A 72,089-nucleotide genomic window follows, 5' to 3' on the forward strand; every position below is an offset into this window, starting at 1 on the left:
AACTTATTCCATAGTATGAACTCTACTCTGGTCTCTTAAAAACACTCATTCTCTTTTCATTTGATTTAAAGGGACAAACATACAAGTAAGCAAAGTAAGGGTGTAGTGACATAAAGACCAGCAAGCATAGACCTCTTCAACACAAAACTTAAGAGACAGAATTGAAAAAGGTTCCAACTACGAGTAACTATTAATCAAAAGTGCATTCGGACTTCCAATTTTCAACAATTATGAGTATAATGGAATTACGTAACAATGCAACCTTCGGGTGATGATTTCTAGTTGCCCTCTTTCTTTGTCATCATCCTAGTCCTTGCTACTTCACTTCCTTGGGTGAAGGTGCACCATTTCCTCATAAGATTCCTGCAAAGTAATTGAAAGTTGCTTGTTCCCAAAGCACTTGAGACATAGTTAGCTTGCATGTATGCTTGTGGCTTTTGAACTTAATTTGGTGTGTGAACACCAAACTTAGTTCCTTGTCCAGTACAAAACATTGCATATATGCAGAGAACCTCATATCTTGTTGTTAACAAAACAATTATTACTAAAGTCTAACTACATCTAAGTGGTTTCCCTTGATTGGTCGGAGCTAGCAATGTGTTTTGGGAGTGGGGTGTAGTTCTAACTAATGTCTTTAGTGGAACACCAAACTTAGAATCACACTTTCACTCTTGAATTGTTTTGGTGTGGAACACCAAACTTAGCTCCTCGCAATACAGGGGAAAAACTTGTGATCCTTATTGAAATAAAGATGAAAAGGAAACTACCTGAGGTTGGGTTGCCTCCCAACAGAGCGCTCTTTTATCGTCGCTAGCTCGACGGTTCCTCCTTTACTTGAGATGGTAATTTACTCTGGGGTTTTCCCCCATGTTGCCCAGATAATGCTTGAGTCTTTGTCCGTTCACTGTAAAAGTCCTCTCTGAACCTTCATCCATGATTTCGATGTGTCCATATGGCGAAACTTTTGTGACAAGAAAAAGTCCGGACCACCTTGATTTGAGTTTTCCTGGGAATAGTCTCAATTCGGAATTGTAAAGGAGTACTCGCTGCCCCTTTTCGAAACTCCTGGGTGCAAGATACAAGTCATGTCTTCTCTTTGCTTTCTCTTTATACATCTTGGTATTTTCATAGGCTTGTGACCTGAATTCCTCCATCTCTTGCAGCTGCAAGATCCTCTTTGCACCAGCAGCAATGCTGTCAAAATTTAGTATCTTGATAGCCCAGAGAGCTTTGTGTTCCAGCTCCAGTGGTAAATGACAAGCTTTCCCATACACTAGTTGATATGGAGACATTCCAAGTGGTGTTTTGAATGTTGTTCTGTATGCCCAAAGAGCATCATCCAGCTTCTTCGACCAATCCTTTCTTGATGCACCCACAGTCTTTTCCAGAATCCTCTTTAGCTCTCTGTTGGATATCTCAGTTTGTCCACTTGTTTGGGGATGGTAAGGTGTGGCTACCTTGTGTTTTACCCCATATCGTAGGAGAAGAGCTTCTAGTGGTCTGTTACAAAAATGGCTCCCTCCATCACTGATGAGTGCTCGTGGGACTCCAAACCGGCTAAAGATATTCTTCTTGAGGAAGTTCATGACTACCCTGTTATCATTCGTTGGGGTTGCAATAGCCTCTACCCACTTGGAAACATAATCCACTGCTACCAAGATGTACTTGTTTGCATATGAGGTTAGGAATGGTCCCATGAAATCGATTCCCCACACATCAAACAATTCCAGTTCCAAGATGAAATTTTGTGGCATCTCATTTCTTTTGGGCAAGTTTCCAGATCTTTGGCATTCATTGCAGCTCTTTACTAGTTCTTTGGATTCCTTGAACAGGGTGGGCCAAAAGAATCCGCTTTGTAACACCTTAGCTGCAGTTCTATCCCCTCCAAAGTGGCCTCCATAGCATAAGCCGTGGCAATTCCATAGGACCTCTCGTCCTTCTTCTTCCGAAATATATCTTCTAAGGATTCCATCTGAACACTTCTTGAATAGATATGGCTCATCCCAGACAAAGTACTTTGTATCATTCATGAGTTTCCTTTTTTGATGTTTATTGATCTCTGCAGACAATGCCCCAATTGCCTTGAAGTTGGCAATGTCTGCGAACCATGGTGCTTTGTGAACTATCATCAACTGCTCATCAAGGAAGAACTCGTTCACACTTGTATCAGGTGTTCCACCTTTATCATGAGGAATCCTGGATAGGTGATCAGCTACCTTGTTCTCCACTCCTTTCTTGTCTCTGATTTCAATATTGAATTCCTGCAATAATAAGATCCATCTTATTAGTCTTGGTTTGATTCTTGCTTGGCAAACAAATATTTAAGTGTTGTATGATCTGTAAAAACAATCACTTTAGCACCAATGAGGTACGATCTAAACTTGTCAAATGCAAAAACTATTGCTAGCAACTCCTTTTCAGTAGTGGTATAATTTCTTTGAGTATCATTAAGGACTTTGCTCGCATAGTATATCACATGGACTAAGTTATCTTTCCTCTGTCCTAACACTGCCCCAACTGCAAAATCAGATGCGTCACACATTAATTCAAATGGTAAATTCTAATCAGGTAGGGAAATGATAGGAGCAGAGGATAACCTCATTTTCAAATTTTCAAAGGCTAACATGCATGTTTCATCAAAGATAAATGGTGTATCAGATACAAGGAGATTGCTCAAGGGCTTGGCTATCTTTGAAAAATCTTTAATAAACCTTATGTAAAAACTAGCATGCCCTAAAAAGCTCCTAATTGCCCTGACATCACTGGGTGGAGGCAGTTTTTCAATAAGTTCTACTTTGGCTCTGTCAACCTCAATGCCTTGGTTAGAAACTTTGTGACCAAGGACTATTCCTCTTGTCACCATAAAGTGACATTTCTCCCAATTCAAGACCAGATTGGTCTCTTGGCATCTTTTCAATACCAAGGCGAGGTGATGTAGGCAACTAGGAAAGGAATCTCCGAATACCGAGAAATCATCCATAAAAACTTCAATGAATTTTTCTATCATATCTGAAAAGATAGAAAGCATGCAGCGTTGGAAAGTCGCAGGTGCATTACATAGCCCAAATGGCATGCGCCTGTAGGCAAACACTCCATATGGGCAAGTGAATGAGGTTTTTTCTTGATCTCTGGGATCAACCACTATTTGGTTATATCCTGAATAACCGTCGAGAAAATAATAATAAGCGTGCCCTGCGAGTCTTTTGATGAGCGGATATTTTATACGCTTTTTGGGGTTAATTTCATGTAGATTTTAGTATGTTTTAGTTGGTTTTTAGTTTATTTTCATTAGTTTCTAGGCAAAATCTACATTTCTGGACTTTACTATGAGTTTGTGTATTTTTCTGTAATTTCAGGTATTTTCTGGCTGAAATTGAGGGAGCTGAGCAAAAATCTGATTCAGGCTGAAAAAGGACTGTTGATGCTGTTGGATTCTGACCTCCCTGCACTCAAAATGGATTTTCTGGAGCTACAGAACTTCAAATGGCATGCTTCCAATTGCGTTAGAAAGTAGACATCCAGGGCTTTCCCGAAATATATAATAGTCCATACTTTGCTCAAGGATAGACAACGTAAACTGGCGTTAAACGCCAGCTCTCTGACCAATTCTGGCGTCCAGCGCCAGAAACAAGTTACAAGTTGGAGTTCAACGCCAGAAAAGAATCCAAAGCTGGCGTTGAATGCCCAAAACAGCCCCAGGCACGTGAGAATCTTTAGTCTCAGCCCCAGCACACACCAAGCGGGCCCCAGAAGTGGATTTCTGCACTATCTGTTATAGTTTACTCATTTTCTATAAACCTAGGTTACTAGTTTAGTATTTAAACAACTTTTAGAGATTCATTTTGTATCTCATGACATTTTAGATCTGAATTTTGTACTCTTTGACGGCATGAGTCTCTAAACTCCATTGTTGTGGGTGAGGAGCTCTACTGTGTCTCGATGAATTAATGCAAGTATTTCTGTTTTCCATTCAAACATGCGTGTTCCTATCTAAGATATCCATTCGCGCCTAATTATGGAGAAGGTGATGATCAGTGACACTCATCACCTTCCTCAATCCATGAACGTGTGTCTGACAATCACCTTCATTCTACATCAGATTGAATGAATATCTCTTAGATTCCTTAATCAGAATCTCCGTGGTATAAGCTAGATCGATGGCGGCATTCTTGAGAATCCGAAAAGTCTAAACCTTGTCTGTGGTATTCCGAGTAGGATTCTGGGATTGGATGACTGTGACGAACTTCAAACTCGCGAGTGCTGGGCGTAGTGACAGACGCAAAAGGATAGTAAATCCTATTCTGGTACGACTGAGAACCTGCAGATGATTAGCCGTGCGGTGACAGTGCACCTGGACCCTTTTCACTGGAAGGATGGATGGTAGCCATTGACAATGGTGATCCACCAACACACAGCTTGCCATAGAAGGACGTGCGTGCGTGAATCAGAAGACAGAGGAAAGCAGAGATTCAGAAGACAAAGCATCTCCAAAACTCCAACATATTCTCCATTACTGCATAACAAGTAACCTTTAACCCATGCTCTCTTATTTATTCGCAATTCAACTGATAAATATAATTGACTTCCTGACTAAGAATTGCAAGATAACCATAGATTGCTTCAAACCAACAATCTCCGTGAGATTCGACCCTTACTCACGTAAGGTATTACTTGGACGACCCAGTGCACTTGCTGGTTAGTGGTACGAGCTGTGAAAAGTGTGATTCACAATTCGTGCACCAAGTTTTTGGCGCCGTTGCTGGGGATTGTTCGTGTTTGAACAACTGACGGTTTATTTTGTTTCTTAGATTAGGAAAATTTTTCTTTTTTGGTTTAGAGTCTCTTATTATTGTTCTTGGTTAAAAATATCCTTCTGCAAAACAAGTGTTACATTTACTATCCAATTGGCTAGAGCGTTGGTCTAAGTCCGTGGCAGTTTGGTATACCTTTTTAAAAAAAATATTTTTCAAAAATAATAATTTCTCTATTAAATTCTGTGCCAAACTTTAAGTTTGGTGTTTTCTTGTTGATTTTTCTTTGTTTTTCGAAAATTTTAGTTTGGTTTTCTAAAAATTTTAAGTTTGGTGTTCTTTCTTCATGTTCTTGTGTTCTTGTGAGTCTTCAAAGTATTCTTGAGTTTTCCTTGTGTCTTGATCTTAAAGTTTTAAGTTTGGTGTTCCTTGGTGTTTTCCCTCCAAAATTTTCGAAAACAAGGAGCATTAGATCTAAAAATTTTAAATCTTGTGCTATTTTATTATTTTTCTCTTTCCTCACTAAATTCAAAAAAATATCTTTTCTCTCTAATTTTAAAACAAATTTTCGAAAATTATTTTTAAAAATTCAGATTTTTTTTCAAAATTTAAAATCTTTTCCAAATCATATCTTTTTCAAAACTTCCTTACCACTTTCTCTCCCCTCATTTTTTCGAAAATCTTCACCTATTTTTATTTATTTTATTTTAATTTATTTTATTTTCGAAATAAATAAATAAATAAATAAATAAAAATAAAAATTTTTTATTTTACATCATCTCCCTTTCTCCATCATGGATCTAAGTGGAAATGAACAGTCCAGGAGGACTCTGGGGTCATATGCTAACCCCTCTACTGCTTCATATGGGAGTAGTATCTGCATACCTGACAAACCCCAATTTGAGGGTTTATCTTGTGCTGATTTCAGGGGTTTTATCAATGATTCCACACACTTTCTATATGAAAATACAAGAATTTGCATTCCTTTCCTAGTTTTGCCTCATGAATGAAAACATGCTTATTTTGCACTAAAATAGATACATTTCTAATCTTCTCTTGATGCCATTCGATGTCGTGACTTGTGTGTTAAGTGGTTTCAGGATATAGAGTAGGAATGGACCGAAAGAGAGAAGGAAGACGGGTACAAAGGAAGGAAGCATGAGGATTAGGCTTTGGAAATTTCCGCATGGGCGCGTGCGCGCACCTGGCGCGCCCGCGCGGATAGGGCAACGTGAAGCCAAAGCCAAGAGCCAAGTCACGAGCCGGCTTGAGAAGCGGCTAAGCCAGGATCTTCATGGGTGCGCACGCGTACATCACGCCTCCGCGCACATTACAAGACGTCTCGACGGTGCGTGCGCGTACCTTGCGCGTGCGCGCCGATTTGCGAATATGATTTTTAAGAAGTCACGTGACTTAGGCGTGGAGGTAGTTAAGAATCCCACTTTTGGGGAAAGGCCTTGGGGGAAAAGCTTAAGAAGACCAAAGGAGCAAGGGTTAAGAACAATTTTTTTTAGTTCATTTTCTAGATCTAGATATTTTTTGAGAGGAGAGTTAGTTACACTTTTGGGAGAAGAAGAGGGAGATTCCAAGCCTTTCACTAGGGTTCATCCTCATCTAATTTCTGAATTTTCAATGACTTTTTGGTGAGATCCATTACAATTCTCACTCCACTTTGTTCATGTCATAGATTTTCTTCTCCAATTTCAAGTAGTAGATGTAATTGATCAATTCTCATAGATCTAGAATTCAACTTTGTAATTTTGGATTTCGTCCCTATTTTGAGAATTTGATTTTCATTGTTACTCTTTGAGACTTGTTGTTAGATCTTTGTGTTGCAATACATTCAATTCGACTTTTCTTCTCATTTTACTATGACTTTCCTTCTTGCTCATCACATGTTTGATAAAATGACAACACTAGCTATGGAGTAGAATTTTCACACTTGGCATAGGGTTTGGTCCTTGGAAGAAGTTGAATAGTTGTATCAATAGTTGATTTGGAATTAGGGATTGCTAGTTGGCTTGGAGTGCACTAAAGCTAGATTCCCATAAGGTGAAGCTAGGACTTGTGACTCAAGTTGATTGCTTTCATTTGACCTCCCTCTATACCTAGGGGATAACTAAATGAAGCAAGGCCTAATTGTTGTCAACATTGAATGGACTATAAGGATAGAATTCCTAATGCCAACCCTAAGCCAAGTCTTTTGATAATTGATTGTTTGTTTCTCATTACTTTGCTAAAACCTTCAAAGAATTCCAACAAGGCTTACTAAATCAATAAGATGCACACTTTGGCAATTCCAAGGGAGAACGACTCGGGAGACTAGTACTCTCGGATATAGATTGTAGATTTGTTTGATGAAGGATTTTGCGTCGGTTTAGACTATACTACGATTGATCATTTGATAATTTCTATACCGGCAAAAAATTCATTTGTCAATACCCTCCATTGAAGTCAGTAGCTTCGAGTTGAATCCTCAGCTCATTATCATGGTGCAGCAAAGTTGCCAGTATTCCGGTCTTCCACAAGAAGAACCTACAGAGTTTCTGGCACAATTTTTACAAATTGCTGACACAGTACATGATAAGGAAATAGATCAGGATGTCTACAGACTATTACTGTTTTCATTTGCTGTAAAAGATCATGCTAAGAGGTGGTTAAATAACCAACCTAAGGCCAGCATAAGGACATGGAAACAGCTGACAGAAAAATTCCTAAATCAATACTTTCCCCCAAAACGGATGACACAGCTAAGGCTGGACATCCAAGGCTTTAAACAAGGAGATAAGGAATCTCTTTACGATGCCTGGGAGAGATACAGAGAGATGCTATGAAAATGCCCCTCTGAAATATTTTCAGAGTGGGTTCAGTTAGACATCTTCTATTATGGGCTTGCAGAAGGAGCTCAGATGTCTCTAGATTACTCAGCTGGTGGATCTATCCACATGAGAAAGACAATTGAAGAGGCTCAAGAGCTCATTGATACAGTTGCCAGGAATCAGCATCTGTACCTAAGCAGTGACCCTTCCATAAAAGAAGAGGTTAAAACATTAACTGCTTAACTCAGCCCTGTAAAACAAGCTGCTGAACTCAATCAGCAATTGGACTTTCTAACAAAGCAGTTAGCCGAATTCAAGGATAAACTACAATAGACAAGGATGGCTAATATAAATATGGAAGAACAATTGAAGCAAACAAAGCAGCAGCTGTCAAGACAAATAACAGAAGAATGCCAAGCAGTTCAATTAAGAAGTGGAAAAATATTAAATACCCCACCTCAAGGCAGCAAAGAGTTAAGGAATGACCAAACCACCCAAAATTCACCTGAGGACAGTAAGAGCCCAGGGAAAAGTAATTCTGGCATTAAAACGCCAGCAATCTGGTGGAAGGATGGCGCTGAACGCCCAGACCATTCCCAAGACTGGCGTTCAACGCCAGTAACAAGCAAAGACTGGCGTTCAACGCCAGAAACAAGCAAGGATCTGGCGTTGAACGCCCAAAATGGGCAAGATCTGGCGCTAAACGCCTAAAATGGGCACAGTTCTGGCGTTCAGACGCCAGGAACAGACAAGGAGTTGGCGTCTCACATCACTCCAGCTTCTAACTCTGGCACTCAATTGTCAGTGAGGGATCAGACACACACAAGTGCTGATGACAACCCCTCTAAAAAGGCTTCTTCAGCCACTTCTGTAGGCAATAAACCTACAGCAACTAAGGTTGAGGAATATAAAGCCAAGATACCTTATCCTCAAAAACTCCGGAAAGAGGAACAGGATAAGCAATTTGCTCGCTTTGCAGATTATCTCAGGACTCTTGAAATAAAGATTCCATTTGCAGAGGCACTTGAGCAAATACCTTCTTATGCCAAGTTCATGAAAGAGATCTTGAGTCATAAAAAGGATTGGAGAGAAACAGAAAGAGTTCTCCTCACTGAAGAATGCAGTGCAGTCATTCTAAAAAGCTTTCCTGAAAAGCTTAAAGACCTTGGGAGTTTTCTGATACCATGCATATTAGAAGGTAACTGCACCAAGACAGCTTTGTGCGATCTTGGGGCAAGCATCAACCTAATACCTGCATCCACTGTCAGAAAGCTTGGCTTAACTGAAGAAGTTAAACCAACCCGGATATGTCTCCAACTTGCTGATGGCTCCATTAAATACCCATCAGGCGTGATTGAAGACATGATTGTCAGAGTTGGGCCATTCGCCATTCCCACTGACTTTGTAGTGCTGGAAATGGAGGAGCACAAGAGTGCTACTCTCATTCTAGGAAGACCCTTCCTAGCAACTGGACGAACCCTCATTGATGTCCAACAAGGGAAAATAACCCTGAGAGTCAATGATGATGAGTTTAAGTTGAATGCTGTCAAAGCCATGCAGCATCCAGACACATCAAAGGACTGCATGATAGTTGATCTTATTGACTCTTTGGTAGAAGAGATCAACATGGCTGAGAGTCTCGAATCAGAGTTGGAGGACATCTTTAAAGATGTTCAGCCTAATTTGGAGGATTCAGAAGAGATTAAAGAGCCTCTGAAATTTCCTCTGGAAGAGGAAAAACCTCCTAAACCTGAGCTCAAACCATTACCACCATCCCTGAAATATGTATTTCTGGGAGAAGGTGACACTTTTTCAGTGATCATATGCTCTGCTTTAAATCCACAGGAGGAAGCACTTATTCAAGTGCTAAAGACACACAAGACAGCTCTTGGGTGGTCCATAGGTGACCTTAAGGGCATAAGCCCAGCTAGATGCATGCACAAAATCTTATTGGAGGATAATGCTAAACCAGTGGTTCAACCACAGAGGCGGCTAAATCCAGCCATGAAGGAAGTGGTGCAGAAAGAGGTCACCAAATTACTAGAGGCTGTAATTATTTATCCTATTTCTGATAGCCCCTGGGTGAGCCCTATCCAAGTCGTCCCAAAAAAGGGAGGCATGACAGTGATTCATAATGAAAAAAATAAACTGGTTCCTACAAGAACAGTTACAGGGTGGCGCATGTGTATTGACTACAGAAAGCTCAATACAGCCACCAGAAAGGATCATTTTCCTTTACCATTCATAGACCAGATGCTAGAAAGACTGGCAGGTCATGATTATTACTGCTTTCTGGATGGCTACTCAGACTATAACCAGATTGCAGTAGATCCCCAGGATCAAGAGAAAACAGCATTCACATGTCCATCTGGAGTGTTTGCTTATAGAAGGATGCCATTTTGGCTGTGTAACGCGCCTGCAACCTTCCAGAGATGCATGCTTTCTATTTTCTCTGATATGGTGGAAAAATTTCTGGAAGTCTTCATGGATGACTTCTCAGTATATGGAGACTCATTCAGCTCCTGTCTTGATCACCTGAAACTTGTTCTGAAGAGATGCCAAGAGACCAACATAGTTTTAAACTGGGAAAAATGTCACTTCATGGTGACTGAAGGGATTGTCCTTGGGCATAAAATCTCAAACAAGGGAATAGAGGTGGATCAAGCAAAAATAGAGGTAATTGAAAAATTACCACCACCTGCCAATGTTAAGGCAATCAGAAGCTTTCTGGGGCATGTAGGATTCTATAGGAGGTTTATAAAGGATTTTTCAAAAATCGCAAAACCTCTGAGTAATCTGCTAGCTGCTGACACGCCATTTGTGTTTGACACAGAGTGTCTATAGGCGTTTGAAACGCTGAAAGCTAAGTTGGTCACAGCACCAGTTATTTCTGCACCAGACTGGACATTACCATTTGAGCTAATGTGTGATGCCAGTGATCACGCCATAGGTGCAGTATTGGGACAGAAGCATGACAAGCTTCTGCACGTCATTTATTATGCTAGTCGCATTTTTAATGATGCCCAGAAAAATTACACAACCACAGAAAAAGAATTACTTGCAGTGGTTTATGCCATTGACAAGTTCAGATCATACTTAGTAGGATCAAAAGTGATTGTGTATACTGACCATGCTGCTCTTAAATATCTACTCACAAAGCAAGATTCAAAACCCAGGCTCATCAGATGAGTGTTGCTTCTGCAAGAGTTTGATATAGAAATAAGAGACAGAAAAGGGACAGAGAACCAAGTGGCTGATCATCTGTCCCGGATAGAGCCAGTAGAAGGGACGTCCCTCCCCTCTCTTGAGATCTCTGAGACTTTTCCGGATGAGCATTTATTTGCCATTCAGGAAACACCATGGTTTGCCGATATTGCAAACTATAAAGCTGCAAGGTTCATACCCAAAGAGTACAACAGGCAACAAAAGAAAAAATTAATCACTGATGCAAAGTACTACTTGTGGGATGAACCCTATCTCTTTAAGAGATGTGCAGACGGAATAATCCGTAGGTGTGTTCCTAGAGAAGAAGCACAGAGGATCCTATGGCATTGCCATGGATCTCAATATGGAGGCCATTTCGGAGGTGAGCGAACAGCCACCAAGGTCCTCCAATGTGGCTTCTATTGGCCCACACTCTATAAAGATTCCCGAGAGTTTGTACGTAACTGTGACAGTTGCCAAAGAGCTGGAAATCTGCCTCATGGTTACGCCATGCCTCAACAAAGAATCTTGGAGATTGAGTTGTTTGACGTAAGGGGAATTGACTTCATGGGACCTTTTCCACCATCATTCTCAAACACTTATATTCTGGTGGCAGTTGACTATGTATCAAAATGGGTTGAGGCCATTGCCACACCCACCAATGATACTAAAACAGTGCTGAAGTTCCTCCAGAAATATATCTTCAGCAGGTTTGGGGTCCCTAGAGTACTAATCAGTGATGGGGGCACTCACTTCTGCAATAAACAGCTTTACTCTGCCATGGTCCGGTATGGGATTCGCCACAAGGTGGCGACTCCATATCATCCACAGACTAATGGACAAGCTAAAGTCTCTAACAGAGAGCTAAAAAGAATCCTAGAACGGACTGTAAATACCCGTAGAAAGGATTGGGCAAGAAGCTTGGATGATGCTCTGTGGGCATACAGAACAGCATTCAAGACTCCTATAGGGACCTCTCCATACCAACTGGTCTATGGTAAGGCATGTCACCTGCCCGTGGAACTGGAACATAAAGCCTACTGGGCAACCAGATTCCTGAACTTTGATGCCAGATTAGCTGGAGAAAAAAGATTGCTCCAGCTAAATGAGCTAGAGGAATTCAGATTCACTGCTTTCGAAAATGCCAAGCTTTATAAAGAAAAATAAAAAAAGTGGCATGACAGAAAGTTGTCATCTAGAATCTTTGAACCAGGACAAAAGGTTCTGTTGTTCAACTCTAGGCTCAGGCTATTCCCCGGGAAACTGAAGTCCCGGTGGAGGGGACCATATGTGATTACAAGTGTATCACCATATGGTTATGTGGAGCTTCAAGATATTGATTCTGAAAAAATGTTCATTGTCAATGGACAGAGAATCAAGCACTATCTTAAAGGCAATGTTGAGCAAGAGTGCTCAAGGCTGAAGCTAGACTAAAAGCTCAGCAATGTCCAGCTAAAGACAATAAAGAAGCGCTTGCTGGGAGGCAGTCCAGCCATGGGGTATCAATCCTCTAAGCATTTTGCCCTATTTTTATTTTTATTTGTTTGTTTATATAAAGTTCACTGATCGTAAGGTAAAGAGTCAATTGTATAAGTTCACAGGGTTACAGAAGGATTCTGCACACAAAACAGAGAAAAAGAGCTCACTGGTAAGAAAACGCCAGTAAAAGTCTGTTTTGGGCGTTCAACGCCCAACAGAAGCATCCACTGGGCGTTGAACGCCAGTGAGGATAGCTATCTGGCCGTTAAACACCAGAAAGAAGCTCTTTCTGGGCGTTTAACGCCAGATTTACAGCATTCTGGGTGTTCAGAAAAACGCCCAGTAACAAAGGAATTCCTGGCGTTCAACGCCAGAAAGAAGCAGCAGCTGGGCGTTGAACGCCCAGGAGAGGCAGCATTTGGGCGCTAAACGCCCAAAACATGCAGCGTTTGGGCGTTCAAACGCCAGGATGATGGGGAGGAGGTAAATTCATTTTTTCTTCATATTTTTTCATTCTAATCTTAATTTTCATGCTTCAATTCATGATTTTTTGCATAAACATGTTAAGAACCCTGATTTCTAAAAACCCTAATTTCTAAAAACCCTACCTTAAAAATATCAAATATATCTTAATCCATAAGCACAAACCCTCTTTTTCAATTCAATTCAACTCTTTTTCAAATTTTCAAAACAAATCTATCTTTTCAACTAATATCTTTTTCAAATCTCCACATTATCTTTTTCAAAATCTAGATTTATCTTTTTCAAAAAATTTTCATATCTTTTCAATTTTAAACTATATCCTCTCTTATCATATCTTCTATCTTATCTTTTTCAAATCAATCTTTTTTATCATATCTTTTCTAAATTTTCGAACCCACCCCCCCCCCTTTAAATATGGGTTCGGCCTCCCCCCCCCTCCATCAACAATTGCACCTAGCTCTCCTTCTATCCCGCTCCTTTCTTTTCTTTTGCTTGAGGACAAGCAAACCTCTAAGTTTGGTGTGTTTATCTGTGATCACTGAGATCATGGCTCCTAAGGGAAAATAACCCACTTCAAGAGGCAAGAAAGAGAGCGTTCCAAAACCACTTTGGAATCAAGGGAAGTTCTTATCTAAAGAACATTCAGACCATTATTACAAAATAATGGGTCTAAGATCAATGATCCCAGAAGTTAGATTCGATCTGAAAGAAGACGAATATTCGGAGATCCAGGAGCAAATTCGAATCAGGAACTGGGAGGTCCTAGCTAATCTTGAGACGAAAGTGGGAAGGAATATGGTCCAAGAGTTCTATGCTAATATGTGGCAGACTGACAAGCAAAAACTATCTGGAACTGCTTTCTATGAATATCGGACCGTGGTCAGAGGAAAGATTGTTCATACCGTCCCTGACAAGATTAGAGAGATCTTAAAGCTACCTCAGCTGAAAGATGATCCAGACTCTTTCAACAGGAGAATAATGAGAACAGACAAGAGCCTGGATAAGATTCTAGAGGATATATGTATCCCTGGAGCAAGGTGGACCACTAGCACGAAGGGTGTCCCAAATCAACTCAAAAAGGAAGATCTCAAACCAGTCGCCAGAGGATGGCTGGACTTCATTGGGCATTCTCTGCTGCCCACTAGCAACAGTTCTGAAGTCACTGTTAAAAGAGCAGTGATGATCCATTGCATCATGATGGGAAAAGAAGTGGAAGTTCATCAACTAATTTCAACTGAATTCTACAAAATTGCTAATAAAAATTCTAAAGAGGCCAGGTTGGCTTACCCAAGCTTGATTTCTCTGCTCTGCAAGGACGCTGGAGTAAGGATGGGAATAACTGAGTATATCTCAATTGAGAAACCAATCACCAAAGCATCAATGGAAAAACAACAAGCACAGGATGACCCCATCAAGAAGAAAACACAGGAATTTCTCCCAGAAATCCCTCAATCTGAATATTGGGAGTATCTTGAAACATCAATTACCAAGATGCAAGAAGCTATGGAACAAATAATAAAGGAACAGAAGGAACAAAGTCAAATTCTTTGCTATTTAATTAAAGAACAGGAAGAGCAAGGGCGTGACTTGAGGGACTTGAAGCGCCAGAAGTTATCTCTTGAAGGACCAAGCACCCCACAGATCCGAGGAACATCCACTTCCCAGAACAAAGGTTGTTAAATTCCAATTTCTGCTTTAACTCTGTGATAGTTGTCGTCATAGGAGTTTACCTTAGGAGTCATATAGTAGTAATTAGTGTCTATTTTGATTTTACCTCCAATTAAGTTATAGTCTATTTTTCTCATCATCAGCAAACATGAATAAAATAGTAGATCTTTTGAATAAGAGGCAATAAAATTTGAGTTTTTAATAAGAAAAATTCTAATTAGTAACATGTGGTGGCAATGCTTTCTGTCTTCTGAATGAATGCTTGAACAGTGCATATGTCTTTTGAATTTGTTGTTTAAGACTGTTAAATATGTTGGCTCTTGAAAGAATGATGAACATGAGACATGTTATTGATAATCTGAAAAATCAAAAAAATGATTCTTGAAGCAAGAAAAAGCAGCAAAGAACAAAGCTTGCAGAAAAAAAAGAGAGAGAGAGAGAAAGAAAAAGCAAGAAGAAAAAGCCAAAGCTCTTAAAACCAAAAGGCAAGGGTAATAGAAAGGATCCCAAGGCTTTGAGCATCAGTGTATAGGAGGGCCTAAGGGAATAAAATCCTGGCCTAAGCGGCTAAACCAAGCTGTCCCTAGCCATGTGCTTGTGGCGTGAAGGTGTCAAGTGAAAACTTGAGACTGAGCGGTTAAAGTCAAGGTCCAAAGCAAAAAGAAGAGTGTGCTTAAGAACCCTGGACACCTCTAATTGGGGACTTTAGCAAAGCTGAGTCACAATCTAAAAGGGTTCACCCAATTATGTGTCTGTGGCATTTATGTATCCGGTGGTAATACTGGAAAACAAAGTGCTTAGGGCCACGGCCAAGACACATAAAGTAGCTGTGTTCAAGAATCATCATACTGGAATAGGAGAATCAATAACACTATCTGAATTCTAAGTTCCTATAGATGCCAATCACTCTGAGCTTCAATGGATAAAGCGAGATGCCAAAACTGTTCGGAAGCAAAAAGCTACTAGTCCCGCTCATCTAATTAGAATCTGAGCTTCACTCAAAAACTCTAAGATATTATTGCTTCTTGACTTATTAGTCTTCTATTTTATTTGTCTAGTTGCTTGAGGACAAGCAACAGTTCAAGTTTGGTGTTGTGATGAGCGGATATTTTATACGCTTTTTGGGGTTAATTTCATGTAGATTTTAGTATGTTTTAGTTGGTTTTTAGTTTATTTTCATTAGTTTCTAGGCAAAATCTACATTTCTGGACTTTACTATGAGTTTGTGTGTTTTTCTATAATTTCAGGTATTTTCTGGCTGAAATTGAGGGAGCTGAGCAAAAATCTGATTCAGGCTGAAAAAGGACTGTTGATGCTGTTGGATTCTGATCTCCCTGCACTCAAAATGGATTTTCTGGAGCTACAGAACTCCAAATGGCGTGCTTCCAATTGCGTTAAAAAGTAGACATCCAGGGCTTTCCAGCAATATATAATAGTCCATACTTTGCTCAAGGATAGATGACGTAAACTGGCATTCAACGCCAGCTCTCTGCCCAATTCTGGCGTCCAGCGCCAGAAACAAGTTGCAAGTTGGAGTTCAACGCCAGAAAAGGATCCAAAGCTGGCGTTGAATGCCCAAAACAGCCCCAGGCACGTGAGAAGCTTTAGTCTCAGCCCCAACACACACCAAGTGGGCCCCAGAAGTAGATTTCTGCACTATCTGTTATAGTTTACTCATTTTCTGTAAACCTAGATTACTAGTTTAGTATTTAAACAACTTTTAGAGATTCATTTTGTATCTCATGACATTTTAGATCTGAATTTTGTACTCTTTGACGGCATGAGTCTCTAAACTCCATTGTTGGGGGTGAGGAGCTCTGCTGTGTCTCGATGAATTAATGCAAGTATTTTTGTTTTCCATTCAAACATGCGTGTTCCTATCTAAGATATCCATTCGCGCCTAATTATGGAGAAGGTGATGATCAGTGACACTCATCACCTTCCTCAATCCATGAACGTGTTTCTGACAATCACCTCCGTTCTACATCAGATTGAATGAATATCTCTTAGATTCCTTAATCAGAATCTCCGTGGTATAAGCTAGATCGATGGCGGCATTCATGAGAATCCGGAAAGTCTAAACCTTGTCTGTGGTATTCCGAGTAGGTTTCTGGGATTGGATGACTGTGACGAACTTCAAACTCGCGAGTGCTGGGCGTAGTGACAGACGCAAAAGGATAGTAAATCCTATTCCGGTACGACTGAGAACCTGCAGATGATTAGTCGTGCGGTGACAGCGCACCTGGACCCTTTTCACTGGAAGGATGGATGGTAGCCATTGACAATGGTGATCCACCAACACACAGCTTGCCATAGAAGGACGTGCGTGCGTGAATCAGAAGACAGAGGAAAGCAGAGATTCAGAAGACAAAGCATCTCCAAAACTCCAACATATTCTCCATTACTGCATAACAAGTAACCTTTAACACATGCTCTCTTGTTTATTCGCAATTCAACTGATAAATATAATTGACTTCCTGACTAAGAATTGCAATATAACCATAGATTGCTTCAAACCAACAATCTCCGTGGGATTCGACCCTTACTCATGTAAGGTATTACTTGGACAACCCAGTGCACTTGCTGGTTAGTGGTACGAGCTGTGAAAAGTGTGATTCACAATTCGTGCACCATCTTTCCAACATTTGATCCATGAATGGAAGGGGGAAATGATCTTTTCGTGTAGCCTCATTGAGCTTCCTGTAGTCTATGCACATCCGCCATCCTGTGACTGTCCTTGTAGGAATTAGTTCGTTCTTCTCATTGGGAACCACGGTAATTCCTCCCTTTTTTGGGGACAACATGCACGGGGCTAACCCAGAGGCTGTCTGAGATCGAGTAAATTATTCCTCCCTGCCACAACTTCATAACTTCTTTCTGCACCACTTCCTTCATAATTGGGTTCAACCTCCTTTGGGATTGAATGGATGGTTTGGCATCATCTTCCAACAGTATCTTGTGCATACATATGGCAGAACTTATCCCCTTCAAGTCAGCAAGAGTCCAACCAATGGCATCTTTGTGGTTTTGCAGTACTTTGAGCAATTCATCCTCTTGATCTTGGCTGAGGCATGAGCTTATAATTACTAGGTAATTTTCATCTTCTCCTAAGTATGCATATTTGAGAGAGGGTGGCAATGCTTTGAGTTCAAGTTTGGGTGCTTCTGACTTTTCGTTCTCTTCCTTTGGTGCACCTTGTATTTGACTCTCTACTGTTGCAACCTCTTCACTAAACGTAGACTCCTCCTCTATTATACCTTCAGGTTCTTCTTCTTCAAAACTTTCCTGCACTGCATCTTCAAGTGAGTCCAACCTCATACACTCTCCCATTTGCTCTGGTGGGTAACTCATGGCCTTGAACACATTGATCGTCATCTTTTCATTGTGTAATCTCAGGGTGAGATCTCCTTTTTGTACATCAATGACAGCTCCAGCAGTGGCCAAGAATGGCCTTCTTAGGATGATGGAAGCTTTGGCTTCCTCCTGCATGTCAAGCACTACAAAGTCTGCTGGGAAGATAAAATCTCCCACTTTCACCAGCAAATCTTCTACGACGCCATGCGGGAACTTGAACGATCGGTCTGCCAATTGTAAGGCCATCTTTGTTGGTTTAGCTTCCTCAATCTTCATCTTTCTCATCATAGCTACCGACATCAAATTGATGCTGGCTCCTAAGTCACAAAGAGCCTTTTTCACTGTGATTTCTCCTATAATACAAGGGATCTGAAAACTCCCGGGATCCTTCAATTTTTGGGGTAGTTTATGCTGAATGATAGCACTACATTCTTCGGTTAGTATCACAGTCTCTTTATTCTTCCAGCTTCTCTTCTTAGTCATGAGCTCCTTCAAGAACTTGGCGTAGAGTGGCATTTGTTCTATTGCTTCAGTAAAGGGTATGTTGATTTGCAGTTTCTTGAAGATTTCCAAAAATCTCGAAAACTGATTGTCATCCCCTTTCTTCTTTCATTGCTGAGGGTATGGGACTCTTGGGGCGTCTGGCTTCAGCACTCCTTCCCCTTTTTGTGAACTCAAAGTGGGAACTCGAGCTTCGTCCTGCTCTTCTTCCTCTTTATTTGAGTCCTCTTCTTGTGGTTTCTGGGGGGTTTCCTTCAGTTCCTTCCCACTCCTAAGGGTGATAGCCTGACACTCCTCCCTTTGTGTTGAGCTAGTATTACTACGAAGGTTGTGGCTGGAAATTTGCTTGAATAAGTAGCCAATTTGTGTCTCAAGTTTCTTGATGGCAGCATCCTGATTCTGCATATTGGACATCACCTCTTCTCGGAACGCTTTACTATCTTGAATCTCTTTGCTTATGCCTTCAAGTAGATTCTCAATCTTTGAGATTCTGTCATCCAATGATTGTAGATCATGATTAGAGATGGAAGGATGAGGTGAGTTATTTTGGTTTTGATATGGATATGGAGAGGTGCTGTTATGGGGGTGTTAATATGGTCTAGATGTGAAGTGTTGGTGGGCTACATTGTTTGGATTTGGGCGTCTTTGATCAAGGCTTTGGTCTTGTTGATTTCCCCACCCAAAGTTTGGGTGATTCCTCTATCCAGGGTTATAGGTCTTGGAGTATGGATCATGGTTTTGCCTAGGTGAATTCCCAATATAGTTGGCTTGCTCCTGACTACCCTCTGCTTCTTCATTCACTCCTTCTTGGGTTGTTGATGAAGTGGAGATTGCTGCTACTTGGTTCCTCTCCATCTTCTTGGTGAGGTCAGCCAGCTACTGGGTAATGAGCTTATTTTGGGCCAGCAGAGTATCTACATTGTTTAGCTCCATTACTCCTCTTGTGTTCCCTCTTTCGGAGGCATAGAAGTAGTCGTTCTCTGCTACAGTTTCAATGACATCTATGGCCTCCTCAATGGTCTTCTTCTTGTTCAAAGATCCTCCGGATGAATGGTCTACTGCCTTCTTTGACTCATAGGAGAGCCCTTCATAGAAAATGTGCAGCTGCACCCATTCATTGAACATGTCAGGTGGACACCTCCTTGTTAGGTCTTTAAACCTCTCCCATGCTTCATACAGAGTCTCACCATCTTGTTGCCTGAAAGTTTGGACCTCAGCTCTCAGCCTATTGATTCGTTGAGGAGGGTAAAATCTTGCTAAGAATTTGTTCACCACATCTTCCCAAGTTGTCAAGCTCTCCTTTGGGAAAGACTCCAGCCACTTGGCTGCCTTATCCTTGAGTGAGAATGGAAATAAGAGCAGTCTATAGGCGTCAGGATGAACACCATTAGACTTCACTGTGTCACATATTCTCAGGAATGTGGTTAGCTGTTGATTGGGGTCTTCTTGGACACTTCCTCCGAACGAACAGTTGTTCTGAATAAGGGTGATGAGCTGTGGTTTTAGTTCAAAATTGTTGGCATGGATGGTTGGCTTTTGAATGCTACTTCCACAGTTTCCTGGGTTTGGATTGATGTAAGAGCCTAAAACTCTTCTATCCTCCCCAGCATGATTTGCTCGACCTCTTCCGCCATGGTTGTAAGTCTCTTCTTCATGATGGTTTTCCATGTTTTCTTCCATGTTTGGTTCAAAGTATTCCTCAAAGTGTTCCTCCTCTTCTTCAGCACCAACTACACGTTTTTCTCTTGCCTCCCTCCTTAGTCTAAGGAAGGTTCTTTCAGGTTCAGAATCAAAGAAAGTTGAAGCCCCGCTTCTTCTCCCTGTCATACAACCAACAAGTACAAGCAAAGAGAATAGGTGCAGAAAGTATATCTGTCAGAATTACTGTTAGTGTGAGTGATGCAATATATCAAACAGTTAGTGGGTTAGTGAAATGAATGGTAAATAACAAAGAAAAAGTAAGGGGAAGGGAAGAAATTAACTAAAACAGAAAGTAAATAACTCAAACAGAAAATTAAATCAAACAAAAAATAAAATGCTCAATCTAGTTATCTTCCAATTTAATCATTGTTGATGCACAATCAAACCCCGGCAACGGCGCCATAAACTTGATGCACGGAAAACTTGTCTCATAACAAATTTCCTTCGGCAAGTGTACCGAATTTGTCGTCAAGTAAAAACTCACAATAGAGTGAGGTCGAATCCCACAAGGATTGATTGATCAAGCAACTTTACTTAGAGGAATGTTCTAGTTGAGCGAATCCAGGATTTGAGTTTAGAATTGCAGAAAATAAAATGGCGGGAAGGTAAATGACAAAAAAAGTAAATGCTAGAATTAAAGAACTGAAAGTAAATGACTGAAAGTAAATTGCAGAATTGTAAATGGGAATGGGGGAATTGCTCATAAAAGTAAGTAACAGAAATTAAAGAGAATGGGTAAGATCAGAAATGGGGGTTCATTGGGCTTAGGAGATGTTGCATTCTCCGGATCAATTTCATTTTCATCTCTTCCTCAATCAATGCACTCATTGATCTCCTTGGCAATCTTAAGTGATTGAATTACAATTTCTTGTAATTCAATCTCTCAAATCTTGATCAATAGCCAATTCCTTGGTCAATTGCTCATGAGAAGAGATGAAGTATGGTCACTGATTATACCACATGCATTTCCCAAATCAAGTGTTGAGAAGATTATAGTCACATATCCATCCAAACCCAATTTGGTCCAGCATGAGAAAGCATTTCTAGCATGATTTCTTCATTCCTCTTTCAAGGTTCAGAAGAGATCCAAGTATGAATAGCTTCTTTTCCAAGATAACTACCCAATTGGATGAAGATCGAAAGCTTTCAAGTAAAATCAAGAGAAAAGAGAGAAGAAGAATAGTGAAAACTAGTATTGATCCATTAAATTACAACAGAGCTCCCAAACCCAATGAAAGGGGTTTAGTTGTTCATAGCTCTGGAAAATGAAAACAAAGATGGAGAATACATGATGATACTAGAAGTGCAGAGAAAGTAAATACAGAGAGTAATTCTATGCCCAGAGGCTCCCTATATTTTCCATCTCCCAATTTAATTCAAAGCTACTCATATATATACTACTCTTCTACTCTTCAAGTTGGCTCTTCAAGTCTTGGGTCTGGGCCTTTGGATCTTGAGTTTGAAGCAATTATCTTCTTCATTGGGCTTGGCTTTACTTGCAGAGAGAAAGTGTGAAGTGGGCAGAGACTTTAGCTCAGGACGTTAGTGGTGTTAACGTTCAGTGAAAATATGGGTTCGAGAACGTTAGTGACATTCAACTTTTTCACTAACGTTCCTCACCCAAGTAAGAGCCACGTTAACCTCAATGTTAGTGGCACAAACGTTGCCACTAACGTTGCCTCTTTGTCCTTCGCGCACGTTATTGGGACTCAACTTTCCCAATAACGTTGAGAAGCCTCCCCCTTCCCTTCGTTAGAGTCCACGTTAACTTAGTTAACGTGGCTCTTTTAACGTCGGCTTGCCAACCTTCGAGAACGTTAGTGACACTTAACATTGTCACTAACGTTCCAATGTGCCCCTTAGCTCCCACGTTAGAGTCCACGTTAACTAGGTTAACGTGGCTTCTAACGTGGCTGTGCTAGCCATCTCCAACGTTAGTGACAATGTTGAATGTCACTAACGTTGGCTCATCATCCTTCTCCTCACGTTAACTTTCCACGTTAACTAAGTTAACGTGGGAGTTAACGTGGCTCATTGTGGCTTGTGTTGGCTCCTTCCAACGTTAGTGACAATGTTTGGTGTCACTAACGTTGTCGACCACCTAGTTTCTTCACGTTAACTTCCATGTTAACTAGGTTAACGTGGGAGTTAACGTGGCTTCTTGGGGATAGTGTGTGTTCATCCCAACGTTAGTGACAATGTTTGGTGTCACTAACGTTGTCGACCACCTAGTTTCTTCACATTAGCTTCCACGTTAACTAGGTTAACGTGGGATAATGTGGCTTCTTGTGACTTGGCCAACGTTAGTGAGAAAGTTGAATGACACTAACGTTGGCTTCCCCTTTTCTTCTTAGCGTTAGAGGCCACGTTAACTAAGTTAACGTGGCAACTAACGTGGCCACTTATGAGCTTGGTCCAACGTTAGTGATAATGTTAAGTGTCACTAACGTTGGCTCCATTTCTTTTCTTCCACGTTAGAGTTCACGTTAGCTTAGTTAACGTGACTCTTAATGTGGGCAATGATGGCTTCGAGAGCGTTATTGGCAATGACTTTTCTCATTAACTTTGCAAGTTACTCCCATTCCACATTAGTGTTAACTTTAGTGTAACTAACGTAGCTACTAATGTGGTTCTTCTTTGCTTCCTTTGTCCTGAAATCAAGCAATAAAGTGCATCAAAGTTCTAGTCCAAGTCATGGGAAATGCAACACCCAATTTGTCATTAAATTCATGCAAAATCCTCATGAAATCATGTAAAGTGCACAATGTATGCTTGAATCAAGATGTAAATGAATATCTACCCAAAACGAGCTTATTTTCTAAGGAAATGCATGAAACTACCCTAAAAACAGTAAAGAAAAGGTCAGTGAAACTGGCTAAAATGCCCTGGCATCAATTATTCTCTTTCTATGATTGTAATCTTTGATTTGTTTGATTCTATATGTCCATTATTCTATATATACATGCATTTATATGATTGAGGCCATCGTTTCAAATAGCTCACTTACCCAAATGGCCTTACCTTTTATCTTCCATTGTCAACCAATTTTGAGCCTATGCTTAACCCATTTGTTCTCAATTTTAGCACATTGCAAGCCTAAAGCGAAAAATAATAAATGTCTCTTGTTTGGATCTTTGATTAGCTTAGGCTAGTGCGAGTGCTTATCATTCAAGTTTGGGAGAGTTAGAAACATTGGTTGGGATGAAAGTGTATTTTTGCATTTTGTCAAAATTTTGGGAAATTGGGTACATACTCATGTATTAATCATGTGTAAACCATATGCATTGATGTTCTTATATATATATATATATATATATATATATATATATATAAAAGAAAAAAATAGAAAAGAAAGAAAAAGAAAAGCAATAAAGAGGGGACAAAAATGCCCCAAAGTTAAAGGTTCAATAAAAATCAATGCATATGTGTGGTGATCAAAGGAGAATGCATGAGTGTATGGAAAAGTGAAGAATGGGTAGTTAGGTTTGTTTAGAATTGTATAGGTTGTCATAGGTTAGGTGGAAAGTTTAAGTTAATCAAAGATTCAAATTTCAAGCTCACTTGACCATATGCATCCTACCTTGACCCTAGCCCCATTACAACCTATGGGAAAGCCCTCATGATACTTGTATGCATGCATAAAGTAATTGTTGATTGTTAGATGAAAAACAAATCTTGGAAAGCATGATCATCCGGTGAGGGTTCGATCGCTCAATTACATGTTTCCACTCGTGATCATCTTTTCTTGCAAGTTTGTAAATTCTTTCAATGATTCAATTCAATTGTGGGTTTGCTTTGACTGCTATGGCTTTAGCCCTTATACTTATATATGTATTCTTGGAAGTTGACTTATTTTGACCAAGTTGTTGCATTCATGTACATAGATTGCATATAGATAGGTTGCATGTAGTTAGTTTGCATTGAATAAATGTTGATACCCTTTGCTTCTTTCTTGATTTTAGCATGAGGACATGCTTAGTTTAAGTGTGGGGAGATTTGATAAACCCTGATTTCGTGGTTTATCTTGTGCTTATTTTAGGAGATTTATTCACTTTTTCCCACATTTATTCAATGAAATAGCATGGTTTTGTAATTCTCCCTTAATTTATGCTTAAATGTAAAAACATGCTTTTTAAGCCCTTAAATTGGTGATTTTAATCCACCTTAATTCCATTCGATGTGTTGATGTGTTTATTGAGTGATTTCAGGTTCATAAGGCAAGTATTGGATGAAAGAAATGAGGAAAGAAGCACACAAAGTGGAGAATGCATGAGGAAACAAGAATTGGGAATGCATCGATGGGTGCGCAAGCGTACAAGGCGCGCGCGCGCAAAAGTGACTTCGCATAGAGACGCGCACGCGTACATGACGCGTCCGCGTGGATGAAGAAATAGCCAATCGACGCGCACGCGCACATGGCGCGTACGCGCCGATACTCGCACGTGACTCACTTAAAGGCAAAATGTTGGGGGCGATTTCTGAGCTGTCCAGGCCCAATTCCAACTTGTTTCTGATGCTATTTCATGCAGAATTCAAGCTTGGGCAAAGGGGGAGCAATTGTTTGTAACTTATCATCATGTAGGTTAGTTTCTAGAGAGAGAAGCTCCCTCTTCTCTCTAGAATTAGGGTTCTTAGGTTAATCTCTCTTAGATCTAGCTTTGATTTCATGTTTTCATCTTGTTTCTTTTATGAATTCTTGCTTCTAATACTTCATTCCTCTTAGTTCTAGTGTTAATTTTCCTTTTATGCTCTCTTTTATGTTCATGAATGTTCTATATTGGATTTGGTTTACATTTAATGAAATTTGATGTTTTATGTTTCCTTTATTGATGATTTAGTTGTGAATTTACTTTTTTTGCAATTGATAGTTGGTAGATTTATCATTCTTACACTTTTACTATGCTTTCCTTTTGTACCCACCAAGTGTTTGACAAAATGCTTGGTTGGGCTATAGAGTAGACTTTGAGCATTCTTGGCTTAGAAAGAGTAATTAGGTAATCTTGAGTCATGAAAACCCAATTTAGATTGGTAATCTAGAGTTGTTAGTTAATATTGTTTCCATTGACTCTAATCTCTTGCTAATTTAATTAGTGAGTTGATTGGGACATTTGGATTGAGATTAGTTAATCTTGTTTGACTTTCTCTCATGGAAGATAACTTACACCTTCCAATGTTGGAGATGACGAAATAAGATAAATTCTTGTTAATTATTGTTATTAGTGACTAGGATGGAAAGCCTATGATCTCAATCCTTACCATGAATGTCTTCCTTTATTAATTGCTTCTCTTTATTACTTGTCTTCTTTAAATACTTGCTTGATTTACTTTTCTTGTCATCTATTTTTCTTGTCAATTAAAAATCAAACCCCTTGTCCTTCATAGCCAATAATCATTCACTTCATTGCAATTCCTTGTGAGATGACCCAGAGTCTAAATACTTCGGTTAATTCTTATTGGGGTTTGTACTTGTGACAACCAATACTTTTGATGTGAGAATTGTTTGTTGGTGTAGAACTATACTTGCAACGAGAATTCATTCATTTGTAGAAATTCTATACCATCAAAGAATTTTACTCATCAGTCGCATATTGAAAAGTTTCAACCACACACAAATTTGTCTGATCCCAAAAGTCACAGATGCTAAAGATATGTCACAGATGAGACCAATTAGCCTTTCTTCTGTAGTTTATAAAATTATTTCTAAATTCATAGTTCACAGACTTCAAGGAATGATGCATAAGCTTATCCGCCCTTCTCAGAGTGCTTTTATTAAAGACCGACTTATCTCTGATAATATCTTAATTGCCCATAAATGTATGCATTACCTCAAGAACGAAAAACAAGGTCTGGAACATGAGATGGCCCTCAAATTTCATATGAGTAACGCCTACGACAGAGTAGAGTGGAACTTTTTGTGGTTTATGTTGGAGAAAATAGGATTCAATCCCCTTTGGATTATTTGGATTCGTGAACTAGTGACGATTGTTTATTATTCTGTGATTATGGAAGGACAACCCTATGGTTTTTCAAACCACAAAGAGGTCTCCGCCAAGGAGATCCTCTTTCTCCCTATCTTTTCTTATTTTGTACAAAAGGTCTCTCTTTATTGCTACACAAAGCAGATCAAAACAGTCTCATTGAGGGCATTCAGATTAACAGGCATTATCCTAAGGTCAATCATCTTCTATTTGCAGACGTCTCTATTTTTTTTGTAAGGCTATTTCAACTATTTGTAGAAATATCCTTGATTTATTAACTACGTACGAGTGCTTCAACGGTCTGAAAGTTAATCTTGGCAAGTCTGCAATTTTTTTCAGTCATAACACACCTCCTGACTCTCGTGCTCGTCTGTCTGCCTCCTTAAACATTTCCCACATAGGAGCTTAAGATAAATATCTGGGGCTGCCATCTGTTGTTAATAGATCAAAAAGAGCCACTTTTTACATGGTTAAGGAGAAGGTACAGAAAAAAATTCAAGGTTGAAAGCGTAATCTATTGTCTGCTGGGGAAAGATTAGTTTTATTAAAGGCAATTGGGGAGGCCATCCCAATTTACACTCTCTCCTGCTTCAGATTACCAGACAGTCTAATCTCCGATATTCACTCTTTACTGACTCAGTTCTAGTGGGGTCAAAAAGGAAATAAGAGGCGACTGGCCTGGATCAGTTGGGACACTATGACCCGCCCAAGAAAGGAAGCAGGTCTTGGTTTTAAAGACCTTAAGGCTCAAAACCTTGCTCTGTTAGGCAAATAATACTGGAGAATAGCAACACATTCTAATTCTCTATTGGCCAGAATTTACAGAGGTAAATATTTCAGAAACAAAAATATTCTAAATGCAGAACCTGGAACACTCCCTTCTTAGGACGGAGAAGTGTTTTGCAACGTAGAAATGTGGTGGAGAAAGGACTTACCTAGAAAATAGGTAACGGTATAAACATTCGTATGTTTGATGACCCATGGCTGTCTCTCCCATATCCATTCACTGTGCCAATAAATGTTCAACACTCGGCTATTGTTGCTCCCAGAGTAAAAGACTTGATTATTGAAGAAAGAATTTAGAATCAGCCGTTAATTACAGAGATCTTTTCAAGTGATATTTCAACTAGAATTCTATCTTTGAAAATTGAAGGTGGAGATGACACACTCCAATGGGCACTGAACAAACAAAAGAAGTATAATATAATTTCAGGCTATAGAGTGGCGTACCTATTCTTATACCCTCCGCTTGAACTCTGTCCAACACATATGCAGCAAAAAGCCCCCTGGATCAACCTTTGGAAGATGAAGCTCCCTCACAAAATCAAACTGTTTATTTGGAAGTGACTCCATGATCGGCTTTCGGTTCTAGCCCAGATTCACTGGAAATTTTCTGCAACACCGGCACTGTGTCCCCGTTGCCAAAAAGAGGACGAAACAATCCCTCACTATCTTATGCAATATCCAGCTATAAGAGATGCTAGGTCCAATAGTTCTCTGAGTTTATGCCTCCCCACCCATCCAATTACTGAATTTGGTCTTGGTGGAACACCACGACGGAGCAGATTCGTTCAATGGGTGATGACAATCAGAACAAACAACTGCTTGCTATTCTATGTTAGAACAGTTGAAAAGCTAGGAATCTCTTTGTCTTTGAAGGAACCAACACTATCCCAGCTTCTATTCTCAATGTTTCTAGTAAACTCCTTCGAAAGATTCAATGCCTCCATGTAAATTTTCACTGAGTTAGTTCACAAGTTCTATTCTTTGGAAAGAAGTCTACTTTCACTTTTTACAATTTTTTTTTTCTATTTTTTATTGTTAGATTTTTTTCTAAGTGTGGTTTATTTAAAAAATCCCCATCATTCATTGTTTTTATCATGACATGTACTCTATTTCATTTACCAAATGTAATGAAATATATCTTTTATCTTTTGGAAAAAAAAAAAAAAGTAAACCAGTTCCGACGATGTAAGACCCCTATCCAACGCTCTATCTGTGTATTGGATCTGATCGAACTTTATTGTTGAAGCTAGTATCTAGTCTCTGTGTTCAATCTCTATATTCCGAAATTTGTGCAATAACCGACCAGTCCAGTCCCCATAAAGATGCCTCACTTGCAACACCTCCAGACCATATTTTATTACCTTCAAGCCAAAGGCCATATATATAAATTAAATAAGATTTCCAATTTCCTAGTTTTCATAGAGTTAGCAAACCTCTGAATGTTTTTCTTTTCTTTTTTTCCTCCCACATTCTTCATTGATTTACCTTTCAACTTTTGATCCAACCCTGCTGCCTGGGTGCTTCTTAGTTCTTAGCATATATGGGCACTTAGGAACAAGGTGTAGCACCGATTCTTCTTCCTCTTGGCATAAGTAGCATAAGTCGGTGATAATTGTGATACCTCTGTTGAAGTTTCTACAAAACCACCATGCAAAAAATCTGAACTTTGGGTTGAACCTTAAAGCCCATTATTCCTCAACACATTTACGTCTTTCAGATTATTGAACCTATGATACCAAGCTTACGTCTGCTCTATATTCCGACAAATGGTTATCATATGCTCCATCTTGTCTGTCATGGAGATTATTTATTTCTCATAGATATTTGCAACATAGCCTCGAGATCTTCGTTATTAAAGATTAACGAATAAGCTCAACATTCGATCGTCTAGCTAGTGCCTTCCTCTGAGACCTCGCTCACTTCAGACGTGTTAATATTTTCTAGTTTCTCCGTGGTCGGCCTGAAATCTTCCGTAGAAGGAATCCAAGGGTCCTGCCAAATGTTAGTTGTTATCCCATCTTCAATTAGCCACAGAATCCCTTTGTTTCATCAATAGCTCTTTTCCGAACATATTACCATTCTTGGATTTCTCTCTTTTCTCCCTGTTGCTGTTGTAGGATAGCAGCCTCCCTTTCTATCCTTGAATCCTTTGCCATAGTTTGTCTCCCGAATTCTGAAAAGCCTGGTATTCAGATCTGCAAATAACTGCTGGTAGTCCTACATATCTATCGGATACAGATTCAGTGCGAAATCCAATTCGCCTTTGATAAATAATCTAATAACACAATTCTATATAGAAAATAGAACAATTTATTAATGTGTAGAAATTATGATATTGGCACTATGTTTAATTATTCGACTTTCATCCCATAAGGAAACGATCAGCTACTTTTTAAGTGTAGCTTTTCTCTTTCAACTTGCACACAGATTATTAGTTTTAAAGAAAGATAACAAGCTCAAATAATATGAAAGGCTAAAGGAAGGGGGGAAATACCTAAGGTTAGTTCCCACTATTTTAAATAATATAAAACAAATTAAAAACGAAAACCTCTTTACATTAGAGTTCATAAAACGTAAGCTCTTACAAAGTTCGAAGCACCAAATTGGTTAAATTAAAGAAAATGTATGACCACCTGTCCCCTAACTTCCTGCTAATGGCTTCCGTTCATAACTCTTAATATGCAGTCTGATATTCCGTGAGTTTTCTTGCTTGAATAAGCATCAGGAAATCTTTATATCAGTTTTCATTTAGGAACCTCGAAATATGCACTAATGCAATTTTAACAAAACACGAATTGGTATGTGACTACAGATTTGTCGAATTGTATACATATTGATGGATGTATTGTATATTCGCGAATGAAATGAAAAAAAGGTGAAGGGGACGATTCATTCACTAAATCAAATGTCTATTTTCAACATAACATTACAATTATAGAGACAAACCAATAATTGAATATCAACAGTGACTGCTACAAAACTTCTGCTTTAAGCAACCAATCACGGCTGCACAATGCTCAGAAATAATATATTAATTTGTATATCTACGACGGACCAACCGAAGGCCTGAAATAAAACACCATAAAAACAACTATTGGAATGCTTGTCACAATTCTCAGACAATAATATAATCGAGTAGAGCGATTCATCTACCATTGGATTGTCATACTTATGAAAAACCAATTTACTTTCTGCTTCCTATGGTATCATGTCTCTTATCGACAGCAAAAAACAAAAGCAGAGAAAAAAAAAGAGGAATACAGTAAAAAAAGGGGAGTTTAAACGATTTTTGTTATTATTATATCCCTGTCTAACCTAAATCTCTTATTTATTAATTTTTTAAGGGGAATAGTAAAAAACGTTAGATACCAGTCAACCAAACCAGCTGCAAGGGGTTATACAGTTGGTCACCATGATTTTTTGTTTCATTTCAATGTGTAATTTTTCAAGCAGTTATAATTTGTTAAAAAAAAAAATAGGTGACCATCCGCCTTTTAACCATCGTATGGCCAACAACCCCATCTTTACTCTCCCTCCAACAACCCCATCTTTACTCTCCCTCCAGACCCTCCTTCACAAAAAAGAAAGAGCATATTTTGTTAGTTGGTATTCATGTGTGTGTTTCTCTCTTCTATTTATTTATTTATTTATTTTATGTTGATTACATATTGGTTACAAAACCGTTAGTCATGTAGTTCTCGTCAAAAAGAGCATTTAATGAAATTAGGCAAATATCTCTTGCAACAAATACCACACAGTATCATGGCAAGAAAAGCATAGCTATTTCATCTCTATGTACAATTCAATCCCATACATGGACTGGCGCCAATCCAACATTAAATGATGAAAGATGATAAAGGATTCATTTGCATATAAAACTAAACAAAATCTAGTGATGGTATTACCTCAACTTAGTGTTACACAAAAATGCAGAGTGAAGAAGGTTAAAATCAACCCCACATCCTCCAAAGTATGTTAGCCTTCCAACATAACCAATTGAGTTGCTACTTTACAATATCTTTTACTGAACAGCATCAGTCCCAAATTTTTGCACCATGAATTCATCCAGCTGCCCCCAATTTGGGTTATCTGATTTACTCAAGTCGCCCGTTGGTAAAGACCGTATACATTGAAGAATATGTTTGATATCTCGTTGGAGCCTGACATGGGGAAATGTTAAGAAACGTAAATTAAATCACCATATTTTTAATGGAATCTTAAAACTGTAGTTCCAAATCATAAGTTACCTATTCTGTGCTTGGGAGGTGGTTATATCAAATTTCGAAAATGCTTCCGAAATTTGTGAGTGAAATATGACGACAACTTGCCTGAAAGATAGAAAATTTCAGGGGTGAAAGAATTCATATGATGTTGGCTTTATAGTTATCACTTTTTCTTGAGTTAACAAATCAGGAACACTTTCCTTTGCAGCCAGAAAAATAATACAAAAGCAATATGTTAGGAACCATGTATATGGTCAAGGGGAAGAGAAATAGAAAGTATGGGTATGTTGGGAAGGTGAGAATGAGATAGCGATGGGAGTGAGTATAAGAGGGAAAATGAGAATTAGACTAGCTCATTCAGGGATTTTGTACTAGGACAGATCCATAGGAGAGTGGAAGCCTCTCGAAATACTGCCCTTCTTCTACCTTTCTTTCATTTCATGAATAATACTATCCTGGGAAATAGAGTGATGTCACACTGATATCATTCTATATCTCCCTGAATCTATACCCTTGTCACTACCTATACTATTCTATTCCTTTCTTTTATCAACATGGTAGATCAGATGGTAGATAGACCTGTGGTTAGGTGTAGAAGGAAAACTAAGTGTCAAGAGAAATTTAATCATAAATGTACTAACTACAAACATGATACATCACATAGCAAAATGGTGTCATTTAATTTATATAATCGACCCCACCAAATGATATAAGGCTTTGTTGTTGTTGTACCAGGTTCTTACACAAGGTTGTCAATTAGCTATAACGCTATTGCTGCGATAACAGCTATTTGACAACCTTGTACACAATGTCATAAACAAATCATATAAAACAATACAATTACAAATCCAAAATCTGTAACAGCACAACAGTCGCAATACATGTAGATGAACCTTCACATAACAGACCAAAATAATATGAAAATGAAAACAAACTAAGAAAAGAAAGTAATAAAGATATAACATTATATGTTATCAAAAACAAATTAAGATGGGAATTGATACTAATGCCCACCACTGCATTATGTGTGGTCATTATATCATGCCTTTGGGATGTGCTTCTGTAATTCTTTCTGCCCAGTAAAATATTTGTTCAGAAAGTTACCAAAAGGAATTCTTGTGGATTGACAACATTCTAAGTACCTGGGGTTAATTGTTTTCTAGACACAAGCAAGCAAGTCAAGAAACAATTATTAAGAACTCAAGCATTTGGATAAATCCAAAAGTTGTGTCAAGTGGTTAGTTGCTCCTAAAGTTGTAATATTCTTGTAGAGATTTCTGAGTTTCTTACCTGAAGATTGCTTGAACATCATCTTCATGCAAAGTACGAGACAGAACACGTTGGAGGTATCCAACTTCCTAAGAAAGGGGAAAAATGGTTCAAATAAGACATTGCGTTGTTACAACCAGAGTTAAATTATGATATACTCAATTTTAAATCACCCTATGCCATCAAATAAATCCAAAGTATAACCTACAAGCGCACATGAAGTTGCTATTTGTTCTGGATTTATCTTTCTAAATGTCTCAAAAGTTCAGCAGAGTCAACCAGTAACACAGTTCTGTTGGACAATAGCTTCCTTCTTTATCCTTTTAATAAATAAAAAATTCTTTAAAAGAAAAAAAAGAATCACGACCAAATAAAATCTTAATAGCAAAAACTCCAGGGCAGTTCCAGCCTAAGTTCATTTGTGCAGAGCAGCTATGTTTATGCAAATTCTTCAACAATCTTGAGAAGTTATCTCCACATTAACATTTTCAGCACAATTATATCACTCTTTTCTTTGATCTCCACACTCAAGAGAATAATAAAGATCTTTTTGTTTGCATATTCACCCCTCATTACCCCTTTTCATGCTCCAAGAAAATTTGACAGAGAACTGATCTAACAATAATAAATTAATAACTGAAAATAGCAAGGTTCTGAAAATTGGACCAGATATTAAGCCAGACAAGCCACAAAGCACTAGTTTAATGATTTATTACTTAAACCAGAGTTAAATAATTTTTTTATTATTATTATTTGTAAGCTTGGCCAAGCAAAGTATATGTTTGGCCATCTTTATCAAAATGAAGTAGTTAACTCTCAATTTTTTAGGTTTGGCCAATTAACTGGTTTTCAGCCAGTTTTCCCTTTTAAATGATGGTTTCCATTTAAATCAAGATTTTTCAGGCATGCCTGGCCCAGGTACCCAACCAATTCCAGTACAACTGGTCAGACCAGACAATTTATTTCAGTTGTAAGAACCATGATTAATTGAGCATAAGAGTTACAGATAATATCAAGAAGGAACACAGACAATGTATAAGGTGAAGAAGCTTTATGCATGCAGATTAACCGGAAGATATACCATGATAAGGAGAGAGAGAGAGAGAGAGAGAGAGAGAGAGAGAGAGAGAGAGAAGATACCAAAACATTGAACAAGTAGAAAAATCAGATGCAAAGCACAATCACTCTCTCTAATTACATTGTATTTACCTTTGTAAGGGACTTGGCAAACTGACTAGGCTGGGGATCAGTATCCTCAGGTCTATTCCAACTCTCAACAATTTGAGGCAACCCACGCAAATGGACCAGTAATCTCTCTCGCATTATCTGAACTAATTTGGAATGTATTTCATCTCTGTGAACTTTATAATCCTGGATGGATAAAGAGGGAAAAGAAACCACACAAAATGGAAAATCAATGTGTAAGAGACCACAAAGAAATAGGACGAAAAGTTTGTATTATTAACACTTATAGCTGGATCTCAGCTACAAGGGAAGGAAATTCAGAAAATTTGGCAACAAGCAGAGGGAAGATAGAGCACTATAGCAGCTCTGCTCTCCCAAGCCAATTCTCAGAAATGACCTATTTAAAATCCCAATCCTCATTCTATATATATTTCTTCCTATTGACCTCATTCACATACTCTGTACTGACTCTCTCTCTGCCATCTGCCATCCTCTATTCACACTTTGCTCAATCTGTTAAGCACTGGCCCCGCCTACCTGTCCTTTGACTACACCTGAATTAATGCCTAAATTATCCCTGTACTTCTTCTGTTACAAAATATTATTGACAGTTCTTCAAGTCTTCTTGCAACCAAAATGAAATAGAAACAAACTCTTTCATCCATAAATATATTAAACGAGACACAATTATGAATAAAGGGAAAAATAAAACTAAGAAACAACAAGACTCTTCCATGACAGAAACTAAAAAGAAATAGGGATCCCAATGGATCACTGTTGAGGTATAGAACCATTGATTTTTCATCCTTTGTACCTCTGGCATTTCTTTCCTTCGACTTTAACAATTATCTTTCCATACTTAGGAATGAAAATAGGAATTCTTTTTGTGCAATAAATGAAATAGGGAATCTGTGAAAGAGCGATGAAATGAAAAATGTTTCACTTATTTAATTACCCCTCTTTGGTCCCAAATAAGTGTCCAGTTAAAATTACTTGCCTGAATTAAGATAATTATTAGAAATACCTGGGTGTAATTAAATTGGTAAATTAATTATATGAAATTACCCTTATTAACTCTTCTTTTTTAATACCCAGATTCTCTTTCTACTTGCACACTATCTCACATTCATTTAATAGAGTTACTTTTTTCAATGGACACTTATTTCATACCTAATAACACTTCTAAAAATAGACACTTTTTGAAACCAGAGTACAGGAAAATTTTTCACCAGACTCAAAGAATTGCTTAAGCATGAACTTTCATCAACATGCAGCAACAATAAAACTCACTTCAAAAATCCAGTAGATAAGCACTGGTTGAATAAAGACTAAGCATGTACCTGAGCAACTCGATCAATCTCCGAAAGCAATAATGCTTTTCTAGTCTCCGGTACTTTCAGAAAAAGAATATGCCGAATTTCTTATGCCAGAAATGAAGAACAGAGACCATATCAGAACACATAAAACCTATTTAATAAAATCTTGTGAAACCAACATATTAGGGAAATTTCCATTAAAAACAATAGTTAAGTGCATCCATTAGTACCAGGAATAATAGCATGGGTAAAACTAATGACTTGACTTGCCAATGCCAGATGTTTCGAAGTGATGGACTTCAAACCAGACACCTGCACACAAATTAGAAAATTGAAGAGCCTGAAAAATGACAATACTAACAGGAAAATGAAATGGAATGAAGACAGTCCATCAGAAGGATAAATACTTAATCAAGAAGAAGTGGAGAAGAAACAAAAATTCTAGGGACTGTTCTAACTTTTGACATAATTGGAGTAGCACATACTCAGCATTCGGTTAAACAAAATGATATCCAACATTAGACACCCAACAGTTCTAATCTTATCACTAACACTCAAAAGTCTTACAGTTTTTCCAGTGTGAAACAATACACAAGCTGAAACAATGAAAGTATATGCACCCTTAGGTAAGTTGATTAATGAACAAGTTGAATCCTGAAACCTAGTTCAAGTTTTGCATGGGAAGCATGTATATTTATGCTTGTAGATAAAAGGCCGGACAACACTATGAGGATAAAATAAGCTGGTTTAGAACAATTGTCCATGTAAGACAACAACCTGCAGTCAAATCAGACAGAACCATGCATGAATTGTCACTGTCAAGTATCTTAGAGAGCTTTCCCTCAATAATCAGTTTGGTCTCTTGAGTTTTAAAACATAAATGAAATTGCTACTTTGACCAATCTAGTTAACAATGTACTTATATGTGCAATTAACTGCCATTGTGGCAATCTAAGAGCTAGCTGACATTGCACTAAGGTATAAGACTCAATTTGGTCCTTTGAAGTACTAAATTGAATCATGCAGAAGTATGAAATTTAGTCCACTGTAAGACCAAAAGAAATCCCTGAAGAGACCAAATTGAGCTCAACACCTTTAGTGCTATAGTGTTATATGAGCTAGCTGTTAAACTACCACAGTGGCATCTAACTAGGTACGCATTCAATTAATTAGATTGGTGACAGAAGGATCAACTTGATTCACACTTATAGAACTCAGGAATCAAACTGACTATGTTTAAGACCAAACTGATACTGAGTGAAAACTCGTAGACCAAACTGATTCTTATCTCTAGTGAGGAAGTGTGAGAAAAAGTAAGAAACTGAAGAAGTTAAAGTGAGATACAGTTGGAATCTTGGAGTCAAATCAAGATCTGAAGCTATAATCTAAAACATTTTGAATGAGTTAGGTTTGGTTACTAGCTATAGAGTTTGTACATGTGCCGCGAAAATAACCAAATGCTACCTTATCTCACATCTCACAATCGGTGCAAGAATTGGGAAAGCAAACTGCTGAATACATTATAAAATATAGTGATATATCTAATAGGTAATAACAGTTCAGAGAATAATATTAGTACTACCTGCATAGCACCAGCCCCAAGCACAAGTTGACAAGTTCGTGTGTTGAAAAATTTCAAAATTTCTACCACACGATGTACAACTTCTGAAGAAAGTGACGGCAACAGGTTGTTCATATCAATGTACTCTGACAACATCTTCAGCAATATTAAGCCACTAGAGCAAAAGCAAGTAAAGTAATGTAGTTTAATTGACAAGCTGGCATACCAATCAAAAAGACACAAACAAATCATAAAAGTAGAGGTGGACCATGCAGATAGGCAACATCAAAGTAAGAGTAAACACATAGAACTATAGAAGTATATTGAAACAATTAAATAATCAAGTGTACATAGAAATGCTTATTATGGGAGAACTGCAAGAAAAGGAAAAAGGAAGGGGAGGAGCACAAAATGGAGAAGTAAAAACATAACTAACCAGTTTACCATGTGATAACCAACACCTTTGTAGTAAAGAGCCTGAGATGCCGATTTTTTATGGTCTTTCTCTATATTTTTACTTTGTGCTGATGAAATTTTACTATTAGCTCTACTTTCAATTGAATCAGCCTGGGCTTTAGTGTTATCTAATTCAGTAGTAGCCAATTCAGTGGAATTACTCTGCTCCTCGGGTTGTTCAGCATTTGACTGTCCAGTGTCCGATGTTGGCAGAACATCATTGTAACTAGTTGAATTAACATCCTCAGATTCATTAAGGTTCTCAGAATGCAATGCATCAGATGAAAAAACCACTTTGATAATGGATTGAAATTCATCAGGAATATCTATCTCCACCCATGTTTCTTGGTCAAGCACTGCCCTAATTTTTGTCATCTGATTGCAAAGAAGCAACTATTAGAAGCAAGTAGAAACTGAGAATATTCATGATAAAACATGAAAATAACAGAGTTGAAACTAACCCGAGATTCATGCTGGAAATCAACAAAGGCTTTGGCCTGAGACTGCAGTGTCCCACGGATGCTGTATCCCAATCTTCCACCAACCTGTTAAATTGAGCATGGGAATTACAAGATGGATATAAAATAACAATTTCTCAATAACATAATTTCTAATCTTAAGCTTCAAAGCAATAGGAAAATAAGTACTTTTTCTGTAGCAGTAATGAATTCCTGGGTGATGTTATATATGTTCAGAAACTCCTGCAATTTCAGCCTTGGATGGAGAACAGCACGGACCCCCAGAAGCTTTGCCCATCTTCCATGAGCAGCATCACATGCTGCAAATACAGCTTCTGCGTTTTCTCGCAATACATCAGCTCTGTTTAGGACCAAATTCTATGAGAACATCAGACAAATTACACGGCAAATGAAATATAATATCTAATTCCATCTTTTTTTTTATATCAACAAGTGTAGGAAGTAGCCAGTGGATTCCGCATCATGTTCTCTTTTTAGAGGACATTCATTAAGTTCCATAAGGAACAGTAAAAAAATTCAGCAGTTAATCTGAATCTTGAGGCACCTGCGCGCCTCTAAGACAACTAATGATTAATAAAATGCATAATATGAAGATAAAAAACATTCGAGATCAAAGAGCATACTGATGTTATTGTTATGGCAATCAAAGCAATTGTTCTTGCACATAAATAACATAGTGCACACTCAATTTAGCTAAAAAATTCCAATGCCAGCATAACATTTTTAATTATATAATGCACTTTGATATCACGAATCTTGGGCAATATAGATCACAACTTGCTTACTTGCACAAAAAGAAACAACTAAGCTTTATCCCACCAGATGAGTTGGCTACGCGGATCAAAAGGCTCATAGTGCTATATCATAAATCATATTTATGTTTGAACCATTGATAAATTTGTACATATCTCTTTTAATAATATCTCCACTATGGTTTTCTTAATTCTCCCTCAATATCTAGCTTTAGGACTACCCTCCATCTGAACCACTCCCCTTGCTAGAGCCTCTAAAGGCCTCCTCCAAACATGTGCAAGCCTAGTATGACGAGTATTGGGTTTACCCTGAAGGATAGGATTGCCGGTACTGAGAAAAGGAACCAAATTGTTCTCACAATTGCAATCTATGCCACTAATTGAATATTGAGGTAATTCAGATATTTTTAATTAATGGCAGAAAACAAGTAAACCTTATGGCAAGATTAAGACTTTCCAAAGGTCTAAATTTAATAATTTTTTTTTATTGGTTTCTCTCTGATATATGTTGAGACAGAAAAGTTTGTCTTCCAAGGGTGGTCCTCTCTTCATCTTAAGAAAAAAGTTTCATTCAATCTATTGAATTGTGAAATTCAGGTGCCTCTGAATTTCCAAATAGCACCTGAATTTGCAACTTAAAAGGACCGGAAAAGGACCTAGAAAAGAAAAGATTTTTCAACAAGCCTATAATATCAAGAGACCAGATTTAACCTGAAATTTTTTGACATGTTTGCAGAGCTTGCAGCATCAACTGCTCTTCCCTGAAACGAACCCCTTGGACCATTTCGTTGTGGTGAATGTGACAATAATGTATGACTGTGAACTTCGCTTTCATTCGGTGTTTCTGCAGCCGCAGCACCATGAGCAATTGCAGCAGCAACAGAATCAGCAGCATAATGACCATCACGGTTGTTCAAAATCCATTCAATGGCCCTTTTCACTTCAGCCGCCCGCACTAAATGTGCCTGCAATCACTAAATGGAAAAAGATCTTATTACATCTCTTAATAGCAGATGTAACAGATGAAATTTCTAGCATATGATTAACTAAATCTAAGAAAGCATCCCATGGGTTCTGCATTCATCCATCAATCAGTTAATGATATAGGGCATTTAAATGGTAACTCCATAGACAGTTTTCAAACACGGAACTAAGATGTGATTGGATCTATGTAGCTGCATCAACCTAGTGAAATGAGGCTTGGGTGTTGTTATGACGACTTTATGAAATGATTGATGCTATCATACCATTAGCACTAATAATTTAAGTCTCAAGTGAAAATTGGAAGGAAAAAAATACCTTAGTTTTTTAATTATAATTTTAAACTTTCGTAATTCAGTAATTATATATTTATGACTCATGATTAAGATTCATAATCATCACAAAAGTTCGTGATTTTTATTTTATGATATGAAAATCTCATTATACCAAATCTTATTTGTTATTTTGTAATTAATACTTTTAGAAATTATTTTTATTTTAACAAATACATAATGTTCTATTTCTCTTATATACTTTAATCTTTTTTACTTATACTTTTCATCATAATAGATAAAAAGAAAATATATATTAAATATTGATTTATATTAATTTTATTAAAATATTAAATCAAACATTTTTCTACTTTACTATCTAAACATAATTTATATTAAATGTTCTAAACATGAAACTATATCTATTAAAATATTTTCTATTTATGAAATCTGTTATCTGTAATTCAAAACAACTAATATTTAATAAACCCTAAGTAGGCAAGCATCTTGAGTTTATAAATAACACATCTTCCTAGCAGGGGTCGTACCAAATGAGATACATAATCTTGTCAAAAACTGGACCTACCTAGCACATCTGTTTAACTTCATGAAGAAAAGTGGGGGACAAGATATCAACTAAAGCACAGAGCAAAATACATCAGCTGACAAAAAGTAAGTCAGGCAGTAACAAAGCAATCCAATCTCATTGATGTGGCAACCAAATTAAAACAACCACGATATGAACACGAGTGCAGCCCCAACCCCAAGTAAGAAGGAAAAAGATCAAAGTCAGAATCAAATATACCAACAGACAACAGAAACTGAACAGTGCCAAAGCAAGCTGACATCCATTTAATAAATAATTTAAACCAAACAAGAAGATACTATTTCAATTTGCAAAGCTAATTTTGCAGTCAAGGAGTCCATATTTGTTTGTGGATCATTGTACATGTGTTCTTGCAATAGCAGCAACAGATCATAGATCCACATAAATTTTTCAGTTAAAATAATATAAATTATTAAATGTAAACATTTCAAAATATGCAAGAATTCTAGGATAGAATATAGATGGGCGAAACAGGTCAAGTAAAACTTACCTCTACTATCATGAAAATAGCACTAAGAAGATGCACGAAGCAATCAGATGATAGGCTCCTCAACTTGCTAGCAAGTGATGCACCACCACCTGAATCATTATTTAACATTGGAAGGTTGATAGTAGTATAGAACCTAGAATATGATGGGGTGAAAAAAAGAATGTATCCTCTCACAATAGAACATGATTTACGTTAAAGATCTCACCATCTGCATCTACAGCTCTGTCTCCAGAAAAGAACTCTAAATCTGAACCTCGTGCAACAAGAACCGGAAGCAACTCAGCAACAGCAGTCTTAATAGCACTCTTCATATCAGTAGTTAGAGTATCCCGATAGATCCTCAGAACAGAGGGAAGTTTAGCCTACAAATAAAGGACTCGTTTAACCAATTTAAAGTAGTTTACAGAGATAGCATTAATAATTAAAGTGATATTTCTCAGAAAAGCTATTTAATGTAAAGCTCGTGATATTTTTAATGGACTTTCCATCTTAAACATGTTGGAGACTGAAAAGCTGTGCTTTATAGATAAATCTTTTGTTTTTTCTTGCTTTTGTATAGGGGAACCCTTATCCCCAATTTGTATTATACTTCTCCTCATCTTAATGAAATTCCCTTTTTTTTAATCCCAAAACAATATTTCTAAGAAAAGCGAAATCATGTTATAAAAGAATATTAAAGAAAAGATGCATACAACAAACAATAACAAAGCCTTATCCCACTAGTTGGGGTCGGCTAAAAGCAAAGATGCATAATCCTGCATAAAGAAATACCGACAGAGCTAAAACACATCCAACCATGAAGTTTGACAAACAGCTCTAACCAGAAGAACAAGAGTGAATGAAAAAAAAGGGGGGTAAAAATACCTGCCTCATTCCCTGTATTGTAAAATCTATGAGGCTGAAATACTTTAGGAATATTTGGGGTTTTTTTTTTTTTTTTTGGGGGGGGGGGGTTGGGTTGGAGAAGCAGCTACTCACTCCTCATGAAGTGTGTGAAACAATAAAATCCTGTAATCAATACTTTAGAAGAATATCACCAAGACAGAATGAATAATACAAGATTGGAGGATAAGAGATCCTCTTACAAAAGCGAAAAAACAAACAAAAGAAAAAGTTGTCTATGTAGTATAGCTTTCCAGTCTCTCAATATGTATGATAGGGAAAGCCTCCAAAGTTTCACACCAAACAGAGGTCAAATGTTTAATCTTATCCCACATAACTTGCTGGTCTGAAATACATATCATTTAAGATTCACAAATTACACTCCAAACAATGGCTGATACTACACATAGCCAAAGATATTGCTTTTTTCTTACTCACAAACCAGCAAATCAAGTCGAGAGAAATGGAAACAGGGTTGCAGGACACACCCAACATAACAATGAAGCAAAATGAAGTGTTCTAATGTAAAAACAGACGTGATGCATGCTTAATTTATTTGCTCCATACATAACAACACATTAGGGGGCAAGCCTCATGTGGCCTTCAACCAACAAAATGTCATTGGTTATAATTCTGTTGAGCAAAGCTGTCCAAATTAAGCATTCCACTACTAATTCTTTTATTCCAACAAACCATTTACCTTTTATTCCAACAAACCATTTACCCAGTAGGATCCGGTCAACTTTATGGATCACACGAAGTTTGTGTCATGTTATAAAGTATGTCTATAGACAACCCATTTAAATACAAAACTCGAAATTATTTTCAATAGGTTAAAACTCGAAATTATTTTTCAATAGGTTTGTCTATAGTACTTTTGATTTCCTTCTTTACACATGACCATAACCCCCTAAAGCGTGACATTATCTTTTCCAAAATAGGTGCTACCTTCCACTTTCTACCCTTTGCAATCATTTCAAATCCTACTTTTATTAATGGGACCATGTTAGGTACTTGGGTACTATGAGGTGTTCAAAGTGCCACGTCGGGTAGTATGGGATGATTGATGTTGTGTATAAGGAGAGTGGTTCTTCCCCCTTATTAGCTAGCTTTTAAGGTGTGGTTTCCCACTTTCCTTAGATACTTAACAATGATATCAGAGCGTGGTTGTTGGTGCCATGGAAAGGGCTACCTATAGGCTGGATTAAGGTGAATACCGAATACTGATAGCCGGTAGCAAAGTGGCTGCCGTTGGGTCAGTGTCGATAGAGTGAAGCAGTCGTGGACGTCGGCTCTCCAGGGGTGGTGTATTGTTAGGGACTTGGATATTATGGGGTGCTCAAAGTCAAAAATCAGGTAATATGGGATGCTTGATAATGTATATAAGGAGAGTGGTTCTTCCCCCTTATCAGCTAGCTTAAAAGGTGTGGTTTCCCACTTTCCTTAGATACTTAATAGACCACATCAAACCGAAAAGTTTCTTGTCAGCAACATTGACTTTTGTTCTGTTTAGCTTTTACCTATGAAAATCGGACACTCCCTTGAATTGTCGTGTCTACATGTTGAACACATTTCGGAAACAACACTTACCTGGCACGCATGTCTTCCATTTCTAACTATGTTTTAATAAAAAATAAAAAATACTTACATGTCAACATGTGCAACCTTATTCTTGGTCAATATGCTTGAAATGAATTTAGAAATAGTACGTATTATTAATTATTAATAAAAAAGGCTAAAATGCTTCATATAATTAAAAAAGACAAAATATTTTAAAAAGTTAGTTTATACTTTAATATCAATAAAAATCAATAAATTATTATAATCTATCTAAAAAATTCTTTATATTTTATATACATGTCATATCCCCGTATCTAACAAAAAATTAAAATTAGCGTGTCTGTGTGTTCCATGTTGTATTGTGTCCTGTGTCAGCATCATAGGCTTTTTTAGGCTGCATTTGTTTTGTGTATTCTTTAAAATATAGATATAGAGACATAGACACTAAAGACACAAACACAAGACACAAATTTTTAAACTTGTTTGGTATACAAGTACAAGACAGAAGACAAAATCACAATCTTGTTAAATTTCAATATTACCCTTACAAACTATTATAAGTACCACCACTACACAGCCACTATCTCAACCAAACCACCGTCATTAACAATCAGCCACCATCTCAACCAAAAACAACCACCATTAACAATCTAAAACTAAATAACAAATTTAATCCAACAAATATCAATAAAAGAATTTTCAATCCAACAAAATCAATATAAAATTATTTTAACAAAACTTAACCAAAATTCAAATAAATAAAAATTAAATTATACAAAAACAAAAAAATGGTGACAGAAGGGAGAACGGATCTGGAAACATGGTGACAGAAGGGAGAACTGATCTGGAAACACGGTGCGTGGGAGAACGATGAACGGATCTGGAAACATGGTGACAGAAGGGAGAACGGTGCACGCATCTGGATCGTCGACAAGATGTGAAGCAGAAGCAACGACGGCAAAGGGTGACGGCAGCAAAGAGACAACCGTGAAGAGCAAAAAAGAAGCGAGGGAGGAAAAAAGGGAGGAAGGAATGGGGGTGGTAGCGGTGGTCTAGGTGGAAGAAAGGGAGGAAAGGCGGTGGTCTGGGTGGAAGAAAGGCGGTGATGGTCTGGTGGCACCACGAGAGGAGAGGTGGCAGTGATTTGGGTGGAAGGAAAGGAGGAAGAGAGGCGGCGGCAGGCTGGTGGCACGACGAGAGGAGAGTAGCGGTGGCCTGAGTGGCAAGAAGAGAAGATGAGAGGTTAAACTCTCTGTGTTTTGGGAGTGGAAGGGATGAAAGAAGAGGGAGGAAGGAGAAGAATTTGAAGGGTAATTTTGGAAAATAAATGTTAAAAACATTGTGTCTATGTCTCAACATCAGTGTTCCACCCTCAACGCTATACACAAATTTTGTGTCTTTATGTGCCTTTGTGTCTTCCCGTGTCTATCAAAATTGTGTCTTACTAACCAAACAGGGAACGTGTACCACCATGTCTGTGTCTTAGGCAGACACATCCACCAACCAAACGCACGCTTACTTCCAAACATACAGTCGCATACAACATTGTAGGTCTTATGGATTCTAGGTAAGGTTTTCTATGCGCTTGCATTGCGATTTCCAATTGCAGAAAAACACCTCAAGCACTCTTCTATGACATCAACAACAAAGCTTGAATCCTCTTCCCCTATTTTTCCTTTAATTTCATATGACCTCAAGGTTTTTTTACCTCTATGGGTAAGACCTTTGGAATGGAATGATCTTCAATATTCACCTCTAAGCTAAAATTAGTGCATCTTTTTCCTCCATCTAACTTTAAACCAACAAAAAAAGTCATGTGCATGCAAAGCTTTTCTCCATCACTCTTGACTTCCAATCTATTTCCTGTTTCACTCCCCAAATAGGCATATACCATCAAGAAAAAGTACCCCCCAAGGTAGTGGCTATTGTATATGTTCAACAAGCACATCCAAAGATAAAGTAACAACTCAAAGCTACTATTGGAGCCTACAGCTATAAGAAAATCTGTTACGGCCTAAATTCGTTCACATACAACCCATTACCCCATGATGCATTATTTGTTTTTTTTTTCTTTCCCGTTTGCTGCTTATATCTTTGATTAATTGAACATAGGCAATATGAACTCCTCCCAGTGCTAACGGACAACAAGTCTTGAAATTTACAAAAGGGAAAAGCACTCTACACAATAACAGCCAAATGAAATACAGAAATTCAATTAATATAAACAATTTTCTGAGGAGTAAATACAGTTATGCTACTCACTGTTCTAAGCAATCCAATTACAGTAGGAAGAAGACGATCTTTGAGATTAGTAGTTTCTTCTTCTTCCAACTTTACCTGGTGAAATACATCTAGAGGTTAGATCACAAACAGCAACCTCAATAGAAACAACAGTTCACACAGAACAATAATTTTAGAAGGAAAAAAAGTAGAGACAAGAATAACATAAGGTAAAAAACAACAATGAACTCACTATAAATTATAAAACTTTATATTGTGTGAAATTTAGAGTGGCCCAAGCTAACTGCTATAACATGAACCAATTAAAATTATACAAACAAAACATCAAGGTGCCTTTGAATTTTTACTTTATTCAACTCATTTACATTCCAACACAAACTGAATAATTTCATCTTGGATTCTTTTGTTATTCTCCAAATTAGTTTATCAAATTCAAAATAAAAAGAATATTATTAAGACAGAAAATAATACATGAAAATGGAGGATACTAAATCTCCTAATCATCAAACCCATTTCGAACTCCCCAACATTCCTCTAAACTCAGGACAGAGCTCCTTAATAGCTTTGATGAAAATAATGACATTTTATGTGCAGGTCTAATCAGAAAGAGTAGCCCAGTTAATCTCTGCAGTGCAAAGTGGGTGCTCGACATAAAAAGATCTGTTTGGCAATTTTCTAGTGTATGTGAAGAAATTTCTCCATTCACAGGAAATCTGTTTTTTGGAGAATATCAATCATTTATATGAATGGCATACGCCTTATTTCAGATTTTGTTTCACCTCTAAGGTGAATTTCTTATCCTGATCCAAATCGCACATCCCTACTTCCGAATAATAATACACCTCTTCTGTAAAACAACAAAGAGAACAACAGCATGTATGTGTGAGCGCATTTAACAATGCACCACATGGAAAATGTTTAAGTATGTTGCAATTTAGAGTTCGATGCAGTTACAAGTATGAACATACATTTTTATTTGTTGTGAAGTATTAACTTAAATACAAACTCCATCAGGTAATATTATATCTAAAGCTCATTGGGGAAGTTACATAAAGAAGCAGCTCATTTGGCTATATGCTGATAAATCCCCTATATCTAGGAGATAATACCCACAATTATAGCATACCACTAAAAGTTTGAAAGATTTCCAGCACAAGGGTCATTGAATAAAGAAAGACAATGTAAGAAGTATGAAGAAAGAAAAGCATAAAGTAAATGCAAATGAAAATAGAATCTTACTTCATTATCTTTTCCATTCACAGAAAGGGAAGCCCTTGCTTTGGCTTTGGATAAAATTCTCACATCTGTTTCCAAGGCATCATGTATGGAAGTCCGAATAAATTCTGCTGAAAGAATGCTACAAAATATACAAAAATCATTAAGCATTTCGTGTGGTTAAGGTTTTATTGTTACTCTTTATTATATTCTTAAACAAAAAAATTGTCCAATCATTTATTAGAAAAATGCAGAATTCATATTCAGCTAAATTCATATTGAGATAATATTTTGTATTTCATGAAATAGAATAATTCAATTTAGCTAAATATATATTCTATAACAAAACTCAAGACTAAAAGTTCAAAATAACAATGGTCAGAAAAAACAATCATAATATAAGCAAGAGTTTAGAATATTTAAAGCAAGACAAAAGGAATGGAATTACTTGACGAGGAATAGTTCAAATAAACAAGTTTTATAGGATAGAATAAGACATTTGGCTTTATGGTGTAAAGGTCAAGATCTCCAGAGGTCTTTCCCTCTTTTGACATGGGAGATTGAGAAGGTGTGCTTCACTAATCTTTAGTTAGTTATTTTGCTGGGATCCTCCTTTTCCTTGTATCATTCTTTTCACCGTCTTAAGGATATTCTTTCTTATACCAAAAAATAATTATTAAATAAATGAAAAATGAATTTAACATGTTAAGGACAACCTTGAAATCACAGATATGTACATCTACTCCTTACTCCTCAGCTATCTTTAATACAGATATTTCCTTTTCCCAAGCAACAAGAAATCAAGAATATCTACTCTCGTTTATCCAAATCTGAATAAACGATTTTTTTTGGGGATAGTAAGAAGAATTTCATATCAATTTAGGCCTACTACCACATCCTTGCAATATATTCCTCTGATATTATTGCAATACTACCACATACATGAATTATGATCATATCACATCCATCAAGTCGCTAAGACTTACTCCTGTTCAACCAAAACACTCTGCATCTACTACCTACTCTTTTTATTTTTCATTTTTCATAGGGATAGGCATAACCCAGACCATCAAACCCAGCCATAATGAACCTTAAATCTTGGCTATAATCAATTTGAATGACTAATAGTGTTTGAGAAAGAGAGATAAGAGAGAAAGTGAGAGAGAAAGAGAAAAGTGAGAGAAAGAGAGTAATAGGAAATGTTCATTCTGAATCACCACCAACTTCTGAAGCACTGAATCTGTGCTGATATACATAGAGGAGAAGCTTGTTCAGAAAGCTAGTGCAAAGGGTAGAATAGTCTTTGCATGCTTAAGTTAGTTAGAGGATTCTATCCTAGCTGGCACTTGCAATAACTACCTAACAGATCACCTTAATTGTTTCTAATTCTTCTAGACTTTCACTCAGCTCACTCTATTAATGTTTAATGATTAATTGTCATAATAATAAACTGAATGATTAATTGCATACAACCAAAATATTACCCCATTCTTCAAATATTAAAGTCAAGAAGTAGAAAATGCTTTCAAATGAATTTTCAATTTAGGTTAATTGCACAATCAATCTAAACTCAATCGAGCATATAATATGTCATTTAGATTTCAGCACACAGGGTGTGGGTGTACCTGTTTATGGATTCTATAAAACCTATTACGTGATCTCTAAGATGACGAAAGCAATGCAGACCAGTCAGCTCATCTCCATCCTGGAAGTTGAAGGAAATGAACAGGATAGAAATTAGTGTATAATGTTCTCCATTATCATGTATTGCCATTTGATGTTAAATAGTAGAACAAAAATAATAAAAATGGCATTGTGCCATGCAATAAACAGACTTCAAAGGGAACTTTCTACATCCAGCGATATGAGCTAAGCATTAGTTTCTAGTCTTTAAACCACAGTTTTAATGCAACCAGTAAATGCAAAAATGCATAATAGTATCACGCGACTAGTCAACCACTGGGACTTTAGTGTCTAAACATGTTGCGGGCTTACACACGCGTGCACAAAAAGAAAAGCAACATAAATTGGCGCCTTAGCATTTCAGACAAATGCATATCTAGTGATTACTGATCAAAGCAAATCATCAGAGGCTTCATAGTAATCTCAACGCTGCGAAGGGTATCACTTTTCCCTCTATAATCTTTAACATGCACAGAGTTATGTAGAAACAAAAGTCAAAAGGTAGTAGATTATACACATGAAATAACCATTGGGAGTGACTAACCAAAAGTTGAGGATGCGAGCTAGTGTACTACATTGTACCCAGGATAAATGAAATTTAGAACTTGTGTATGTTAAGCTGCCTATAGTAAGCAATGAACACACCTGTTTCAGGCATTGATTACTGTGAAGCTCAAAATAAAATCGAAATAATGAGCTAGGATTAAGGACCTTAGTCTTGAACTCATGACAGATCAAACAGAAATGCTCTTAAAAGGGAAAACAAAAGAATGAATCCAAAGTCAAGGTCATGAAGCAGGAAATAATAGTAATATTAGCAAGATTTCATAGATTAAAGAATACCAGCAAATGCTGCAAATCATCTGTTACATCTAGCGCCCCGGCACAATCTGCAGATGCAACAAGCTGCATCACAGCAAAATATATTAACTTAAACGTGATCTCCGGCCTTGAACAATATCAGACATGTAAAGAAAGATGGAAACATGAAAGCCAAACAACAGCGAGAAATTAAGAGAACCCATTTGATAACTACCGTTATAACTAAGATCCATTTAATATCTTGTTTCGTAAAGTTCTTACATGCACAACACCAACCTCATCTTCAGTCTTTCCCATTCAGGCTAACTAATAACGGATCACATCCAAAACTAAACTACTTAAAAACCAAAAATCGGACTCAAAATGCGAAAATCAAACAAAATGGTACCAATTTAAGAGCAGAAACAGCTTGGTTGACGTAAAATATAAGCCTCAATTTCTGTTGAAGGGCGAGGAGGTTGGTCCTGGTGCCATTAAGCTCCTGAATCTGCCTAGCAGACTCGACCAGATCCGAATCGATGAGCCTAATCGTTTCCTTAAGCTGTCGAATCCGAGCGCATCCTTCAACGATCTTTGCGTTGAGGTCCTGCAGCTGCCCCTGGGCCTCGAAGAACGAGCTCGACCGGAGCGAGATCTCCCTCACCAGGTGCAGCTCCACCACATCCAAATAGTGCGAGAGCTTCTCCTGCAGCGCTAGATTCTCCGCCATGCCGGAGAACGGGCAAGCGGCCTTGAACGTCGCCCCGTCCTCCAGCCTGAAGTCCTCCTTGAAGTAAAGCGCCGGCACCTCCCGCAGGCACGCAACGAGCGCCTCCCCAGCACCACCGCCACCACCACCATCTAACGAGGACGACGATGGCAACGATGACAAATCCCCGATCTCCTTGGAAGCGTGGTTGCGGATGTCCTCGAAGCGGTGGTAGGGTTCGGAGATGGGGGTAAGGTAGGTGTTGAAGTCGGATCGGGTGATGTCGGAGGCGGCTTTGGTGGCGGCGATGGGGGCGAAGTCGGGAGGGGCGAGGACTGTGGAGGAGGACCACCAGGCGACCCAGGAGGCGTTGGCTTCGGAGGCATGAGGGTTGTTGAGGATTGAGGAGAGAGAATTTATGTTGCCGGAGTTTGATTTGGTGAGGGGTGAAGAAGACGAAGAGGTTCTAATAAGGTTGTTGTGGCCGTGGCCGTGGCTGTTGTGGCGGGAATGGCTTGGAGATTCCGTTGGTGACCTTCCCCACTGGTAATGTTGGGAAGGTGGGGAGTCCATGGCTTATTCTCTCTTCTCTTTTTCTAATTCAGGGAGTGAGGAGGGGCATCACTTCTATTTTCTTTTGGTTGAAGTTGTTGAATGTTGAGTGCAGTGGAAGGTTCGCGAATTCTTTTCAGTTTGGAATTTGGGTAATGTGTGTTGGGGGAGATGGCGGAAATGAGGTTGGGATCTGCGAGGAGGAACAAGAGGGGAGCGCGAGAGTTAGAGAGATGGAGGTGGTGTCGTTCTCGGTTTACTTGCTTTACAGCAATGAACTAAAATGGAACGAGATGGTGCTAGAAAAAATTAAAAAGAAAATAAAAGACATTATTAAGAAAGGAAATGAAATGGAGAGATAATTCTCATAACGCAACCAGTAATCACAAGCAAAAATCCTCTCAATTTGTTTTTCAATTATTTAATAAAATACAATTTATTATTTTATATTCTTTAAATAAGACTAAAAAACTAAATAACAAAAAATATTAAATAGTTAAATATTATATTTTATTAAATAATTAAAAAATTAAAAAAATTCAATCACACTAAATAAACAATGAATTAATATTAGTTAAATTCATTGAGATAGTTATAACTAAATAATTATATAAAATTTTGTTAATTTTTTATAATAAATATTTATTTTAATTTTGTTTTTATACTAAATTAATTATTATTTGTATATTTTAGTCACTTATTAATTAATTTATACTTATTATATATCGTAAATATTTATAAAAAATAATATTTGTAGAAATTATATAATTAGAAAAAAAGATATTTTGAATAATAAATAGTATTTTTACCTACATTTTTAATTTATAAATATTCAATAAAATTTAAAATTTATAATGATAATTATGTATAATCAAGAATCATGCGGGACCATAGGTGGAGGAGACTTATAATAAGTTTATCTTTGACAATAATTTAATATTTTTTTATATGTATATGTGAATTAAAATATCAATAATGTTTTGTAATCAAATGAATTATACTATTTATATGTAACTGTCTTTTAATGTAAATGGCTTATTTTTCTATGTTTATATGTAGATTTCATTTTTTTTTTTATTTTTCTATATTTTTTGTAGATTTTTTCCTCTTGTTTCTACAAATTTTTCTTTTTACGATTTGTAACAATCTAATTTTTAATATGACATACACATACCAAAAGATCAAGTATTATTAACTTAAAACTACACTGATTCTATTATTAATAATATCAAGCTTATAATCGAGTTAACGAAATTTAATTTTTATAAAAAATCTTCTTTAAAGAAAATAAAATCGCAACCAAAATGATAAACAGATACATACATAAACAGGATAATAAACTATAATATATATATATATATATATATATATATATATATATATATATATATATATATATATATATATATATATATATATATATATATATAAGAAGTCCCTAACTAGCCCCATATAAGAAGTCCTAATTTGATGCCTAAACTAGCCTAGTCTTCTAACCTTATCTCTTAATAAACAAAAGTGAGAGTCTAAGACAAAAGAAACACTAAACCAAAGAGCTGTCAAATGATGTTGATGTCGCTACCTAATCGCTATCAGAAGTCAAGTCCATGATTTCTATATCCATCTTAGGATCCTCATTGTAACGACTATATTTTTGAAAAATATAAATATAAATGAATTATAATTTATTTTATTAATTGGAGTTTCTTATTTTTAGAAATTATTTTATTAAAAGTAATTAAATTAATTTTATAACTATTTGAGTTTAATTAAATTTAGATTTTTGTATATATTTTTGTTATGATGAAATATTTTACGTAATTGAAACTATAATTTTAGTAATTTATAAGTAATGAAAATTATATATATATATATATATATATATATATATATATATATTTTAATTTGAATAATTGATATTTTTAATTTAAAAATAAAGTTTGGTTAAAAATATTACTATCGAGCGCGATATCTACCGATATGAGTAAATATTGGTACTCTTTGATGAATTAATGCATACACACACATATATATAGAGGTAATGTCCAAAATGGTTCATGAAATTTTCAACTCGCTTTAGATTAGTCCCCCACTTTTTAAAATGACCAAACGTTTTAACGGCGCTGAGGTGTACAGTTAAGTGCCAAGTGCATGCTGATGTGGACACACAATGAGTTTAACTCAAATTGGTATCCCAAGTTTGATTAAAACACCCAAATTGATCCAATTCTCACTTATAAAATCCTAACCCCCAAATGTTCATCTTTGTTCTTCGTATTCATCTTAGTTCTTCGTCTCCACTCCTCTCCTCGTTATTGTTGTTCTAGCCATAACAAACTTCACACATCAAAATCATAAGCAACAAAACACAAAAAGAAACAAGAAAGCAAATTAAACAAAAATAAAATTATTAAAATAATTTCTTAATTTCTATTTTGTGTGATTCAAACTATTCTAAACTTTCAAATTTCTTCCCACACATATACCACCTTTGTAAGCAAGAAACAACCTCAAGGAAAGAAAAATCGAACCTTGAAAATGAACTAATAATTAATAAAAGAAAATCAAATGCACCCTTATTCCAATCAATGCAATATTGGATCCAAAAGCAACATCACCCCTTGGTTGATCCTAACCACTATCTTACTCTACATTCTATATTCTTCCAACTTTCTCCTTTTTAACAACAATGACCAACAAATTTGTCCCCTATTACCATCACCACCGCCACCGCCACCACCATCAGACTCAACGACACCGCAATATAATAAATTCTCTAAATTAGTACTGACAATAACATATCCATAACCACATCAACCGAAGAAGAAGAAGAAGCTTCCAATGAGAATAAAAAGAAACAACAAAAAAAGCTTCCAATGACAGAAAAAAATGAAGACGAAAAAGAAGGGATTACGTCGTTAGAAGAAGAAGTGGAAAATAACTACCCCATGTGGTTCGGTAACCCCAGAACAAATGACACAAACAACCGAAACAGAATTGAAGCACATTGTTTTCGGAATTGCCGCATCATCGAACTTTTAGGAACAAAGAAAAGAATAAATCAAGGTATGGTGGAGACCAAAAGAAACTAAAGGTGTTGTTTGGTTGGATCAGAAAGTAACAACAACAAAAAAATGAAAGCTTACCGGAGATTAGAATATCCTTCAGATTAGTGCCAAGATGAACAACATCAACGAGGAGGAGAGGAGTGGAGACAAAGAATAAAGATAAACATTTGGGAGTTAGGATTTTAAAACTAATATTGCCCAAATTAGGTTCCGAAAAATTAGAGTGAGAATTAGGGGATTTAAATATGATTTTTGACTCAGTAGGTTTTTCTGAGTTAGAAAATGTATTTTTCGCGAAAAGCCGAGAAAAATCGCGAACCGGCAGTTGAACCGGTTGAACCGGTTTAAGTCTGTCCGATGCTGTGCGAGAAAAAGTGAAAACGGTCAATAACCTTAGAAAAATATTAGAAGCCGAAAACCGGGCGTTAATTTTAAAGGTTTGGCCCGAAGTTAGGACAAATGGACTAAAAACGCTAACGGATTTGACCGGGCCCAAGTTGGACCCAAGCCCAACATATATAAGCCAATTAATGAACACACCACACACTTAAACACACATACATGGCTGAAAGAGAAGGGGAAGAAGAGAACCCCCATTGTTACTATTCACCATCATCTTCACAAGCTCATATCTTGAGCTACAGAGCTTCGATCGCCGCACCATTTGCGGCTACGCGTTCCTTGTGAAGAGCTCTACAAAACCCACCCAAGAAATTGGTAAGGAAAGCTTGAATTCCTTTCAGTTCTTCTCTTCAAAATTTCGAGTTTTAGGGTTTTTGGTTAAGTGAGATTTTGTGATTTTGGATATTTAGGTTCACTCTAACTCTTGCTTAGCCTTGGATTTTGGCTACCAAAACTGTTGGACAAGGTAAGAGACATTGAACACTTGTGAAATTTTATTTATGATGAGCCCTAAGTTGATTTGTGATGATTTATTGTATATATAGCTTGATTATTATGAGTTTGGAGGCCTTTGGTGATTATTGGTGCTTGTTTGAGTTATATTGGTGGCTTGATTGTGGTTGGACGCCTATCTTGTGTTCAAATTTGGGTTAAAGACATATTGAAAATGGGCCAAGATATAGTTTCGGTTTTCTCTATGTAGTATATAATATTCATAGACACTTAGGCTAGTGACCTATAGGATAGGTTGGATTTATATGGTTGTTAATGATGGTTGATTGATGATGTATGTTGAATGGGTATTGTTATGTTGAGAAATATTGATGTTGAGATATGATATTTGATTACTTGAATGGTTGTATATTGTGGATATTGATATAAAGCATGAATGAGTTTAATGATGAAAATTGAGAATGATAGAATGATGAATGGTGAATGTGTTGGTGGAGAATTATTTGTAATTGTTATATGTTAATAATTGAAATTAAGAATGATGAAGTGTGATGGAGGATTGTTATCAATTGTGAACTGTGACCCAAGAGGGTAGATTGTGGTGAAAAATGGAGTTTGGAATGGCTTTATTTGGTTTTGATTGGTTTAAGTTGTGAAAATTGAGAAATTGGGTAGTGGTGAACTTTTGGTAAAAGTTGGTTTTGGTGAACTTTGTCTGATCATAACTTATGCCTCAGTTTTCAAAAATTGTTGAAATTTGTTTATAATTAAAGTCCATTGAAAACTCTTCAAATCGATATAAAATTTGTAAAATTTGGACTTTTGTAGAGGGAATTATGATCATACAAAGATTGGTGTTGAAAATCTGAAATTTTGCAAAATTGCAAAATTTCATGATTTCTGATATGTGCGAACGCACAACCCTGCGAAAATTTTAACCTGTGCGCACACACAGACCTATGTGTCCGCACACGTGGGGGAAGGCTCCCTGTTTGCAACGCTAGCACAGCTTGTGCGCGCACATACCAATAAGGACTTGCAACCTGTGCGTACGTACAGCCCTGTGCGCACGCACACATTGGGAAGGCCAGTCTGTTGAGGGCGCTAGCACAGGTTGTACGAGCGAACAGATATTGTGAATTTTGGCACCTGTGCATATGCACATCTCTATGCGTACGCACACATTTTGAAACTTCTCCTGGGCGTGCGCGCGCACACCCCTGTGCGTACGCACACACCCTGTTTCTCCAATTTAAAATTTGTTTTCAAATATTTCACCTTCCCAAAAAGATTGTAAGCCTCCGTGACACCATTTTAAGGCTCTTGGGCTTAATTTTGGATATTAAAACATGGGAAAGAATTTAAGAGATTTACTTTGACATTAGTATGAAAAATTAGAAAACAGTGGCTTAGGTTTCTGGAGTACTGAGGATGTGTTTGATGACGTGTGAAGAATGATTGGTATATGAGGTGAGAACTGATGAACTGGTGAGTTCGGAACTGAAATGTGAATTGACAGTATTTGAGATGAGTCGAGGACTCGGAATTGTAATGTTGATTTACAGTGGTTGAGATGAGTCGAGGCCTCAAATGTGCAATGATGAATCATTGAGGTATTGAAAGTGTTTTCTGAAAAACCACTGCACTACTGTTTTAAATTGAGATTATGAGACGCTATGCGCCCAGCAAGGACGGTGGTTGGATCCTGCCTGTCGAGGTAGCGGCGGCGGCGTAAGGACGGTGGTTAATCCTGCTTACGTTGAGATGTGAGGTCTGAGGCAAGAGTATCCCGCTCGCATCCCTTCGGATCACTAGAGTGTGCAAGCACAAAACCCTTGACAGTGATCTGAGCACTATATCTCGGGGGTTCCCAATGATGATTCCGAACGGCGACATCTCCATGGAGATGTGTCGGGTTGGCAGTTGAACCGACAATTTGGTATCACAGCCAGTAGGACAGGTCCTCATCATGTGCATCTTCTATCTGTTTGCTTGCTTTGCCTATTTGCAATTGTTTGCCTAATTGTATAACATGCCTATTTGCTTACTTGAATTACTTACCTTATATGCCTCTACTTGTGTTTTACTTGCATTGCTATTAATTGTGCTTTCTACTGGGATTGAGGAGGTTCAGAAGGTGGTGGCGATGGGATTGCACGGAGGATAGGTTGGTGAAGGCTGTGGGACAGCGGTGAATTGTTAGATTAGAAAATCCCTTAAGTTAGATTGCCCTTTAAGTTATAATAAGCTTTTAAGTTATGTTAAGGTTTTATATATGCTTTACTATTTTAGTATGCCTTAAGATTGAGATCTTATAATGGATATAAAGTCTAGAATTGCCTTGGGCATCCCGGGGTCTTATATCTTACATCATTGGGCACTATTACCATACTGAGAACCTCCGATTCTCATACCATATTTCTGTTGTGTTTTTCAGATGCAGGTCACAACCCACCTCGGTGAGTTGCTTTGGATGGTGACAGAAGCGGAGGATCCTGATATCTTTTGGAGTCTTTTGTTTATTTGTTATACATCCCTCATTTTATATTTTGCTTTAGCCTAGAGGCATGTATTGGGAGAACAAAACTTGTATAAGCTATTTTTATTGTCTGGTTTTATGTATGGTCTGTATATGGTTAGTCGGCTTAAACTCCGCGAGTCGTGGCTATATTCTTATGATATTATACTATTATATTTTGATATATCTTATCTATATCCTGTGCTTTAAGTTAGTAGCTTCGTTAATACATTTTGCGCTTTTTAAATCCTGTTTTTGAGATATATTCTTCATCGGGCTTCTAGATTATATTAATTCTTCTATATATATTATGTATGAGCTTTAGGATTGTCGTAATCTCTGATTAACCTTTGCTTTACGGCACGAGGTAAGGCTTAGAGTAATTAGTGTGTTACATTTAGTGGTATCAGAGCAGTTCATCCTCGTGAGCCTGAGGGATGGACCGATTGTGCTTCATTGCATACTCCGGGTCATTTTTCTTTCATGCTATTTAGGTTATCTTCTTGATATTTCATAGCATGCTTGTTTGTGAGTACCTTTTGGGATAATTGAAGCACTAGACTTTTGATATTGAGACTAATCACCTTGATATCGACTGTTTGGTGTAGACAGGAACCCTAATGGCTACTCGCAGACAAGGTCGGTCACGTATACGGAGAGATTATGAGGGTAACCCGTTGATGGATAATCACGCTAAACTTATGACGGCGATAACTAGCTTAGCTAACACGATTCAAGCAAGCACTGCGAGGACTACTCGTACTATGTGAAAAACTAGGCAATCAGTCAGAAGCGAAAATGAAGAAGGTGCTAAGGACAACTTAGTTAGTGTTCCGAGAACTCTAGCTACTTTTCTGAAAGCTGATCCGCCGGTTTTCAATGGATCGATAAATCCTGCTGAAGTAGACAACTGGTTCAAAATTGTGGAGGGTGCATTACAGACTTAACAAGTCCCAAATAATCAGTTCGTGGAATATGCGGCTTATCAACTAATGGGAAAAGCTCAGCAATGGTAGCAAGGAGAGCGCCGACTACTACATGCACCTACAGAAGGTGGACATTACAGGGGCGTTATTCCAAGAAGCTTTCTACAAAAAGTACTTGCGTGGATCATTAAGGGAGGCCAGAGAGTTGGAGCTCTTACAGCTGAAGCAAGGGTCCATGACTATAGCCGAATACACCAGCAAGTTCGAGGAACTCTGTAGGTCCTCGAGAATAAGTCAGGGTACTACTGAGTCTTATGAGGGATGGAAATGTGTCAAATACGAAGTAGGACTGAGGGAAGATATCATGTGCGTTGTGGCTCCATTGGAGATTAGGAGATTCTCTGAATTGGTGGACAAGGCAACAATTGTTGAAGATTATGCTAAGGAGGTGACTTTGGAGAGAGATGTTTGTGACGGTACCAATAGCAAAGGTCATGGAAAGTATTTTTCACCCAGAGGCCAGATCTTCAAAAGGGACGAACATGCCACTCAGCATCCTCGCGGTCAAAGAAACTTCAGAAGAAACAACAATGCCCAGTTTCACCAGGCTAAAGGAAATGGTTGATGCTATACTTGTGGACTGCTTGGACACATTGCCAAGAATTGCCGTCGGGGGGGGGGGGGAATCAGAAGGCGAGTTAGAACCAATAGTAAAGCCGTGTATCCGCTGTGAATACTTGAAGCGGCTGCTTGAGATAAGAAGTAGGTGTATAATTGGTTATAAAACTTTAACTGTATTGTACGATTTTGGGACAACGCATTTACTCATAGTTTGTGACGGAGAGAAAGGTTTGGGAACAAAAGTGTCAAACTTAGTATTAAAATTTAGGACCAAACTCACTTGTGCCGCTTAGAGTAAGACCGCTAGAATTGATGGACCTTAGGGACATTTTTGGTTGGCGGGGGCAAATAATCCAATTCTTAAAGACCAAAGAGTCAGAGTAACGCTGCGGAAGCACGGTGATCTTAATGACGGTGTGAAGTCTTATACGACTGGAAGCACCAACACATCCTTGCGAACCGACCTATCTTTCCCTTGTAAATTGTATTAAAGCTCTTTATTTTGGAATCCCTTTCGGTGAATAAATTGAGCCTTGCTATATCCTATTCCTTGTTTGCACATATCCTCACGCGAACCTTGTATTCCTTGACGTGGGCCTAAATCCGTTTTGATCCAATTATGTGTGAGGGAGATTATTATTGAGATAACTCGTCAGTAGAGACATATTATGATTCGATGTGCCTTATTGTTTCTTCTAAGGATTCATAATTTGAAATCTCTTTCTTGAGGTGTATTCTAATTTTCTTTTTGGTGCATTTTTTTATTCTCGACAACCTTGTTTGAACACAACATAATGTACCTTTTCAATTTCTTGCGGATACCATTTGAAATTGTTTGCTTTCTTTGAGTTCGGTATCCCTTCAACTAACTTGGATTTATTTCGACATCGCATGCCATCCTTAGATGCAACCATTGATAAGTTAGTTCCTTAGGATGCAACTTCTGAACACGAAGGACGAAACTTGCGAGTGTGCAATATCGCGAGGAGTTGTGAAGCTTCACTTTTGCGAATGGCGTTACCTATGACTAAATTGATACACAAGGATGCTCCGTTGGCTCAAACGCCGATTTGTAATCCCTCCAGAACTTGAAAGAAAGATTAACTACATTGCCAGTACTTGTGATGCTTGAATCTCATGAACCAGTTAGGACCTACGATAACGCTTCGTTGGAAATCTTGGAGTGCGAATCGACGTAGCACTAGGAGGTAATGGTTGGTGCGTCATGATGGTTGAGGCCATATGAAGTGAAATCTCTTACTCACGATCTGGAGCCTGCTGCGTTTATACTTGTGTTGAAGATGTGGAGCAAGGGGAACTAACTCCATGAAGATGGAGGAAATTACTCAAGGACTACAATTGGGAGTTAAACTACTGCCCAGGGATAATCACGCTTGATTTTGGTTCTCACATGTAGATTATAAGATAGTTAATATAACGTTTGGCACATGGTGAATTATTGAGTGCAGAGGTAATTAGAAAAAAGAAAATAAGTAAGAATAAATTTAGGCTTGAATTTTTGGATGAGTTTAATATTTGATTTTAGTATGATAAGTAGAAGTTTATTAGTTGTTTAGGATGTCTAAGGAAGGTTGAATTGTATACATTGGTGCAATTGTAGATGAATTGGACCTTTAGATGCGGAATAAAGGGTGTGGTGGTATTGAGGACCTTGGGATTTTGTCAAATGAGTAAAGAAAATGGAGAATAGAAATGGTTGAGTGTGTTATGAATATAGTTGAGTGGATGGTGTTGAGATTGTGGTTAGTATAAGAACTGGTGCTAGGCTTTGAAAGTGTTGAATGGTTGGAATTGATGGATATTATAATTGGAGCTGTAGAAAATTTTTTTTAGACTAGAATTAGGCATAGAGACCTTATAAAGTAGTAAGTTATGAATTAGTCTTACGATAAGCATAACTACTATTAGGGTCAAATTGAGGAAGTTCAGAAGTAAGCCTAGGTTCTATAATCCGATGAATGATGTGTAACTTGACTGAATATTTGGATTAGTTAGTTAATTAGTGGCTAAAAATCAAAATGGCATAGCAGAAGCTGGTAAAATGCAATAGCGCACGAGAGTTGCGAGTGAAGGTCGTAGGACGATGACTAACCGTATCTTAGCCTTAAATACTTGAAGAGTTTAGTGGATTAATATAAGTAAAGGTTTCTAAGAACTAAGTTTGATTGTGGCAGTAAGATTAGAATGAGTTGGGATAAGTTGTGAAGATAAGGGTAGGTGAATAAATTAGAGTTGGGTGATAACTGAATGCAATTGTCGTGTCGAGGAGATAGGGATTGCGATATTTTGATTATGATGACCTTGAGCCTAGATTGAAATAGGAATTAAGTTATCTGAAAGATAGATCTGGAAGAGCATTGAATTAAAATGCTAATGTTGTATTGAGTTTGAATTAAAGAAATCTGAGAGTGGGAAGGATGAGTACAATATAGGCTTGAATTCAATCAAAGTAAGGACTTATAAATAAGAATAAAAGATGTAATCAGGAAATTGAGCTGACGTGGAGGAACGAAACGATGAATGGTGGGAGGTAGGTTTAAGTTGAGGGAACGTTTAAGGATGATGATGGGGTGATCCAAATTTTGAGGGCAAAATTTCTTATTTGGTGAGGAGAGTGTAAGAACCGAGCTTAATTAACTGCCTAATTAAATAATTAATATTGTCCAAATTAGGTTCCGAAAAATTAAAGTGAGAATTAGGAGATTTAAATATGCTTTTTGGACTCAATAGGTTTTTCTGAGTTAGAAAATGTATTTTCTGTGAAAAGTTGAGAAAAATCGCGAACCGGCTGAACCGGTTCAAGTCTGCCCGATGCTGTGTGACAAAAAGTGAAAACGGTCAACAACCTTAGAAAAATATTAGAAGTCAAAAACCGAAGGCTAATTTTAAAGGTTTGGCCCGAAGTTGGGCCAAACGGGCTAAAAACGCTAACGGGTTGGACCGAGCCCAAGTTGGGCCCAAGCCCAACATATATAAGCCAATTAATGAACACACCACACACTTAAACACACATACATAGCTGAAAGAGAAGGGGAAGAAGAGAACCCCCATTGTTACTATTCACCATCATCTTCACAAGCTCATATCTTGAGCTACAGAGCTCCGATCGCCGCACCGTTTGCGGCTACGCGTTCCTTGTGAAGAGCTCTACAAAACTCACCCAAGAAAATGGTAAGAAAAGCTCGAATCCCTTTCAGTTCTTCTCTTCAAAATTTCGAGTTTTAGGGTTTTTGGTTAAGTGAGATTTTGTGATTTTGGATGTTTAGGTTCACTGTAACTCTTGTTTAGCCTTGGATTTTGGCTACCAAAACTGTTGTACAAGGTAAGAGGCATTGAACTCTTGTGAAATTTTATTTATGATGAGCCCTAAGTTGATTTGTGATGATTTATTGTATATATAGCTTGATTATTGTGAGTTTGGAGGCCTTTGGTGATTATTATTGGTGCTTGTTGGAGTTACATTGGTGGCTTGATTGTGGTTGGACACCTAGCTTGTGCTCAAATTTGGGTTAAGGACATATTGGGAATCGACCAATGTATAGTTTCGATTTCCTCTATGTAGTATAGAATATTTATAGACACTTAGGCTAGTGACCTATAGGATAGGTTGGATTTATATGGTTGTTGATGATGGTTGCTTGATGATGTATGTTGAATGGGTATTGTTATGTTGAGAAATATTGATGTTGAGATATGATATTTGATGACTTGAATGGTTTTATATTGTGGATATTGATATAAATCATGAATGAGTTTAATGATGAAAATTGAGAGTGATAGAATGGTGAATGGTGAATGTGTTGGTGGAGAATTATTTGTAATTGTTATATGTTGATAATTGAGATTGAGAATGATGAAGTGTGATGGAGGATTGGTATCAATTGTGAACTATGACCCAAGAGGGTAGATTGTGGTGAAAAATGGAGTTTGGAATGGCTTTATTTGGTTTTGATTGGTTTAAGTTGTGAAAATTGAGAAATTGGTTAGTGGTGAACTTTTGGTAAAAGTTAGTTTTTGATGAACTTTGTCTGATCATAACTTATGCCTCAGTTTTCAAAATTGTTGAAATTTGTTTATAATTAAAGTCCATTGAAAATTCTTCAAATCGATATAAAATTTGTAAAATTTGGACTTTTGTAGAGGGAGTTATGATCATATAAAGATTGGTGTTGAAAATCTAAAATTTTGCAAAGTTGCAGAATTTTTTGATTTCTGGTATGTGCGCACGCACAGCCTTGTGCGCACGCACAACCCTGCGAAAATATTAACCTGTGCGCACGCACAGACCTGTGTGTCCGCACACGCAGGGGAAGGCTCCCTGTTTGCAGCGCTAGCACAGCTTGTGCGTGCACATACTAATAAGGATTTGCAACTTGTGCGTACGCACATCCCTGTGCGCACGAACACATTGGGAAAGCCAGTCTGTTGAGGGTGCTAACACAGGTTGTGCGAGCGAACAAACATTGTGAATTTTGGCACCTGTGCGCACGCACACCTCTATGCGTATGCACACATTTTGAAACTTCTCCTGGGCGTGCGCGCGCACACCCTTGTGCGTACGCACATACCTTGTTTCTCAAATTTAAAATTTGTTTTCAACTATTTCACCTTCCCAACAAGATTGTAAGCCTCTGCGACACCATGTTAAGGCTTTTTTGGGCTTAATTTTGGATATTAAAACATGGGAAAGAATTTAAGAGATTTAGTTTGATATTAGTATGAAAAATTAGAAAACGGAGGCTTAGGTTTCTGGAGTACTGAGGATGTGTTTGGTGACGTGTGAAGAATGATTATTATATGAGATGAGAACTGATGAACTGTTGAGTTCGGAACTGAAATGTGAATTGACAGTAGTTGAGATGAGTCGAGGACTCAGAATGGTAATGTTGATTTACATTGGTTGGGATAATTCGAGGGCTTAAATATGCAATGATGAATTATTGAGGTATTGAAAGTGTTTTCTGAAAAACCACTGCACTACTATTTTAAATTGAGATTATGAGACGCTATGCGCCCGGCAGGGACGGTGGTTGGATCCTGCCTGTCGAGGTAGCGGCGACGGCGTAATGACAGTGGTTAATCCCGCTTACATTGAGATGTGAGGTCTGAGGCAAGAGTATCCCGCTCACATCCCTTCAGATCACTAGAGTATGCAAGCACAAAACCCTGGACAGTGATCCGAGCACTATATCTCGGGGGTTCCCAATGATGATTCCGAACGGCGACATCTCCATGGAAATGTGTCGGGTTGGCAGTTGAACCGACAATGTGATATCACAGCCAGTAGGACAGGCATTCATCATGTACATCTTCTATCTGTATGCTTGCTTTGCCTATTTCCAATTGTTTGCCTAATTGTATAACATGCCTATTTGCTTACTTGAATTACTTGCCTTATATGCCTCTACTTGTGTTTTACTTGTATTTCTATTAATTATGCTTTCTACTGGGATTGAGGAGGTTCAGAAGGCGGTGGCGATGGGATCGCACAGAGGATAGGTTGGTGAAGGCTGTGGACAGCGGTGAATTGTTAGATTAGAAAATCCCTTAAGTTAGATTGCCCTTTAAGTTATGAAAAGCTTTTAAGTTTTGTTAAGGTTTTATATATGTTTACTATTTTAGTATGCCTTAAGATTGAGATCTTGTGATGGAAATGAAGTCTAGGATTGCCTTGGGCGTCCCGGGGTCTTAAATCTTACATCACTGGGCACTGTTACCATACTGAGAACCTCCGGTTCTCATACCATATTTCTGTTGTATTTTTGAGATGCAGGTCGCAACCCACCTCGGTGAATTGCTTTGGATGGTGACAGAAGCAGAGGATCCTGATATCTTTTGGAGTCTTTTGTTTATTTGTTATACATCTCTCATTTTATATTTTGCTTTAGCCTAGAGGCATGTATTGGGAGAACAAAACTTGTATAAGCTGTTTTTACTGTCTGGTTTTATGTATGGTCTGTATATGACTAGCCGGCTTTAACTCCGCGAGTTGTGGCTATATTCTTATGATATTATACTATTATATTTTGATATATCTTATCTATATCCTGTGCTTTAAGTTAGTAGCTTCGTTAGTGCGTTTTACGCTTTTTAAATCCTATTTTTGAGATATATCTTTCATCGGGCTTCTAGATTATATTAATTCTTCTATATATATTATGTATAAGCTTTAGGACTGTCGTAATCTCTGATTAATCTTTGCTTTACGGTGCGAGGTAAGGCTTAGGGTAATTAGTGTGTTACAGATGAGGTCTGGTGGCCGAGAAATTAAATGAAAAGCTTTGAGAAATCGATAATAGTAAAGGTTAAAACGAACTTAAAACTCAAGCTGAAAACTTGAAGAATTTTAGAAATGGGTATTTTATAAAATATGCAAGGATATTTTGGTAATTATATTATATGTAAGGATATTTTAATAAATTATAAAATATGTTGGGGTAAAAATATAAATATTTTAGAAAGTTCAAAGATACAGAATAATTTATAAAAGATTAATAATAAAGTTCAAGTTAATAAATTTTAGGTAATAAAGAAAATCATTATTATCATTATTAATTTATTAAGATTATTATCAATGTATTTTTGAAATATATTAGTGTTTTATTTAAAAGATATTATTTTATTTATGATATACTAAAAGGGTAAGCAGAAAACTGTCCTAGAAGCTTTAGAAAGACAAATCTAAGTTAAGGATCTTTGATTTTCTTTTCATAAGACACTTAGGAAAAGGTAAGGGAATAATGCAAAGATTATTTATATTGTGGAATGATAAGAAAGTGAAGAAATAAAGAACGAAAAAAATGAGATAAGCAGAGATATGGTGGCAAGTCCACCGAGATTTGCTTTCCAAAGATACATCAGCCAATCTAGGGATGGTTGCACCTGTAAGGTAGAGGTTGCTTACAGAGGTTATCAATACATATATTGGCTAGAGAGGGCCTCACCTGTAAGACCGAGGTTGCTTATAGAGGTTATGTTTGCATACATCGGCTCAAGAGAGTCGCCCCTGTAAGACAAAAGTTGCTTACAGAGGTTAAGGCACTAGAACTCAAACTCAGACAAAGGTTGCTGAGTTCAGTCGGAATATAATTCAATAAATAATAGAGTAATCTTAAAAGCTTTAGAGAACACCGACTTAATTAAAGAACCTTATGATTCTTTTCCATAAGATATTTAGTGAAGGATGAGAAAATAGTACGAAGATAATTTGATTTATTTATGTTGATAATCAAAAGGCTGATGAAAAGATAAATCGGCACGTGTGATTATGGGAAGGTCACGAGAGGGTGACGATGGTATGGTTATGGAGCCGAAGGATAAATGTTCATAAGGGGTGGGCTTTGTATATAAATGATTGTGCGGGGACGCTTGTAAGTATGGAATGGCTTCCAAGAGAAGGGGTCACATGCTTCAGCTAGAGAATCAGCGCCTGAAAGTACTTGTAGAAGTCATGTTTGACATACTTCAGCTGGAGAATCAGCGCCTGCAAGAAGTAGAAACTTGCAGAGGTTATGTCGCTGAAATGCCTTATCTGACTTGCGAGTTGGATTGCATCGGATGCGGGTCGAAACCGACAAATGAGCTCATTACCTGTACTAGGGATAGACATGCATCATACTTTTTTGTGCATATTTGTTTGTGAGTGTGTTTTCTATGATTGTGGTTGTACTAAATAACTGTTTGAATTCTGTGTTTTTTTAATTGTTGAATTAGATGGTACTTTGTTGACTATTATTGCTGACCAAATATATATAAAATGAACTTAACTTCTAACCCAGATCCTACTAAGAACTCCCCAGTTCTTACGATTTATTTCCACCCCTTTCAGCTACAGGTGTGAAGGTTTAGTGCGGAACTAAAGGAGCATATAAGATTATGTTCACAAGTTGAGTTATTAGAATTTATTTTACCATCATCATTTAATGTTTTTAGTTTTTAGTAGGGTAGGATTTGTTTTTGAGAATCTTGGAATAAACCTATGTATTTAATGTTATGTGAATATATATACCTTTGTTGTTAAGTGGTTTAAAATAAAGAATCTTCATTTTCTAAATTAATGTATCGGTTCGTATTCACGAAGGCTCAATATTAAACAAATATAGTATAAAATAAAAAGGTTTAGAGGTAAGTAACGCCTAAGCTTTTAGTACGATCATGAGGTGCCAAAATTTAGGGTGTTACACTCATCGTCCTCAGAAGTCAGATCAACAATCTCTATCTTGTCGATGTCATCGTTGTCAGAAATAAGATGACCTCTGATGTACTCAGGAGACCACCATTACTGCTGTCGCTTGCAGAAGCTATACTACTAGGAGAAATCTGCTCAACTGCTGATGGCTGACCAGAAGCTGCGGCAGAAGTCCTGATAGGTTCTCTGGTGAAAAGGTCAGAGGAGCAAGTAGAAAGAGACTCTATCAACATATCCAAATCTATTAGAGAAGACTCAGAGATATAGTCATCGATGACAGAGCCAGGCTAAGGCACTGCCTAGCAATCCTGCTATGATGGAACAGAACCTCCATGGACGTGATCAAAAGGATGATGAACAGAATCGAGATGTAACCAAAATAGCAGAAAAGCATACGGTGCATCAAGATCAAAGAGGGTTGAAGCTAGCGAGTGCTGAAATGGATGATCTCTAACTACGTACTTACGGACTCGAAGCTCCATGGCCAACACATAGAAGCTATGAAAGACAGGATTCTCGTACATATAAGGCTGCTCGAACTCATAGAGAATGACACCCGTCTTCATCTGAAGGGGTAGAAAGGTAGAGGGTAAGAATTGGAGAGTTCTTAGTAGGGTTGGGGTGAAACAATTTAAGTTGTTTTTATATATATCGGCCACGTGTTTAGATCAATCAGACCACAACAAAGGAACATAGACCAAACAGCACATAACGTACAACCACATAACGAATTCAAAGCACACAAGAAATATGCGCAAACAAGTATGATATATGTCTATCTTTAGTGCAGGTAATGAGCTCATATATCGGTTTTCGACCCGCGCCCGACATTACATCCTTATGGACGTTGTCTCTCGTTGCCATCGCTTTGGAGTATAGTACCTGGTACACTCTTGGGTTATAGCACATGCACACTCTTGGGATATAGCGCTCGTACCGCTCTTCGGCAATCTGCCAGATAAATCAAAGACAAGAAGAGTCATTGGTGTAGCACTTCAAACCTCAATCATCTCATCACATAATCAAACACCTTTCAAAATATAATAATTCTTTATCCATAATACCACAATTTCTCTAAAATAATAAACTTGAGCGGGTCATGAGATTTAACTTTAGAATCACTTTTTCAAATAACTCAAAGTTAGGCTTAAATTCTATAAATACTTTTAAAAATATGCATAAATATGCCCATGAGAATAAAATACATAAATATGCTTGTTCCAAGGGTTACCTGAAACTGTAGGTCGATCTCGGACGAGATCTTCTGTGCTGGTCGGTGCTGACGTGTCCGGCTGGTTAGTGGCGGCCGGAACTGTCGCGTCCGACTTGTTGGACTGGCTGTGCTGCTGATCCTTTGTCACCGGAGGGTGGGAGGTACCTGCAAGGGACTCCGATGCATAAGTTAGCAAGGATATTAAGCAGGTTTTTAGTAGAATCAGAGTATGAGTTATACCTGGGTGCTCCAGTGTATTTATAGTAGTGTGGAGTGACCTTTCTGGAGATAAAATAGTTATCTTATCTTATCTTATCTTTAAGTGAGGTCATCTTATCTTCTGGGGAACCGTCTTTATCTTTCTAGGCTTTGGCTGCCTTTAGATTGGGCTATGTCCCTTCGTTTGGGCCTGCATGGGCCTCTTATGGCGATTTGGCCAAGCTTTTTGTGAAGAGGTCGGTAATGGGCCAACCTTCCAAGAGGTCGGACATGGGCCGACCTTCTAAAAGGTCGGATAGTCTAACCTGAAGAGGTCGGTCGACTTGTCGTAAAACATCCCGGGTCGGACAGCTCGACCCAGGGTATGAACAGTGCCCCTGCTTGAGTTCGGACCTTTCCGTGAAATCGTGCTTTCAGAGCTTCGATCTCTTTGGGGAAGTCATGCTCAAGCATCCGTCTGGCTTGTTTCTTCATTGCTTTGCAATCCTTGCAGATTTTCTAGAGGTTTGGTACTTCACAGTCTGTCCTCTTTTGAGTGGTAGTGTGGGTTTTCTACCCTTGTCTTCTGGATCACGCCTTGCTTTAAGTTTGTGTTGACAATCCTCTGCCTTGGCGAAGTTATCCTTGCGGCTTGACATCCGGGCTTTTAGTGACTTGTCTGATGACTTTTTAGTGTTCTTTATATAGAACCTTTTTTAGTCTCAGATGACGTTCGTAGCCCTGTTCGAGATTGTGCCTTTTTTGAGCGGAGTTGTATCCCTTTTAGCTAAGCACATTTGAGCTTTAGGTTATTTCCCAACCTTTTGGCTTGTTCTTTTTTGAGATCGTGCTTGCGCCTCTTCTTAGCTGACGTTGACCTGTAGATTTTGCCCCTGCTTGAGTTCGGACCTTTCCGTGAGATCGTGCTTTCAGAGCTTCGATCTCTTTGGGGAAGTCGTGCTCAAGCATCTTGACTTTGGTCGATCTTGAGTAGTTTCTCCTTGTGCGAGTCTGGTATTGCCCTTTTTTGTTGAGAGGTCTTTTCAACTTTCTTCCGACTAGTTTGTCTTCACTGCTCGGGCTTTTTAGTCATAATCCAACAACTTTTTAGGTAGTATTCTGATGGAGAACCTTTTTATAGTTTGTTTGGGCGACTTTTTAGCTCCGTCTTTAAGGCCGTGCTTTTCGCTTTTTAAGTAGTGTCTTTTTTCAAGACTTCGTACTTTTCAGCGAAGCACTTCTGGCTTTGGTCTTTTGACCTTTCCTTGGCCCTTGTGAGATGTTTATAGAGTGTTGGTACTTTGCTGTCCAACCTCTTTTTGATTAAATCTTTTTTAGTCCGTTTTCTGTTTAGGCGGGATGACCTTTGGGGCTAACTTGTCCGACAACTTTTTAGTGTTCTTGGTAGAACCTTTTTAGTTGGTCTGAACATTTTTGATAGCCTTGTCGTGGAGCCGTGGCTTTTTGGGAAAAGCTGTGTCCCTTTTAGCACACGCTTTTCGTTGGTCCGACTTCTCGTGTCGATCCAAGCTGTAGCTTTCGTTGGTCGACTTCGCTTGTCAATTCTTTCTGAGTTATTTTTAGTAATCCATTTTTAATCAGGCTTCGCTGGATCTCTTTTTTATGGATTTACTTTTTATAACTCTGTGATTTTGTTGGGCCGTCTTTATCATGTCGGTCCCTTTTGAGTTATTTTTAGTAATCCTCTTTTTTGGACCTTTGTTAGGTTTCTTTCAGGGATTACTTTTTATAACTTTTTTTGTTTATGGGACGACTTCTTTATGTCAGTCCCTTCTAAGTTATTTTTAGTAATCCTCTTTCTTGGACCTTTGTCAGGTCTCTTTCAGGGATTACTTTTTATAATTTTTGGTTTTGGGCCGACTTTTTCATGTCGGGACCTTCTAAGTTATTTTTGTAATCTTCTTTCTTGGATCTTGTTCAGGTCTCTTTTAGGAATTACTTTTATAACTTTTATGTTTTGGGCCGACTTCATCATGTCGGGCCCTTCTAAGTTATTTTTGTAATCCTATTTTTTGGACCTTGTTCAGGTCTCTTTCAGGGATTACTTTTATAACTTTTATGTTTTGTGCGGACTTCATCATGTCGGGCCCTTCTAAGTTATTTTTGTAATCCTCTTTTTTGGACCTTGTTCAGGTCTCTTTCAGAGATTACTTTTATAACTTTTATGTTTTGGGCCGACTTCATCATGTCGGGCCCTTCTAAGTTATTTTTGTAATCCTCTTTTTTGGACCTTGTTCAGGTCTCTTTCAGGGATTACTTTTATAACTTTTATGTTTTGGGCCGACTTCATCATGTCGGGCCTTTCTAAGTTATAGTAATCCTCTTTTATCGGGCTGGCCAGACCTCTTTCCAGGGATTTACTTATAACTTTGGTTATTGCGACTGGTCCAACTTCTTTACGTCGGCCAGTCTTTAAGTTATTTTTTAGCAATCTATTTTATTAAGACCTCGTCAGGTCTTTTCTATGGATCACTTTCGATAACTTCTTGCATTATTCTGTTTTCATCTTTGCCAATTTTGTAGAAATTGGGTTTAATCCTCGTTTGGTCGACCACTTAATGAATTTGGTTTTCATCTCTGTTGGTCTTTATCGTGATCGTGCAGTGAATTTGATTTTCACTTTCTGCCGATCTGTAGCTTTATAATCGGACGATGGAAGTTTCAGATTAATGCGTCTTGATTGAGTAGTGAATTTGGTTTTCACTTTATCGATTTTTGTCGAAATCAAACGATGAATTCGGTTTTCATCGTGGTTGGGCGGTGAAGTTGGTTTTCACCTTGCCGACCTATCGCTTTGTAATCAGACGATGAATTTGGTTTTCATCTTGCCGACTTTGTCGTGATCGGGCGGTGAATTTGGATTTCACCTTGCCGACCTGCCGTAATCAGGCGATGAATTCTGCTTTCATCTTTGCCGACTTTTATCGTGATCGGGCGGTGAATTTGGTTTTCACCTTGCCGACCTGCCGTAATCGGGCGTCTTGGTAGGAAACTTTTTAGGGAATCTACAATTTTTTAAACAATAAAATGAAGATAAGAGTGTGTACATGTTAGTACTTACCCTTCTAGGTCGGGCAATCTCTTAGATCTTGGTCTAGCGCCCTTCTTAGATTGTAGGCATGCCATGACCTTGGTAGCTCTCGCCCCTTGAGGTCGGACACTTTGTATCTTGAGGCCATTCGACGTTTTAACGCCTCTTCCTTGATCCGAGCTCTTTCTCAAATTTCTGGAAGTAGGTCGAGTTCTTCCTTTTGCAGTTGGGAGTTGGCCTCTTCACTGTAGTGGATCAGTCTAGGCGATCCTTCTTCGACCTCCACTAGGATCATTGCCTCCATTTTGTAAGCTAATCGGAAAGGTGATTCCTTTGTGGTGGAGTGTGGAGTTGTCCGATATGCCCATAGGACTTGTGGGAGCTCTTCTGGTGGGGTTATGCTTTTGATGTAAAGCTTTGACTTTGTATTTGGGTTTTTGCTTTGAAGAACTTTGGTTCTTTCTGCAAAAAGTTTGCGTCTTTGATCGTTTGTTATGACTTTTCTTTTGTCGTTCGCCTTTGAGAAGAATGTGGGCTTTTCTTAGGGTTTTGTTGCTGTTCTTGTTTCTTTTCATCATTGCCTGACTCCTTTTGCACAAAAGTTCTAGCTTTTGTTTTGACCTTTTATTTGAGAGGTGTTCGGACTGTTTAGGTATAGATTGTCGACTTATGTTCTCTGTGTTCTTGCCCTGCTGTTGCCTCCAAAGGGTGCCCCTGGACCTTCGTGTGAGTCCTGGGATTTCCCTTTTACTGCTGTATCTGACACTTGATGTTTTGCTATTATAGTCCGAGTTGTTTCCTTATTTGCCCGAGTTATTTGGTAGTAACCCCATAGTTGACCTATGTCTTTGAGATGTCTACTAAGATCCCGGACGGCATGTCTGATTGACTGGATTCCCTTGTCTTGATGTGTGTCACTGTGGTTGACCATGAGTACTGTGTGCGACTTTGTAGGGATAGGGATCAGGAGAAGATTTACGAGTTGGTGTTGCCAGACCTTGAGGAGAGGCTTTGTTTTCTTTCTTTGACTCCAGGGGAACAACCCTTTTTCTATGCTTATGACTACTTTTTCAGTCAGTTGAATATTACCATCCCTTTTACCACATTTGAGACTGACTTGTTGTGTTCTTGTAATGTAGCCTGGATGAGGCTTCTGTTATTGTCCCCTGGTTTGGTGTTGGCTAGTTTTGAAAGTGCATCAGCTCGGGCATTCTTCTCCCGAGGTATGTGTCGGACTTCATTTTTCCCGAATTGTCCGAGCTGTTTTTTGTTTTTGTCCAAGGTCCCCGAATTATCCGAGCTGTTCTCTGGTTTTGTCCAGGGTCCCCCGAATTGTCCGAGGTACTTTTTCATGGTGGGATCCTTAGCTTGGTTGCTCCCTTCTATCTGTGAGGTGACTACTCGTGAATCGCTGGACACGGTAAGCTCCTACCTTCTTAACCAGCCTTAAATCAGCCAGTAGTGCCTCATA

The 72,089-nt window shown here is 37.9% G+C and overlaps 1 protein-coding gene and 1 non-coding gene across 7 annotated transcripts; one reads left to right on the forward strand and one right to left on the reverse strand.

The window, feature by feature from the left end:
- Positions 1–19,382: 19,382 nt before the first annotated feature.
- LOC112738498 (small nucleolar RNA R71) lies at positions 19,383–19,486 on the forward strand. Its single transcript, XR_003169456.1, has one exon. It is a non-coding gene; the product is annotated as a small nucleolar RNA R71 (small nucleolar RNA).
- Positions 19,487–29,589: 10,103 nt separating this feature from the next.
- On the reverse strand, positions 29,590–50,336 carry LOC112738421 (vacuolar protein sorting-associated protein 54, chloroplastic). Of its 6 annotated transcripts, XR_011869747.1 has the most exons (20): positions 49,107–50,314; positions 48,740–48,802; positions 47,839–47,918; positions 46,238–46,355; positions 45,020–45,094; positions 40,521–40,677; positions 40,316–40,404; positions 38,677–38,930; positions 37,382–37,553; positions 37,196–37,279; positions 36,715–37,109; positions 36,300–36,453; positions 34,948–35,029; positions 34,742–34,821; positions 33,860–33,989; positions 33,426–33,587; positions 32,238–32,305; positions 30,972–31,052; positions 30,630–30,884; positions 29,590–29,790 (listed from the first exon to the last, which is right to left on the reverse strand). XR_011869747.1 is itself a non-coding variant. In XM_025788877.3 (18 exons), the coding sequence occupies exons 1-18, from the start codon at positions 49,977–49,979 to the stop codon at positions 30,746–30,748; spliced, it is 3,126 nt and encodes a 1,041-aa protein (XP_025644662.1). In that variant the 5' UTR covers positions 49,980–50,336; the 3' UTR covers positions 30,463–30,745. The 6 variants fall into 6 exon arrangements, 1 of the variants encoding a protein (XP_025644662.1); XR_003169382.3 differs by lacking the exon at positions 33,860–33,989; XR_011869744.1 differs by lacking the exon at positions 33,860–33,989 and having other exon boundaries at positions 29,590–30,295.
- Positions 50,337–72,089: the final 21,753 nt, after the last annotated feature.

This window comes from Arachis hypogaea, chromosome 13, assembly GCF_003086295.3.
Source record: "Arachis hypogaea cultivar Tifrunner chromosome 13, arahy.Tifrunner.gnm2.J5K5, whole genome shotgun sequence".
Taxonomy (NCBI): Eukaryota; Viridiplantae; Streptophyta; class Magnoliopsida; order Fabales; family Fabaceae; genus Arachis; species Arachis hypogaea.

Excerpts from the sequence above, each read along its gene's own strand:
- LOC112738421 (XM_025788877.3), bottom strand. The coding sequence starts at position 49,979 with ATGGACTCCCCACCTTCCCAACATTACCAGTGGGGAAGGTCACCAACG. Across the intron at positions 46,356-47,838 it reads TTTATAGAATCCATAAACAG|CATTCTTTCAGCAGAATTTA; the intron begins GTACACCCACAC and ends TATATTTTGTAG. Across the intron at positions 30,885-30,971 it reads ACCTCCCAAGCACAGAATAG|GCTCCAACGAGATATCAAAC; the intron begins GTAACTTATGAT and ends TCCCCATGTCAG.